The sequence below is a fragment of the Oryza sativa genome, chromosome 4, assembly GCF_034140825.1.
Source record: "Oryza sativa Japonica Group chromosome 4, ASM3414082v1".
NCBI classification, from domain to species: Eukaryota; Viridiplantae; Streptophyta; class Magnoliopsida; order Poales; family Poaceae; genus Oryza; species Oryza sativa.
The window spans coordinates 10,627,956-10,696,531 of record NC_089038.1 but is presented as its reverse complement, the minus strand read 5'-3'; the positions used below and the strand labels follow the sequence as shown (position 1 = coordinate 10,696,531).

At 47.9% G+C, this 68,576-nt stretch overlaps 5 protein-coding genes and 2 long non-coding RNA genes across 8 annotated transcripts; 3 read left to right on the top strand and 4 right to left on the bottom strand.

Annotated features, from left to right (window-relative positions):
* Positions 1-17,666: 17,666 nt before the first annotated feature.
* LOC107276858 (BTB/POZ and MATH domain-containing protein 4) lies at positions 17,667-18,976 on the bottom strand. Its single transcript, XM_066309751.1, has 2 exons — positions 18,403-18,976; positions 17,667-17,683 (listed from the first exon to the last, which is right to left on the bottom strand). The coding sequence occupies exons 1-2, from the start codon at positions 18,974-18,976 to the stop codon at positions 17,667-17,669; spliced, it is 591 nt and encodes a 196-aa protein (XP_066165848.1).
* A 2,278-nt stretch (positions 18,977-21,254) lies between these two features.
* Positions 21,255-23,104, top strand: LOC107280534 (uncharacterized). Of its 2 annotated transcripts, none has more exons than XR_001545045.3 (2): positions 21,255-21,423; positions 22,746-23,104. It is a non-coding gene; the product is annotated as an uncharacterized lncRNA (long non-coding RNA). The 2 variants fall into 2 exon arrangements; XR_003242133.2 differs by having other exon boundaries at positions 22,709-23,104.
* Positions 23,105-24,336: 1,232 nt separating this feature from the next.
* On the bottom strand, positions 24,337-25,010 carry LOC136356350 (uncharacterized). The gene is made up of 2 exons (XR_010741086.1): positions 24,859-25,010; positions 24,337-24,649 (listed from the first exon to the last, which is right to left on the bottom strand). It is a non-coding gene; the product is annotated as an uncharacterized lncRNA (long non-coding RNA).
* Positions 25,011-34,231: 9,221 nt separating this feature from the next.
* Positions 34,232-34,714, top strand: LOC107276743 (uncharacterized). Its single transcript, XM_015779798.3, has one exon. The coding sequence runs from the start codon at positions 34,241-34,243 to the stop codon at positions 34,712-34,714; it is 474 nt and encodes a 157-aa protein (XP_015635284.3). The 5' UTR covers positions 34,232-34,240.
* Positions 34,715-39,937: 5,223 nt separating this feature from the next.
* Positions 39,938-41,400, top strand: LOC4335323 (uncharacterized). The gene has a single exon (XM_015779135.3). It carries the CDS (start codon positions 40,008-40,010, stop codon positions 41,232-41,234), a length of 1,227 nt encoding a protein of 408 aa, XP_015634621.1. The 5' UTR covers positions 39,938-40,007; the 3' UTR covers positions 41,235-41,400.
* Positions 41,401-56,594: 15,194 nt separating this feature from the next.
* LOC136356169 (uncharacterized) lies at positions 56,595-58,036 on the bottom strand. The gene is made up of 2 exons (XM_066309750.1): positions 58,025-58,036; positions 56,595-57,836 (listed from the first exon to the last, which is right to left on the bottom strand). The coding sequence occupies exons 1-2, from the start codon at positions 58,034-58,036 to the stop codon at positions 56,595-56,597; spliced, it is 1,254 nt and encodes a 417-aa protein (XP_066165847.1).
* Positions 58,037-63,837: 5,801 nt separating this feature from the next.
* On the bottom strand, positions 63,838-65,279 carry LOC136356168 (uncharacterized). Its single transcript, XM_066309749.1, has 2 exons — positions 65,268-65,279; positions 63,838-65,079 (listed from the first exon to the last, which is right to left on the bottom strand). Exons 1-2 carry the CDS (start codon positions 65,277-65,279, stop codon positions 63,838-63,840), a joined length of 1,254 nt encoding a protein of 417 aa, XP_066165846.1.
* Between the last annotated feature and the right edge of the window lie 3,297 nt (positions 65,280-68,576).

Here is a 68,576-nt window from a genome sequence, read left to right as displayed (position 1 = left end):
TTTCCGTCCCCCGATACACACGAGGTTGTAGTCTTTTCCCATTTCTTCTATGGCGGCTTCGCTCTTCCAACCTCAAAATTTTTCCGCGGGATATTAAGCTTCTATGGAATCAGCTTGCATCACCTAAATCCAAATTCCATAGTCCACATCGCCAATTTCATCCATGTTTGTGAAGCCTTCTTGGGAATTAAACCCCACTTCGCTCTGTTTCGCCGAATCTTCTTTCTCAAACCCCAACCGAACAAGAGTAAGCCATGTGTAGTCGGAGGGGCCGGATTCCAGCTGAGGGGGACTCTGAGCCAGAAGTACTTCTCGATGCCTTTCAAGACTTCAAACAAAGGGTGGCATGCGAATTGGTTTTATGTTCAGAATCCTGAGCCAGCTCTTCCCGAGTACTCTTGTCTTCCTCCGGTGTACCAAGATACTTGGAACTCTCTTCCGATCGGAGATGAAGCTGCCCAAGCCTTGGAGTTGATGGATCGCATGCTAAAACTCAAAGAACAAGGCTTACAAGGAGAGCAGATTACTCGGCATTTCATCAAATGCCGATTGGCACCAATTAAAGAAAGATCCCGTACGGCATTCGAGTTTAACGGCAAGCATGATCCTAATCGTGAAGAACCAGACTCTCTGGATTTTAAAATCATGAAGGAGAGAATGTATAAAATCTTCTCAAATGCTATTGTCGTCAGCTACTCACATCAGCTGCCAGTTGTGCCATATAATGCATTCAATCCGCCTCCGCAGGTATGTATCTGAAACCTTCAACCCATGACCAAAACATAATCTTGTCTTCATGTTGAGTTAACTAACCGTGGAGGCATCTCATTCAGGAATATGTATTGATGAAATCTGACCCCCCAATTACTCAGCGCCGGTCTCCTCGCCAGCACACCGTTCAGGGAGGTGGAGGGCCGACAATCAGATCAGACTCGCAACCTCAAACCTCCAATCCGACTGGGCAAACAGGTTCTCGCAAGAGAAAGCTGGTGCTTAACGACGACGAAGGCGACGACGGCAACAAATCTGGGAACAAAGGCCTGCCCAATAAACTCTCAAAGCATACCACTCCCAGGAAAAAACTGGCTGGCCGTCCAACGCCAAAGATCAGAACATCTTCCAGGCATAAACCTCTTGGTACCATTTCGCTTCGGTATGCTTCTCTCATGAAAATAATACTGAATATTGAAAGGGCACTTTGCAGGAAACCATCCGACATAGATCCAACTGGAAAAGATCCTGATCCGGCTGTGACAGAGCCAAGTTCATCCAAGGATTCTGAGCCGACTGCTGAGAACCATCCGACGGGCGCCCATACTTCAGGTGATACAGCCGATCCGAGTGACCAGCCTCCGACTGGAGACCAGTCGGCAGCAACTGAAACTACAACAACCCAAGAACCCCCGACCGGAAACCAGTCGGATGTAGGTCCAGATCAAGAAATTCCCGAAGTTGAAGCGCAGACGACGACTTCTCAAGGACCAGAGGCTGGTAACGACGCGATGATTGGGTCTCTAAATAAAGAACAAGGGTCACTTCACACTCAGCTAGGAACATCCTCAGGTAACCCACCTTCTCAAGTGATGCCGATTTAAATAACTTCAGCTTATTCGTCTAATGTCTTGGAAATACATCAGGAACACCAGACGATGACGAAGAAGCTATTCCTCGCATAAATGCGGCTGATGACTCTCGTCCTCCTATCTTGCTCAAATGGTGGGACGAGAACTCACAAGTCGCCGGCATCGTCATAAATCGTCAAAAAGAAGATGAGGAAGTGTGCCAGCTGAAGAAGGCACTTGGAGAAGCCACTCGCATCGTGAATGTAAATCTTCCGGGTGACTGCCTTTGATAACTTTGTTCTCTCTTAAGCAGAACTAAACCATGAACCATCATGCAGAGAATCCATCTTCGCAATGAGGCCAAGACTACAACTTTGGAAAAGCTGGTTCCTCATTTGGGAACTCTTGAAGCAGTTAGGGACCAGCTACATGAAGCCAAGGAGCTCGCCAAAAAGACAGAGAAGGAATTAAGGGACCGAATTGCCCAGCTCCAGGATTCAAACTTCGAGCTGAGTGGTTCATCAAAAGGTAATCTTCTAGATCTGTCCCATTAATTTATGCTGTCATAACTGTATCCTCAAACGTTTGGATTTCAAACAGCGCAAGCCACCAGGATGGCTCAGATGGAGAAACAAATTGAAGCTTTGAAAAGAGACAAAGTAGAACTGGCTGCGCAAAGGGACTCGGCCTTGAAGGAGGTTGAAGGTACCGCCAGCTGACAATCTGAACTTCTCTCTTTTTAATGCAGTAGATTTTGATCATAAATGTGTTTTGTAGACCGCAAAATCAAATCTCAAGCTCAATTTGACGTCCTGGTTGGTAAGATCAAGAGGCTTGAAGGAGCAAGAGATGAAGTCGCTAATGTCGCTACACCACTTGTCCAAGCTATGTTCCTCAATAACAGTGGTCCGAGTGCACTCGACGCAACCGAAATCTTCGACAAGCTGAGAGTTGCTCCGGATGTATATTTCAAGAATATCAAGAAAGCTGGAAGTATGGGAGCTAGCATGGCACTGGCGATGACCAAATCCTTGTACCCAAGGATTGAAATCGACGCCATTGATGGCTTTGCAGACGGGACAAGCGAAGAAGCTGCTCTTGATCTTATCAGCAATGCTCAAAACGCGGCTGACAAGATTGCAAGTGACGTTGTAGAGCAATTCCGCAATACCGACCTTCAGCCGAGTAGTAATAACTCTGATGATGAAAAAACTGATTCTGACTGAGTATGAATGTAACAAATGGAGGTTCAACTTATACAATACTGGTGTATTTATGCTGTGTTTGATAATTCTAGCCAAGTCGTTGATTTCTTAAAAGCTTTTATCAAGCTTTGTTGAGCCTAAAACCCAAAGAAGCTATTAAAAACTTTCAGTCCTCGCAGACTAAGTAGGAAAACCAAACAAGGCAATGATAGACCAAGTAAGCAAATTGAATTGATAAAAAATCAAACTCCATTATTATGATGATAGCCCCCGACTGACAACTTCAAGAAGAAAACTTGATGTTGACAGTCAAAGTAGGGAAGTACAATGATAAGCTTAAGCGTAGAAACGACGAAGATGTTCAATGTTCCAAGAGTTGTCGACGAGTGTACCGTCTTCGCGCTTGAGTCGATAGGAACCTGGTCGGGTGACTTCAGAGATGATAAATGGCCCTTCCCATAGAGGAGATAACTTGTGCCGATCTCGTGTAGTTTGAATTTTCCTCAAAACCAGGTCGCCGACTAGAAAGGCACGGGATCGAACATTACGATTATGATAACGTCGCAGCCCTTGTAAGTATCGAGCCGACTGAATCAAAGCCGCTTCGCGGACTTCTTCCAATCGGTGCAAGTCATCCACTCGGTCCTCTTCGTAGCGTTCTTCATGGAAATTTCGAAAGCGCAAAGACTCGAATTCAACTTCACTCGGCAACATTGCTTCTGCCCCATAGACAAGGAAAAAAGGTGACTGGCCTGTGGCCCGACTGGGTGTAGTCCGCAAAGACCAAAGTACTGACGGCAGCTGTTTCACCCATTTGCCGGCATAGGGTTTTAGCCGGTCAAAAACACGCGCTTTAATCCCTTGAAGTATCATGCCGTTGGCTCGCTCCACCTGTCCATTGCTCATGGGATGCGCCACTGAGGCATAGCAAATCTTGATTCCAAAGTCTTCACAAAAGTCTTTAAAAACTCCGCCAGTGAATTGTCTGCCATTATCAGTGATGATCCGATTGGGCACTCCAAATCTATGCACAATGTTGATGAAGAAGTCTCGAGCGTTATCTGTTGTGATTGTGACAACCGGTTTAGCTTCAATCCACTTGGAGAATTTGTCAATGGCCACAAAGAGGTGCGTGTAACCGCCGACTGCCTTTTTAAACGGGCCAACCATGTCGAGCCCCCAAACCGCAAACGGCCAAGACAGTGGGATGGTCTGCAACTCTTGAGCTGGTAGATGAATTTGTCTGGCGAAAAATTGGCAACCTTCGCACGTGCGCACAATTTTGTCGGCGTCGGACACTGCAGTAGGCCAGAAAAAACCCTGCCGGTAAGCTTTGCCGACAATGGTGCGCGCGGCAGCATGGTTTCCGCATATCCCAGAATGTATGTCTTTCAGCAATTGTCTTCCTTCCTCTAAAGATACGCAGCGTTGCAGAATCCCTGAAGGGCTTTTCTTGTACAACTCAGCTTCATGCATAACGTAAAGTTTGCTCCGCCTTGAAATCCGCTCGGCTTCATCTTTGTCTTGTGGGAGTTCTTGAGAAGTCAAAAATCGTATGAGAGGTTCTCGCCAATCGGTTTCAACCATAGCTACGTCATGAGTGCCCGCAACTTGAGTAGTATCTTTATGAGGTACTGTCGGCGTAAAAAGGTGTTCGACGAAAACATCAGAGGGCGCCACCTCGCGCTTGGATCCAAAGTTGGCAAGTCTGTCGGCGGCTTCATTGTTGTGTCGAAGAACGTGACTGAGCTCGAGTCCATCGAACTTGTCTTCCAATTTGCGTACCTCTTGTCGATATGCCATCATATTGTCGTCAAGGCAGGACCACTCTTTCATAACCTGGTTGACAACCAGCTGTGAATCGCCTCGAACTATTAGACGCTTTATCCCTAGGGAAATTGCAATCCGCAGTCCATGAAGGAGCGCCTCATACTCGGCGACGTTGTGGGATGCCGAAAAATGTATCCAAAGCACATAGCTTAATCTTTCTCCAGTTGGGGAAATCAAAACCACTCCTGCTCCAGTGCCCGAAAGTCGTTTTGATCCGTCAAAATGCATGGTCCAGTGCTCCATCTTCTCCGCGGGGATATCCTCCTGGCACTCGGTCCATTCGGCGACAAAATCAGCTAACGCTTGGGACTTGATTGAAATTCGGGGCTTGAATGATATGTCCAAAGACATCAACTCCAAAGCCCACTTAGCAGTCCGTCCGTTTGCTTCGCGGTTGTGCAGTATATCACCGAGTGGAAATGATGTGACCACCGTTACCGAGTGACCTTGAAAGTAATGAGATAGCTTCCTGGTAGTAATTAGAATACCATATAACAGCTTCTGAACCTGAGGGTACCTCGTTTTGGAGTCGGCTAGGACTTCGCTGACAAAGTAAATCGGTCGCTGGACTTTCTGGACATGGCCTTCTTCCTCGCGCTCAACGACCAAGACTGTGCTCACAACCTGGGAGGTGGCTGATACGTACAGCAACAACGGCTCCTGCGGATGTGGTGAAGCTAAGACTGGTGGCTCGGTGAGGAGTTTCTTGAAATCTTCGAAGGCCTTCTGTGCTTCGGGTCCCCACTGGAAATCATCTGTTTTCTTCAATAGCTTAAAGAAGGGCATCCCCCGCTCGCCAAGTCTCGAAACAAATCGGCTGAGCGCCGCCATGCATCCAGTCAGCTTCTGAACATCTTTCTGGGTACTTGGCGGTTTCATGTTGAGGATAGCAGTAACTTTCTCCGGGTTGGCTTGGATGCCCCTATGAGACACCATAAAACCAAGCAGCTTCCCTGACGGCACTCCGAAGGTGCACTTTTCAGGGTTTAATTTCATCCTGAAAGCACGGATGCTCGCGAAGGTTTCTTCTAGATCCGAGATCAAATGTCACGTCCTGATAAATTCATCCCGAATTAAAATTCATTTTCTAAAAGGAATAATAGAATTAATTAAAATTCGAAAAGAAATTGGCAAACCCTAAAATACGTACAAGAAAAATTCAAATGTGGCCCGGAGAATTTTTGTTAAATTCTCCTTGGTCTAAAAGGAGCCCTCAAATTTTAGTGGAATTTTCAGAGCACAAATAATAATTATTAAGAAATGAACAAAGTTAAAAAGGTTTATAAAAAGAAAAAAAAATCCTAAAAAAAAAAGTCCTCTTTCCCCCCCCCCTTCCTTCTTGGGCCGGCTCGGCCCAGTCCCTCCCTCTCTCTCTCTTCCCCCGCGGCCCATCGGCCTCCCCGCGCGCGCGCGCCGCTGACAGGCGGGCCCGCCCGCCACTCTCGCTGACGGGTGGGACCCACCTGTCATCTCCCTCCTCGCGCCGCGCCCGCCGCTCGCCCGTGCCCTAGCGCCGCCGCCGCCGCGAATCTCGCCGCCTCCCGCCGTCCCCGCGCGCATTAAAGTGGGGGGAATTATTCCCCGCGATTCCCTCTCCCGTTTCCCCCACTTTCCCCTCTCTCTCTCCCTCGGATCCGTTTGGAATCGTTCCCGCAAAGTTCGCCGGCGCTTTCAATGGAGCCGAGATCTCCGCGACCGATTCCTCTCTCTCCGGCCGCCCTCTCTCCCTCCCGACGCTATAAAATCGTCCCCCGTGCTTCGCTCTTCCGTTTCCGCCGCTCGCCGCTCGCTCTCGCCGTCGGATTCGTGCTCGCGCCGTGCTCCTCTCTCTCCGCCGTCGCCGCCGAGCTCCGTTTCGCCGCCGTCGTCGCTCCGGTCCTCCTCCCGACTCGGCGTCACCTCCTTCCGCGTCGCCGCGTCGCCGTCGACCCCGTCCGCCGCTCCGCTTCGCCCGCCGACCGCCGGAGCACCGTCGCCCTCGGCATCCCGAACCGCGCCGCCGCCTTCCTCCGCTCCGGCCGTCGTTTCCGCCGTCCTCGTTGTCCCGGGGTGAGCCGAGGACCGCCCTTTCGCTTCCCTCTCCTCTCCGCTCTCTCGGGCGCCGCTCCGCCGCGCCGGTGGTCGCCGGCGGTGACCATCGGGGCGCGGGCGCGCCGCTCCCGTCGGCCGTGCCGGCGAGGCCGCCTTCGGGCGCGCCCCGCGGCTGCCAGGTGGGCCCGGCCGTCAGCCGCCCGCGCCCGCGGGTGCGGCTGACGCGTGGGACCCACGGCGCCGACCGCCGCCAGCCGCGTGCTCCCGGTCCACCGTGGACCGAGAGGCTGACGCGTGGGCCCCACTTCCCGTGGACCCGGTCCGCGCGCCCCTCTCCCGGCTGACGCAATAATGAGATTTTTAATTAAAATTTAAATGAAGAAATTCGTAAATATCCATTTAAAGAGCATATAAACTTCAAATGGCCATATCTTGGCCATTCGAACTCGGAATTGGACCGTTCAAGTCTCTAATTTTTCCTTAAGAAGTCAAGAACCCATTTTTGTGCTTTGTTCCTGCTTGTTGTATGGAGTTTATTAGAGTAAAAGCCTTTTCTTTTCCGTTGGTCGTGTAGACGCTGCAGCTTCGGAAGATCCGCTCTTCGTGGAAGTCGAAGCCGTCGTTTGGGAAAGCGAGCAAGGCAAGTCACATCATCCTTGATCATATTGAATCCCAGTTTGTAAAATTATGTTGATTTAAATTATTGCATTATCGCTTTATTTAAATTCCCGCGTTATCACTGTTTTATTTAGCCATGCCTATTTACCTTTGTTATGACCATATTATTATTGTTATTGTTATTATTATTACCTTGTTCACCCTAGATTAAACAAAACCTCAACTAGTGGACACTCTACTCGTGGTATCCCTAGTTTAAATTTAGGTAGATGCTTCGCAATTTAATTAGGCAACATTAGGTGGTTTTATAACTTTAGACTTTGGGAATTCTCATATCATTTGGACACTATGGAATGGTTGGCTTATGTTGGAATTGGACAAACACCTCTCTTCCTCTTTCAAAACCCCTAAAACCTGTTTTCGGTGGGGTTTGGGTGCATGCCAGTTGTGGGAAGTAGCACCCCGGCCACTATAAGGATTAAGCTCGGGCCTCTGTTGCAAAGCACTACCGTACTTCCACATGTCTAATGGGTAAGGCTTAGTTTGTGGCTCAGTCTAGTCATAAACAAAAGTACACGGATTGGAGATGGATGAAGTCGGGCGTCGATGGACATTCTCCAGGGCAAATGAAGGCTACACGAGCTGCGGCCCGGTAGTCGAGATGTCATACGGCAGAGGGTTGGTGCCCTGCTGCTAGGGGCTCAGTTCTGCCTGCCTGTCCCGGGTATCCCGGCCGTAGGTGGGATTGGGTCGGTACTCTTGTCTAAGGCTAGGATGGGTTGGAAACTATGTCACGTCTTCCGTCCGTATACCGTGGTGGTATGTGGCACGTGGTAACACGTGAGGAAGATGTGTCTTGTGGGTAAAGATGTACACCTCTGATCAGAGTAAATCTATTCGAATAGCCGAGCCCTCGGATATGGGCAAGCCTAGCAATGTACCCAAGTCAGTGTTCTAATTCTTAAAATTTGCTCAACAACTAAAATGTGGAATGGTTGGCCTGGGTTGGCTTGGGACGAGCTGGGACCCAGGGTCGGGTTGCCAGTTCGGTCTGAATCATCGTAGGCCTTGGGTTAAGGCAGGTTCGTGAGGGTTCACGGCCTTGATTAATAATACTGTGTAGCTCTAGGATCGTCTTTATAAAATGGCTTTGGGCAACTAAGTGACTTTTAAATGCTGTTTACTGCAAAACTTAACCTCTATGTTATTATCCCCTTGTACTCCCTTGCATTAATTGAGCATCTCCGGTGTGGCTTGCTGAGTACTGTGGTTGTACTCATTCTTGCTCTATCTTTCTCCCCCCTTCAGTAAGAGAAGCTTTGGAGAAGATGTCTTAGGTGGAGTCCTGGCTTATACCCCAGTTGAGCGCCTGTGAAGATGGAGCCGTAGGCCCGCTAGTCCGCTGCTGTTTATTTTTGATTGTCAGGCCTGAAGCGCCTTTGTAATAATGTAAATATTATCGATATAATAAAGATGTGTCTTTTATATCATGTTTGTGTGGTGTACCCCGGCTTTTCCTGGGACGGGGATTAATACACTAGCGTTCGGGAAAAGGCAATTTTCCCGGTCGCGACATCAAATCATCCTTTTGCTTGGTCTTGACGACTACATCATCCACATAGGATTCAACGTTGCGGCCGATCTGCGTTGAGAAGCATCTCTGGATCATACGTTGATAAGTTGCTCCTGCGTTTTTTAGTCCGAACGGCATGGTGACGTAGCAGTATGCTCCAAAGGGCGTGATGAATGAAGTCTTCAAGCAGTCGGATTCCTTCAGTCGGATCTGATGATACCCCGAGTAGCAATCCAAAAAACTGAGAAGCTCGCAGCCAGCGGTCGAGTCGACTACCTGGTCAATGCGAGGCAACCCAAAAGGATCTTTAGGGCAAGACTTGTTGAGGTCAGTATAATCAACACACATGCGCCATTGCCCCGTTTTCTTCCGAACTAGAACCGGGTTTGCCAGCCAGTCGGGATGAAGGACTTCTTTGATGAAGCCTGCCGCTAACAGCTTGGTTAATTCTTCCTTGATCGCGTCCTTCCTGTCTTGTGCGAATCGGCGGAGTCGTTGTTTGATAGGCTTGGCATCTTCTTTGACATGCAAGGAGTGCTCAATCACCTCTCTAGGAATACCGGGCATATCAGATGGTTTCCATGCAAAGATATCTTTATTGTTCTGAAGAAAGGTGATGAGCGCGCTTTCCTATTTACAATCTAACTCGGCGCCTATTACAGCAGTTTTAGTAGAATCAGAAGGATCTAGGGGAATCTTTTTAGTCTTGGCTTCGCTTTCTCCACTCTTTGAAATCTTGGTAGCGGGCACTTCTCCTTCGCTCGCCGTGGCTGCAGCCAGTCGGATATCCTCTCGGGCAGACGCCATCTCGCGGGTTTGGGCCATGTCGCAACTCTCCTTGTCGCATGTGACGGCTTGCTTGATGTCGCTTCGTAGGGATAGTACTCCTCGGGGACCAGGCATCTTCATCATCATATAAGTGTAGTGCGGGACGGCCATAAACTTGGCTAACGCCGGGCGTCCGAGTATGGCATGGTATGCTGTCTCGAAATCGGCGACTTCAAAGCTGATATTCTCTGTGCGGAAGTTTTCCCGAGTGCCGAAGGTGACCGGGAGGGTGATCTGGCCGAGTGGAGTTGCGGATAATCCTGGAATTACTCCGTGAATTTGGACTGAATATAGGATATACCATATCTACACGGCGATGGAATTTGGACTGAATATAGGATACCGAATATAGATAGAATATCTTATTTGTATCTCGGGTTTGTTTCTCAACTTGTACATCAAGGAAACACCTTGAGACTTAGTCGGTTACGACTGTATTTTATCTGTATCTGCATATTCCGTTAGGGATATAGATTATCTTTTGTAACACGGACTCCTTCCCATATATAAGGGGGGTCCGGGTGCCTCTAGGGGCAGAGGTTGATTTTCTCCAAATCATACAACCAATAAGACACTCGGCGGATTCATCCCCGGACAGGAGTAGAGTATTACTTCTTGAATAAGAAGGCCTGAACCTGTATAAATCTTTTGTCTCCAAACCCATACACTTTTCCAGCTTGATAGCCACCCCCTTTTATTATTGCCGAAATCTAGTTTCGACAGTTGGCGCGCCAGGTAGGGGTGCGTCGAGTTCCTCGTCGACGAGTGCGATGGAACCAATCTTCAAATCACCGGATGCATCTTGTGTCCATGCATGCCTGGGATCGATCAGCAGAGAAGCGGGCATACGTGCATTGCTATATGCATCTAATCTTCCTGCTACATGCTAATTAGATTGATTTTGGATTATAGATTATTAATCTTAATTTTGCTGGTTATTTTTGCCTGCATGTCTGCACCGGTTGACGAGGACTGATGATCATGATCACTGTCGCATCGCCTTACTGATCGCAGAAACCGCTGCGAGCCGCTGCACGTCAAGAAGCCGTCCACGCTGAGAACGCGCGAGACCACCGGCCGACAGCCGCCGCACACGACCTCGCGCGGTTTCGCGATCAGGCCGTCCGTCTTGGTTGCATGCAATGCAAGTATACTAGGGGAACGGCGCCGGATGCCCGGGGGCTTCATCCTTGCGTGGCTGACGCGGCCCGACTACACCCGTGGCGCGTGCGTCCGCGGGCATCCTGCCGCGTGCTCGGGAGGTCTCACCAACCGGCCTGCCTCCGTCGCCGCCGACTGGTGTCTCCGCCTACACGGTTGGCCTATTATGCCGCCGTTGTTGGGCGTCTACGACTTCACCCTCGGCCTGCCTCCGTCGCCGCCGACTGGTGTTTCCGCCTGCACGGCTGGCCTTTATGCCGCCGTTGTTGGGCGTCTACGACTTCACCCTCGGCCTGCCTTCGTCGCCGCCGACTGGTGTTTCCGCCTGCACGGCTGGCCTTTATGCCGCCGTTGTTGGGCGTCTACGACTTCACCCTCGGCTTGCCTCCGCCGCCGCCGACTGGTGTTTCCGCCTGCACGGCTGGCCTTTATGCCGCCGTTGTTGGGCGTCTACGACTTCACCGCCGGCCTGCCTCCGTCGCCGCCGACTGGTGTCCTCGCCTATACGGTTGGTTGGTCACACCACCGTTCATGGGCGTCCACGTCTTCGCCGACCGGCTGGCCTTCGCCGCCGCCGACTGGTGTTTCTGCCTACACGGCTAGCCTATTATGCCACTGCTGTTGGGCGTCTATGACTTCACCGCTGGCCTGCCTCTGCTGCCACTGACTGGTGTTTTTGCCTATAGGGTTGGCGGACTCCGCCGCTGTTAATGGGCTTCATCATCTACACCACTGGCTTGGTTCCACTGGCGCCGACTGGTGTTTTTGTCACCATTGATGGACTGCTTTATTCCCACATCGGCTACTTCTGCTGTCATCGAGGGAATATTACAAAGCTAAGTCATCATTTATTTTATTCTTTATATGATATTTTTCCTTTTCCTCTGCCTCACTACACCAATTGGTCTTCCATTGAGTAGTGAGTCGGGGGCTACAGATGTTATATCATATTTTTTTATAATATTTATCTTGATTGCTTGCGACATAATCTGAGTACAAAAGTACCTATCGAGTTATGGAGTTCTATCTTCCTATGCTTTCCGTTTGGTTTGCCAATGGATGGTTGCCTTTGGGCCGATTCCTAGCACCCGGGGGCTCGTTGGATGGACCGAGTAACGCAAGGTGCTAAGTATTATTCGGAATAAATCAAAAGCATAGAGATAAAATAAATTTATTTTCTGCTCTTTACAATTACAAAAGTACCCGAGTAGTAAATTCTGATTCGTGAAACTTTGTTCCATTAATGACGAACTCATGTCACTCATATGCATGTTTGGGAAGTGCCTAGGCCGACTCCCGATGCTTGGGGGCAATGACAAGTCGGACAGAGTGTTTAAACGTACAGAGTCATCTGCTCGGGGAAATCAAAATTGACAAGAGGAGAAATACATATTTATAAATATTTTAAAATACTTGATTTTTTCTCGAGTATTATATTTATATCAGATACTACTCATCCTATATGTTTGTTCTGCAGGATCCAGATCCAGATATGCATAAAAGGGATTCATGGCTTTAAGCTTATCTCTTACGCTCCAGGAATGGATCAGTCAGAACATCACCGACCGGCTTGCCTTCGCCGCCGCCGACTGGTGTTTCCGCCTGCACGGCTGGCCTTTATGCCGCCGTTGTTGGGCGTCTACGTCTTCACCGACCGGCTTGCCTTCGCCGCTGCCGACTGGTGTTTCCGCCTGCACGGCTGGCCTTTATGCCGCCGTTGTTGGGCGTCTACGTCTTCACCGACCGGCTTGCCTTCGCCGCCGCCGACTGGTGTTTCCGCCTGCACGGCTGGCCTATTATGCCGCCGTTGTTGGGCGTCTACGTCTTCACCGACCGGCTTGCCTTCGCCGCTGCCGACTGGTGTTTCCGCCTGCACGGATGGCCTTTATGCCGCCGTTGTTGGGCGTCTACGTCTTCACCGACCGGCCGCCGCATCCGCCGCTGACTGGTGTCACCGCCTGCACGGCTGGCCTGTTATAACGCCAACTGATGCTATATTCTTCACGGCTGGCTACATCGCTGTCACTACTAATAGGCATCAGTATCTTCAACACAAGCTGCCTACGTTTGCCATGGCTGCCGACTGGTGTTTCCGCCTGCACGCTGGCCTATTATGCCACCGTTGATGGGCGTCTACGTCTTCACCGACCGGCTTGCCTTCGCCGCCGCCGACTGGTGTCTCCGTCTGCACGGCTGGCCTATTATGCCGTCGTTGTTGGGCGTCTACGACTCCACCACCGGCCTGCCTCCATCGTCGCCGACTGGTGTTTCCGCCTGCACGCTGGCCTATTATGCCACCGTTGATGGGCGTCTGCGTCTTCACCGACCAGCCTGCCTTCGTCGCCGCCGACTGGTGTCTCCGTCTGCACGGCTGGCCTATTATGCTGTCGTTGTTGGGCGTCTACGACTCCACCACCGGCCTGCCTCCATCGCCGCCGACTGGTGTTTCCGTCTGCACGGCTGGCCTATTATGCCGTCGTTGTTGGGCGTCTACGACTCCACCACCGGCCTGCCTCCATCGTCGCCGACTGGTGTTTCCGCCTGCACGCTGGCCTATTATGCCACCGTTGATGGGCGTCTGCGTCTTCACCGACCAGCCTGCCTTCGCCGCCGCCGACTGGTGTCTCCGTCTGCACGGCTGGCCTATTATGCTGTCGTTGTTGGGCGTCTACGACTCCACCACCGGCCTGCCTCCATCGCCGCCGACTGGTGTTTCCGTCTGCACGGCTGGCCTATTATGCCGCCGTTGTTGGGCGTCTACGTCTTCATCGACCGGCCGCCTCGTCCGCCGCCGACTGGTGTCACCGCCTACACGGCTGGCCTATTATGCCGCTGTTGTTGGGCATCTACATCTTCATCGCCGGTCGTCTCGTCTGCTGCTGACTAGTGCCCTTACCTCTACGTCTGGTTATACAGCTACCACTACTGATGGACATCATCGTCTTCCGTCGCCGACTGGTTATGCCGCCGCCGACTGGTGCTTTTATCTTCACAACTGCGCGTCTTCACCACCGGATTTCTACTTGGACATCTTCAACACATATCTTCAATCAAGCAATGACTATTCGACGACAAGAAGCTACAGTTCTCGACTCTATGTTCAGTTGTTTCCCAACTAATCAAAGAGTCGGGGGCTACACAAATACAAGGCTCAAAATTTGACAAATTTTATGTCAAGCTGAAGAAATCAATTCATCAACCAACGAGTCAACTCCAGGAGTCATTATCTTCATCTTTGATTCGGAGCAGACATTCTACTTCAACAACTTCAAATATTTTGGTTTGGACGAGTTAGACAACAACATCAACTCTCCTCCAAGTGAAGCATCTACAACAGCCATAACATTAATTTGATGGATTATTGTCACTGACATCATCACCAGCACCTCTGCTTCATCGGCCCTGACATCTCCGCTGTTGCTAATGGATGATTATGTTTTCGCCGACTTATTATTTCACCTTGACGGTTGACCTACTATGCAAATGCTGATGAGCGTCTTCGTCATTATCATTGGTTGCGACACTGCTATTGACTGGATCACCGACATCGTCATCTTCATCATGTCAGTTGCATTTGTCGTCGCCGACTATTTTCTTCATCTCCATGATTGGTGGATTTTGTCATCGCCTTTGATTTGCCTCGTCTGTCACCGACTGATTATTTCGCTGCCATGGCTACACAACTTTATCGCTGGGCGCTTTCATCTTCATTGATGGCTGACCTGACTACTGCCGACTGGTTTCTTCGCCTCCACGGCTGTGCAACTTCATCACTTTTGATTGGTATCATTATCTTCACTACCACCAATATTTTTGCCACCTCTGGTGGGCAATATTATCTCTATGTTGGTCGTCTTGTCTCTATGCCAACTGCGTCAGCTACCATCAATGGACAATTTTGACTATGACAGAAGGACAAGCTATATGCTCAGGGGCTCATCAACTCAAGCGTGAGGATTATATCTCCAATTTGGACTTGTTCCGGATACATTCCACATGGATTCATAGTCATGAGTCTATTTTCTATGCTCAAAGACTGGACCAATTATTATTCCCCGTAAGGGCTATCAACCGAATACTTGCGCCAGTCGGGATTCAATTATTATATATATTTTGGAGTATCTCATAAGGGATAATCACTCAGATCAGAAGCTATTCATATGAGCTACACCTGGTCTATATCACCCGGAAGATTTATTACTCGAGAGCATGTTACATGCGTCATCCTTTAAAGGGTGTCGAAGGCATATTTTTTGGTCTAGGCCTAATATGTCTGCAGCCCATATTTTCAGGTGTGGCCTGTCACGTTCTTTTAGGGACTTAGGCACTTTTCGCTTAGGCCAAAGTGCGCGTGATCAAGTGCCCAATACCTTAAAATCCTTTTATACCGCAGTTACTCGACTTTTTAGGAGTTGGTACAATGCATCTTAAAAGGTGTCAAACAGTAAAGCTTTATATAGCTGCTCCGCTGGCTTTTTTATATAGTCAAGTGCTGTTTGGGTTTATCAAGCAATTGATTGGATACAATATCATTGCTTTTTGCCACGTAAGTGTGCATTTTTATTGACCAATATTATGGCTTAGGCTGATTATATATTATGGTCATTTTTCAGGCGGTTGGTAAATCCTTTATGAGTTTACTTACTCGGATGTTATACCATATATGCCATATATTTCCAGGTGTGGTGAAACCATGTGTCTTTTAGGGACTTAAGCACATCTGTTAAAGCAGTGTGCGCATGGCGTATGCCCAATACTTTGGAAATTTCTTTATTCACAGCATTCAAGCTTCTTTATAATTGTTTTGCTATGTGAACTTTCAAAGATGTTGTCAACTTTAGGTTGTACGCATCATATTTTGCCAAGCAGTCAGTATATCACTTGGATCATATTATTCGGGGATTCACACCGCATATGCTATATATTGGTATCAAGTCACTTGGTTGACTATAATTATCAAAAACCACTCGGTTAATTGGATAATTTATTCCTTGACTATATGTTTAGCTTGTTCAGCTAATCACATAGTTGGGGGCTACACCTATTAGGTGCATCTATTCGATGCACCTGACTTTATTTTTCAGCCCTCCACAGTCTTCAGATTTGGTAAAAGTACTCGGGAGACCATGGCGAAGATGATTGAAGCACTCGGCTTTAGAGTAATCTAGTTCGAGAGAAGATTATATTTTCGACTGTGAAGGTCTCAGGGGCTACTGTGGAGATTATGGGTACCCCATACCCACACGGCATGGTTATCCGACTAGTAATAGGGGATAACATATATGTATGGAATATGTAACAGATCATGACTTGGGTATTACGTTTCCCTGTATATTATGGAACGGCCTAAAGTCCTGGTTTGATAAGATTGTAAAGTAGATTTAGGAAACCGATACCGTATTGGTTAAGGTTTCTATCTTGTAACCCTGCCCCCCAACCTATATAAGGAGGGCAGGGAGCCCCTCTAGGGGCATGAGACAACCTGATCGTCAGATCAATACACACTCGGCGGATTCAAATCCCCAAACAGGAGTAGGGTATTACCTCTCATTGAGAGGGCCTGAACCTGTCTAAATCCTTTGTCTCCACATCCATCCACTTTTAGGTCTCGTGCGCTACCCCGTTTTATTATTGCCGAATTCATGTTTCGACAGATGTGTTGCTTTGAGTTGAGCTATGCGAGGGGTCTTGTCACAACTACACAAATGGTGACATGTTCAGCATGGGCACATAGTGATATGGTGACATATTGTGGAGTTGTGTCTTGTGGGTAAATTTGTACACCTCTAGCCAGAGTAAAACTATTCGAATAGCTGTACTTATGGGCAATTTGTTTCCCTCTGAAAGAATGTTCTTAATGAGTTTTAATAAATCGCCAAATGCCTTTCTAAGTGGCGTTTAGATGCATATGTAGGTAGGTGGTGACGTCGAATCGTCGATGATGCATATCGGTGGTGGTGAGAATTCCAACATGAAGACCATCGCTGGAGCCACGAGGGCAGACCGAGGTTAACAATATGGTTTTGTTTCTACCAGTATAGACACTAAAGTCACCTAAAATCGGTGATTCCGATCAGATTTGAGATGACCTTTTAATTTCGACCATGAATTTTGCCGACAATGCACACAATACCTGCTAGTTTAATTCAAATTAGATGGCGCTATGTCCAACCCAAATTCTATTAAACTGTTTCCCATGATAATTATTCCCCTCCAATCCTACACTACTAGAAAAAGCATTTTCCCAAGCGGTCAAAATTGATTTTTGCAGGCAGAGGATTGGACCGCCTGCGAAAATCATCTATTTTCGCAGTCGGGGCAACAGCCCGCCTGCAAAAATCCATTCAAAAAAACAAAAAAAATCACGGGAGGCGGGCCGCCGCCGCCGCCCTCCTCCGGCGTCGCCGCGCCGGGCGGGAGGGGAGGGGAGGGGAGCCGCGCCGGTCGTCGTCGTCGCCACCGTCGTCATCGCGCCGTAGCCGCCGCCGCCCCGCGCCGTAGCCACCGCCGCCGGCCTCCCCCCTCCCTCCTTCGGCCAGATCTGGGAGGGAGGGGGGAGGGGAGCCGCCGCCGGGCCGCATCGTCGCTGCCGCCGCCGGACTCCGCCGCGGCCACCGGATGCCGCTGCCGCCCCGCCGCCTTCCGCGCTGCCCCGCGCGCGTAGCCGCTGTGGGAGAGGGTGAGGGCCTGAGGGGAGGAGATGTGAGGGGAGGGGAGGAGAGGGTGAGGGGAGGGGTGAGGATTTGGAACTTAGAAAAAAATCTACTCCTATCCCAGTCTATTTATATTCAAGTCTATTTTCGCAGGTGGAATGTAGATTTCACCCTGATTTATATTTTTGTAGGCGATCATTTGACTCTAAGGGTTATGCCCACCTGTGAAAATGAGACCCCCCACATCATGAAAAATGCTTTTTCTAGTAGTGCTACTCAATTCCGGTTATCCAATTGGAATTGGTAATTCGTGATGTTCGGGCCGAGAATGTGATTTTTGCATGTTAATAAAGCCGTTTGCCGTAAACATTGAATTTGTGTTGGAATAAATAAATTTGCTCCAGACTAGTTTTAACATAGTTCAATTTGAAAAAACAGAATAAATAAGTTTGCTGGAGACAAATTTTTTAGAGTAAAGTCCACTTTTTATTACCACTGTATCATTTTGAATTACCCTTTAACAAATATTTTCACTTTAAACCAGGTAAATATACTTTTGTGACACTTTGAACCACTCTAAACTATTTTATTCATCCTCGTCAACTTGTTATATGTCAAAGCAACAATCTAGTGTATTAACGAGTGCAAGCTAGTATATTCGGAATCATTCATATGTATGAGAAAAGAGTTAGTGTGATTCAAATTAAAACAAAGATAAGATTATGTAGTACAAAGTAAAATATTATTGTTTAAAGGGTGATCTAAAATAAAATATTAATAATAAAAGATGATCCAAAGTTAAATTTATTATGGAATTTCCATTCTCCACGATGGACTTGGCGAGGACCTCGAAGTTGCCGTTCGCGGCGCTCTCTCGACAGGGGCTTGGCGCGAGCCTGATAGCCCCGGCGGCGCCGTCTCGGTAGCCGGGCTCGGCTGACCCGAGGGCGGCGGTGTCTCGACGACCGGCAGCATCGACGGCTTCTTTTCCAAGACGATGACGTCGCAGCGGATCTGGAAGCGATCAGCCTTGACGAAGCCCCTCTTGCCGAGATCTTCACGTGACACGAACCGCTCGAAGCCGTGCGCGTTCCACCTCTTGTTGGCGGCGGCGACGACTCCGCCGGACATAAACTCCAGCCCGCGGCTGTCGCCGCTGTGTATTTCCAGCATGAACTGGTACTCGAACTTCACGTACCCGCCATCGTCTGGGGCATCGGCGAGCTGGAGGAAGAGCGACATGGAGTCCGTGGTGCCGGGGAGCCTGCCGTTGGGGTAGACGAGGATGTGCCATGAGTGGCCGCCGGCGTCGAGATTGGGGGACTTGATGTTCATGCCGTTGGCCGCCAGCTTCGTCGCCTCCTTGTAGCTGTCGATGTGCATCGTGAGGACCTTCTTGTTGGTCGCGTACAAAGTATCATCGAAGGCGGTGGTAGGGCGCGGAGGTGGCGGACAGTCGCCGGCTGGCTGCTCTTGGCGGCTTGCCGCTAGCGGAGGCGGCGTCGACGTGGACATGGCAGATCGGGCCGGACGTTGTTCGATCTGGGGAGGCAAAAACAAGAGGCAAATAAAACAGAGAGAGAGGGACGATGTATACAAACGATTTTATATATACCACCTTTAAGATATGGATCTCGATCGCTGGTAATTCTGCGTCCGTTCCGTCCGTTTGTTGCAGATTTCGTACTGGATACGGTCGATTACTACGATTATTTCCATGAATGGCTACGCGAGTCTCATCGACGCCTACAAAGTAAAGTTCCCACACTACGGCTAGCCCTCCGGAATCTTGATATTTAGGAGTATTAAACATAAATTACTGACAAAACTCATTTCATAACCTTAAGGCTATTTTGTGAGACGAATCTAACGAGGTATATTAATCCATGATTTGCTACAGTGATGCTACAGTAATCAATCACTAATCATAGATTAATATACATCATTAGATTCGTCTCGCAAAATAGCCTAGGGGTTATGGAATCGGTTTTGTCGATAATCTACGTTTAATACTCCTAAATAGCAAGATTCTGGAGGACTATTTAATAGCTCGGAGGATCCAAACAAAGCCTACATATGCAAAAAAAAAATCCAGCACAATTACCGTGTATTTCAAGCAAAGAGATTTTAATCACCGGAGTGGAATATCCACCCGGATTATTGCATACATCAACAAAATAATTATAAAAAATTAAAACTTTTGATATCTCTATTTCTACTAGCAAAAGTACACAAGCGCTGCAACGGGAAGTGTACAGACAAGAAAAATATGCAATTAATTAAAATACAAATTTGCTAAAATATTTGGTATTTTTAAGTAATAATTTTATTTCTCCTTAATACAAAGATGCGCTCCTTACGTATTCCCGAAAATTCACAAGTAAAGTAAGTGTGAGAAATAAAATGACATGGTTAAATTTAATTTTATTAAATTCTCCATGATTAGTTACGCTCTTTGGAATTTTATTGGAATTTTCAGAGCTTAATTGCTGATTTTAATAATGCAAACATTATTTAACAATTATTTAATTGGAAAAATAATCAAAATCTTTCCTTGTAGGTTTGGGCTGAATATGGAAAAGTTCATCGCGTTCCCTCTTGTCTATTCTATGTGGCTGGCCTGTTTCCTTCTGCGTTCAAGTCCATTTTGCATCCTCTTGCTACACACGGTCCATCCGGCGGCTCAACGGGCCGGTGGCCCGACGCGGGGGAAGCTGGAGCCGTCCGATCGAATGGATGGTCTAGATTAATCCTAACCTAAATAAATAGTGGGCACCCAAAACCTAACCCTAATTTCATTCCTCCCCCTACCCCCCCGGTGCTCGACCTTCCCCCGAGCAGCAGCGGCGGCGCCCTTCCTCCCATGAGCAATGGCGGTGCCCTCCCCCACCACCGGCGGCGGATCTAGCGGGAGGGGAGGCGACGGCGCGCTCCCCTCCGCCGGATCCAGCGGGAGGGGAGCCGCCGGCGACCTGGCGTCCCTGCGACGGTGACGGCGCCAACGGTTCGGCGACAACCCCTTCGATCTAATTTTTGGATATATTTGCGTATATGCTTTCTCCGGTTTTATTTGTGTGATTGAATTCCGATTGACATTTTTTTTGGGGGGGGGGCGGGGGTGGGGTTGATTGAATTCCGATTAGAATTTGGGGGTGCGACGGACGAAAAATTGGTGTACATTCGAGGTGATGAACAGAAAAATACGAATCTTTTAATTTGTTAAGCTCTCTATCTCTATTTCTATCAATATCTCTATCTCTATCTATACTACTTAAAAAAATAAGAGGTGTTTATGTCATCTTTGCGAAAAACCGGGCAAAAAAACCGAAAAAAATACGAATCTATCAGATAAAAAAAGGGGTGAAAAAAAGGGCAAAAAGAAAAATGAATCCAACTCCGTCGACGCGGTAAAAAGAGGGCGAAAAAAATAAAAAAAAAACAAATCTGTCCGATTAAAAAAAATTATGTGGCGTGTTGTCCGTGCGAAAAAAACGGGCGAAAAGAAAGACGCGATAAAAACTAGACAGTCCCAAAAAGGGAATTGCTAAAACTGGCTGCGTGCTGATGTATTTGTCTTTGTTAGCTGAATTTGTGGCCATGGATTTTTTTTTGTTCAAGATTCGTGCACAAGCCAAGCCCAAGTAAGAGAGAAGGCCCCCGTGCTCCTGTTGTTCACGGGCCCAGCCCAAATCAGAGAGATGCGACCCCGTTTCGTCGTGCCGTCGTCGTGTCCTCTCTTCAGCCACACACGCGCCCACCTCGCCGATTTCTCCTCCACGCACGGGATGAACTCATGAAAGAGTGAGTAACCCGAGAAGCTGTCAGTGAGAGAGAGAAGCCGTCGATGGGGGAGGAGGCGGCGAAGCGGCAGCAGCATCCGCGATGATGTCGGCGTCCGTTCCGCCGGGCGGAGCCCCTGGTCACGGCGGAGCCCGCGGCCAAGGATTTGCGCCGTGTTTTTGGTATTCTTTTTTCGTTCCAATTTTTTTTTCTTGGGGGAATGGAGCAGGCAGCTTGTGGGAGCTAGATAGATCAAAGGACCATGTATTTCTCACCGATCTGTTGCAGGGAATGGAGCTTAAGGAGTTTCCGATAGATAAATTTCTGCATTCTCTTATAACCTTTGCAGTTGATGCTCTAGTTTGAGGTAGGGAAGGATCTTCTGCCTATTTTTATTTGCGAAGGATGTTATCTATAACATCATTTTTTTCAAAAAAAAAAAAAAAAACTTGGTGTTGTGATGTTAGCTGAAAGATCGTTATGCTGGATCTTTTTGCTGATATCATGTGAGCTCTCTGCAGAGCCATGACTGTATGAACTGTCTCTCTGATTTATTTTTTGTTTGTGATTTTTCCAGAAAAAAAAACTTGAGATACAGATTCATACTAAACAGAAATTGAGTGCTCTTGGCATGGAATAGTAAAGAACGTGTGTCAGGGCTATTTGTTTTTGTGCATACCAGTTTCTACGGTGGTGAACCTAGAACAAAAATTAACCGGGTCCCATACATAATAATTATCTAATTTTTAACTGATATACTAATTAACATAACATAAATTAGTTAGAATTAGATAATCTACCCAGGCTCACAGGATTTTTAACATGACATAATTTTTATCACTTTTGTAATTTTGTTTTTGTTTTGTTTTTTGTGTTTTTGTTTTATTTTGCTTTTGAAATAATTTCTTTTGTGTTTTTGTTTTTTGTTTTTGTCATATAAAATGAGTATAGTTTATTTGTTTTTGTCAATTTTTTTTTACTTTTGATGAAATGAGCATATTTTCTAAAGTAACAAAATGTTTGGTGCTGATTTGCGCTGCCATGGTTCTTGCTATTTCTGAGAGGATTTGTTTTTGTTTTTGTTCGATTTTTAGAACTTTGGTACATAATAATCAAGCTGATGCGCTATTTACATGATAGTAACTATAAAATCAATTTTGTTTCTCTGCCAGTTCTTGTAATTTTTACTAAGAAATGTCAAATTTCACTTGATAAAGTTTTATTTATTGCTATTTTTGTGAGCTATTAGTAGTACATTGTTTTGTCGGCCATTTATATTTTCTATGGGAGTCGTGTTTTGCTTCGACTGGTGTGGGAGGAACGCTTTGTCTGCAGATTTTTTTATTTTTATGTTGTGTCAGATCAGGTTAGCCGAGGAATTCAGTTGACTTTGAGAATGTTAAAAGTATTTAGTTTCGTTAGAAATAAGTTTGTTAGCCCTATTTTGTTTAAGCCTAGTTGTGTCAGGTCGCGATTGGGGGGTTGACGAGTTGTCCCGATACAGCATGGCAGTGGTGAACCGACAAGAAGCCACTGATGATGGAGGGGGAGTGGAAGAGGAGATAAGAAAGGAAATAATGCTCGGAAGCCTACTAGAGGGTGCGCGATTGGGCAAATAAGCCTAGACATAGGGGCGTGTGTTTGGGCGAAATGCTTGCAGCTTGCGGGGCAGCAGGAGGTGATTTTAGAGTTTGCTTCAAAAAATAAAAGTAAGTGATCATAATCTATTTGCTTGGTCATGTAGATAGAATCTTATAAAACTAGTTGATACCCTGCGCGTTGCTGCGGGCATAGAAGTACAATTATCAATGTGCAACATTAGTGCAAACAATCTAAATAAATTTGCTTATAATTTGCTGAGAATCTCTTAATGATAGTTCTGATCCCACTGATGTATGATAGTATATGAAATCTTCATCTGCTGGCCGAAATTTCAAAATAGAGAAACAATAGTATACAGTAAAGATCTGATTGCTTGTGAACGTTTAGAATGAAAGAAACAAAAGCCTAAAAAATTATATATTTATTAGGCATCATTACTATAATTCATAAAATTGTATACTTCCAGATCATGGATTGCTGCATACCTTAGCAAAAATAAACCTTCACCTAATGTGGATGGTTCAAAATCTAAAAGATGACCCAATTTTATATATGAGCATTGAGGGAAGCATCAAGCATACATAGGAGTTGGGCACTTGACATCCGGATCACTTATAGTATTTGTTAAGAGATTACCAACAAAATAATTCCATTTAATCAATTGAAATGTGAATGGGATCATGGCACCTGAAAGCTTAACTTTCTATATGCCCTCAATCTGTCTGAAATATCATAGCTCAAATTGTATACCAAATTACCAACTGCATATATGACTTATGAAACAAAAGCAGTTACAAATTAGATGGAATAGCATAAAACAAATATGTGCAGATTGATCTGGCTCTAGCTTTAGAAATACAATTACATATTACATATATTTGAGCTATCCAATTTTAAGAGTTTTTCAGCTCATCTGCAACAGAAAATATGTAAAGTATAAAACCCGTCACAGATTTTTTTTTAAATGAACTGGCACCGGTGTGTCAATTTCATTGAATATATAGTGGAAAAAAAAGGGGCAACAATTACACGAAACCCGCCACAAAATTTCGCTGTAAAAAAACCCATCTAATGGGGGTTAATCAAAGTATCCAGATAGTTTCTCAAATAGAAATATTTAATATGGGATATTTTCAAAAAGCTTATATGAAATGGAGAAAAACAGCCAGACCTAAAATCTTAGCCAAAGAACAATATATTTTGGATCCACAGATGGCCTTCACCTGAAAATCCTGTTAATTAGAACTCTGGAGTAAATGATGCATGCAGACAATTAGAGACTGAAGGTTGCAAAGTCAAGGTCTTAGTGTAGCATCTATTAACTTGTAATCAACAGGAAACAAACAGGGATCATCAAGGAACTCACGAATGCTTAGAATTTTAGGAGCGGATGATTCGATGGCTGCTTACCACCTCAATTTACTGGCAGTGCAGCTTTAAAGCCCATGAAAGTGGACTGGGATAGGAGATAATTAACAGAAACATGAGACATATCAGAGATGATGTAAAAATCTCTATGCAAAGGAACACAACAACTGCTTTGTTTGGTGCCTACACATTGCAATGTATATCAACCAATCAGATATGGGAACAAAGTATCATCAAAGAAGGTCAGCTACATGGGTATCATCAAAGAACTTAAGAACTTCCTGGACCTGGTTGGCACTATATATCGCTGACGCGGGCGATAAGATGAGGGCGAGAGAGACATCGAGCAGTGCCGGCTCCCAATCTCCCATCGATGCGCTGAACTGATGAGGCTAGCTAGGACAGCTAGCTGCTGATAGAAACGTATGTTGCCAGCAGCTAGATCAACGATGATATCGCAGAGATTAGTGGTGGAATAAAAACATGCGTTAGGTGAAAGGAGCATAAAAAGGAATTAAACATGGCATTAAAATTTAAACATAGCCCCTCGGCTTCCCTTTGATGGCGACGGTTTCATTGACGGACAATACGATTATTATTCAATCGGTTTCATAAAAAAAAAATCATAGAAGAAGAAGAGATCATGCCTGGTCGATGGGGGGAGACGGTGGATGCTATTCATGGTGAGCTGAAGAGTGAAGAGGATGCACGACGCCGACGCTCCACCTCGCCGCGCGCTGTCCCTACCACCACCTGCATGCGACCGCGCCGCACTACGCTGCCGGCGCCGCTCCGACTCAGGAAGTCAGGAGGATGAGACCCACCGAACCCTAAATCCTTCATTGGGCTGCGATAGACGGCCTCCTGGGCTGCGATAGATTGACATGGGCCTCCTGTGGTGGAAGCAATATATGGACCTCACGTGCTGTGTTCAATCAAACCTGAGTTTTTTCATCCGACGGTTCAGATGAGATCTAATATACCGATCCAACGGTTGTGAATTAATGATGACGTGGAACATTGAGGTGTGAGCTTTAGGAGTTAATTGCACTTAGTGGGGGATAACTTTATAGAAAGAAGGGATATTATATGGTTATCTCAAAGTAGATAGGAGTTACATTTTGTATCATTTTGTGAGCTATTAATTTATTTGTATGTGATTTTGATATTGAGAAATGGGTATTTGTTATGAGAACTTCTTTTCCACAGTTTACATCTGTGGATATTATGGGTACCCCATACCCATACGGCATGGTTATCCGACTAGTCATAGGGGATAACTTATATCTATGGAATATGTAATAGATCATGACTCGGGTATTACGTTTCCTTATATATTACGGAACAGCCTAAAGTCCTGGTTTGATAATATTGTAAAGTAGATTTAGGAAACCGATACCGTATTGGTTAAGGTTTCTATCTTGTAATCCTGCCCCCCACCCTATATAAGGTGGGCAGGAGGCCCTCTAGGGGGCATGAGACAACCTGATCGTCAGATCAATACACATCCGGCGGATTCAAATCCCCAAACAGGAGTAGGGTATTACCTCTCATTGAGAGGGCCTGAACCTGTCTAAATCCTTTGTCTCTGCATCCATCCACTTTTAGGTCTCGTGCGCTACCCCCTTTTATTATTGCCGAAATCATGTTTCGACAGTTGGCGCGCCAGGTAGGGGCTGCGTCGAGTTTCCTATCAACGAGCGCGATGGAATCAATTTCATGAGTCGCCGACTTCGCTTTCGCTTTGGGAGTTTTCACTTCCTTTCCGTCGACCACTTCTTCAAGCTCCTCTTCTCTGACTTGATCCAAATCAGTCAGGGGGAAACTCAATCTGATTTTTATCATTATTTATCATATTGATTTTTAATCTCAGATTAATTTCTTGCTATTTTTTGTTGTTGTTCGCATATAACTACGCGGCACTATTGAGGCGATTGATGCTGGTCATGGACTCGAGGCGTCTCAGCTTTCCGGTCGATCGGCCGCGAGTCCACTCCGCCGGCTTGTCCTCGCCACCGCCATTGCTGATAGCAACATCTACACCGCCTACACGGCTGGCCTATTATGCCGCCGCTGTTGGGCGTCTACGACTTCACCGCCGGCCTGCCTCCGTCGCCGCCGAGTGGTGCCTCCGCCTACACGGCTGGCCTATTATGCCGCCGCTGTTGGGCGTCTACGACTTCACCGCCGGCCTGCCTCCGTCGCCGCCGAGTGGTGCCTCCGCCTACACGGCTGGCCTATTATGCCGCCGCTGTTGGGCGTCTACGACTTCACCGCCGGCCTGCCTCCGTCGCCGCCGATTGGTGCCTCCGCCTACACGGCTGGCCTATTATGCCGCCGCTGTTGGGCGTCTACGACTTCACCGCCGGCCTGCCTCCGTCGCCGCCGAGTGGTGCCTCCGCCTACACGGCTGGCCTATTATGCCGCCGCTGTTGGGCGTCTACGACTTCACCGCCGGCCTGCCTCCGTCGCCGCCGAGTGGTGCCTCCGCCTACACGGCTGGCCTATTATGCCGCCGCTGTTGGGCGTCTACGACTTCACCGCCGGCCTGCCTCCGTCGCCGCCGAGTGGTGCCTCCGCCTACACGGCTGGCCTATTATGCCGCCGCTGTTGGGCGTCTACGACTTCACCGCCGGCCTACCTCCGTCGCCGCCGAGTGGTGCCTCCGCCTACACGGCTGGCCTACTATGCCGCCATTAGTGGGCATCTTCGCTTTCACCGTCGACCGCCTTCGTCGCCGCCGACTGGTGTCTTCATTGTTATTGATAGACGACTTTGTTCCCACATTGGCCACTTCTGCCATCACCAAGGGGAATATTACAAAGCTAAGTCATCATTTATTTTATTCTTTATATGATATTTTTCCTTTTCCTCTGCCTCACTACACCAATTGGTCTTCCATTGAGTAGTGAGTCGGGGGCTACAGATGTTATATCATATTTTTTATAATATTTATCTTGATTGCTTGCGACATAATCTGAGTACAAAAGTACCTATCGAGTTATGGAGTTCTATCTTCCTATGCTTTCCGTTTGGTTTGCCAATGGATGGTTGCCTTTGGGCCGATTCCTAGCACCCGGGGGCTCGTTGGATGGACCGAGTAACGCAAGGTGCTAAGTATTATTCGGAATAAATCAAAAGCATAGAGATAAGATAATTTATTTTCTGCTCTTAATAATTGCAAAAGTACCCGAGTAGTAAACTCCGATCCGTGAAACTTTGTTCCATTAATGACGAACTCATGTCACTCATATGCATGTTTGGGAAGTGCTTAGGCCGACTCCCAGTGCTTGGTGGCTATGACTAGTCGGGCAGAGTGTTTAAACGTAATGAGTCATCTGCTCGGGGAAATCAAAATTGACAAGAGGAGAAATACATATTTATAAATATTTTAAAATACTTGATTTTTTCTCGAGTATTATATTTATATCAGATACTACTCATCCTATATGTTTGTTCTGCAGGATCCAGATCCAGATATGCATAAAAGGGATTCATGGCTTTAAGCTTATCTCTTACGCTCCAGGAATGGATCAGTCAGAACATCACCACCGGCTCGCCTCGACCGCCGCCGACTGGTGTTTCCGCCTGCACAGCTGGCCTATTATGCCGCCGTTGTTGGGCGTCTACGTCTTCACCGACCGGCTCGCCTCGACCGCCGCCGACTGGTGTTTCCGCCTGCACGGCTGGCCTATTATGCCGCCGTTGTTGGGCGTCTACGTCTTCACCGACCGGCTTGCCTTCGCCGCCGCCGACTGGTGTCCTCGCCTGCACGGCTGGCCTTTATGCCGCCGTTGTTGGGCGTCTACGTCTTCACCGACCGGCTTGCCTTCGCCGCCGCCGACTGGTGCTTCCGCCTGCACGGCTGGCCTTTATGCCGCCGTTGTTGGGCGTCTACGTCTTCACCGACCGGCCGCCTCGACCGCCGCTGCCGACTGGTGTTTCCGCCTGCACGGCTGGCCTTTATGCCGCCGTTGTTGGGCGTCTACGTCTTCACCGACCGGCTTGCCTTCGCCGCTGCCGACTGGTGTTTCCGCCTGCACGGCTGGCCTTTATGCCGCCGTTGTTGGGCGTCTACGTCTTCACCGACTGGCCGCCTCGTCCGCCGCCGACTGGTGCTTCCGCCTGCACGGCTGGCCTTTATGCCGCCGTTGTTGGGCGTCTACGTCTTCACCGACCGGCTTGCCTTCGCCGCCGCCGACTGGTGTTTCCGCCTGCACGGCTGGCCTTTATGCCGCCGTTGTTGGGCGTCTACGTCTTCACCGACCGGCCGCCTCGTTCGCCGCCGACTGGTGCTTCCGCCTGCACGGCTGGCCTTTATGCCGCCGTTGTTGGGGCTCTACGTCTTCACCGACCGGCTTGCCTTCGCCGCCGCCGACTGGTGTTTCCGCCTACACGGCTGGCCTTTATGCCGCCGTTGTTGGGCGTCTACGTCTTCACCGACCGGCTTGCCTTCGCCGCTGCCGACTGGTGTTTCCGCCTGCACGGCTGGCCTTTATGCCGCCGTTGTTGGGCGTCTACGTCTTCACCGACCGGCCGCCTCGACCGCCGCCGACTGGTGTTTCCGCCTGCACGGCTGGCCTAGTATGCTGCCGTTGTTGGGCGTCTACGTCTTCACCGACCGGCTTGCCTTCGCCGCCGCCGACTGGTGTTTCCGCCTTCACGGCTGGCCTAGTATGCTGCCGTTGTTGGGCGTCTACGTCTTCACCGACCGGCTTGCCTTCGCCGCCGCCGACTGGTGTTTCCGCCTGCACGGCTGGCCTAGTATGCTGCCGTTGTTGGGCGTCTACGTCTTCACCGACCGGCTTGCCTTCGCCGCCGCCGACTGGTGTTTCCGCCTGCACGGCTGGCCTTTATGCCGCCGTTGTTGGGCGTCTACGTCTTCACCGACCGGCTTGCCTTCGCCGCTGCCGACTGGTGTTTCCGCCTGCACGGCTGGCTTAGTATGCTGCCGTTGTTGGGCGTCTACGTCTTCACCGACCGGCTTGCCTTCGCCGCCGCCGACTGGTGTTTCCGCCTGCACGGCTGGCCTATTATGCCGCCGTTGTTGGGCGTCTACGTCTTCACCGACCGGCCGCCTCGACCGCCGCCGACTGGTGTTTCCGCCTGCACGGCTGGCCTATTATGCTGCCGTTGTTGGGCGTCTACGTCTTCACCGACCGGCCGCCGCATCCGCCGCTGACTGGTGTCACCGCCTGCACGGCTGGCCTGTTATAACGCCAACTGATGCTATCTTCTTCACGGCTGGCTACATCGCTGTCACTACTAATAGGCATCAGTATCTTCAACACAAGCTGCCTACGTTTGCCATGGCTGCCGACTGGTTTCTTCACTTCCATGGCTGCATGATTCTGCCAGTGTTGATTGGCCTTACCATCTTCATCGCCGGTCGTCTCGTCTGCTGCTGACTAGTGCCCTCGCCTCTATATCTGGTTTATACAGCTATCACTACTGATGAACATCATCGTCTTCCGTCGCCGACTGGTTATGCTGTCGCCGACTAGTGCTTTTATTTTCACAACTGCGCGTCTTCACTACCAGTTTGCTTCTGTTGCCGACGACTCGTGTTCACTTCATCACGGCAATGCAACTTTGTCATCATGGTAGAGCGACTTCATCTTTATTATCTTCGGCACTGGCAAACTCTATTGCTGCTACTTCGCAAGTTTTGCTACTTCACCAACCACGACGTCTTTGTGAGCCTCGACATTTCGGCATACGATGCCATGTTATTTTACTACAACAAGAGGCTCTCCAACATTCATGATTTCTACTTGGACATCTTCAACACATATCTTCAATCAAGCAATAACTATTCGACGACAAGAGGCTACAGTTCTCGACTCTATGTTCAGTTGTTTCCCAACTAATCAAAGAGTCGGGGGCTACACAAATACAAGGCTCAAAATTTGACAAATTTTATGTCAAGCTGAAGAAATCAATTCATCAACCCACGAGTCAACTCCAGGAGTCATTATCTTCATCTTTGCTTCGGAGCAGACATTCTACTTCAACAACTTCAAATATTTCGGTTTAGACGAGTTGAGCAACAACATCAACTCTCCTCCAAGTGAAGCATCTACAACAGTTATAACATTAATTTGATGGATTATTGTCACTGACATCATCACCAGCACCTCTGCTTCATCGACCCTGACATCTCTGCTGTTGCTAATGGATGATTATGTTTTCGCCGACTTATTATTTCACCTTCACGGTTGACCTACTATGCAAATGCTGATGAGCGTCTTTGTCATTATCATTGGTTGCTACACTGCTATTGGCTGGATCACCGACATCGTCATCTTCATCATGTCGGTTGCGTTTGTCGCCGCCGATTATTTTCTTCATCTTCATGATTGGTGGATTTCGCCATCACTGTTGATGCGCGTCTACGTCTTCATCGTCGGTTTGCTTTTGTCATCACCGACTGTTTCTTCGCCTCCATGGTTATGCAACTTCATTACCTTTGATTGGTGTCACTGTTTTTTACTACCACTGACATCTTCCGTTACTTCTGATGAGCAATTTCGTCTTCATGTTGGTCATTTCATCTCCATGCCGACTGCGTCAGCTATTGCCAATAAACAATTTTGACTATGACAGAAGGACAAGCTATATGCTCAGGGGCTCATCAACTCAAGCGTGAGGATTATATCTCCAATTGGGACTTGTTCCGGATACATTCCACATGGATTCATAGTCATGAGTCTATTTTCTATGCTCAAAGACTGGACCAATTATTATTCCCCGTAAGGGCTATCAACCGAATACTTGCGCCAGTCGGGATTCAATTATTATATTTATTTTGGAGTATCCCATAAGGGATAATCATTCAGATCAGAAGCTATTCATATGAGCTACACTTGGTCTATATTACCCGGAAGATTTATTACTCGTGAGCATGTTATATGCGTCATCCTTTAAAGGGTGTCGAAGGCATATGTTTTGGCCTAGGCCTAATATGTCTGCAGCCCATATTTTCAGGTGTGGCCTGTCACGTTCTTTTAGGGACTTAGGCACTTTTTGCTTAGGCCAAAGTACGCGTGATCAAGTGCCCAATACCTTAAAATCCTTTTATACCGCAGTTACTTAACTTTTTAGGAGTTGGTACAATGCATCTTAAAAGGTGTCAAACAGTAAAGCTTTATATAGCTGTCCCGCTGACTTTTTTATATATAAGTCAAGGTGCTGTTTGGGTTTTTAAGCAATTGATTAGATACAATATCATTGTTTTTCGCCACGTAAGTGTGCATTTTTATTGACCAATATTATGGCTTAGGCTGATTATATATTGTGGTCATTTTCTAGGCGGTTGGTAAATCCTTTATGAGTTTATTTACTCGGATTTTACACCACATATACCATATATTTCCAGGTGTGGTGAAACCATGTGTCTTCTAGGGACTTAAGCACATCTGTTAAAGCAGTGTGCGCATGGCGTATGCCCAATACTTTGGAAATTTCTTTATTCACAATATACAAGCTTCTTTATAGCTATTTTGCTATATCACTCATCATATTTTACAAAGCAGTTGGTATATCACTCGGATCATGTTATTTGGAGGATTCACACCGCATATGCTATATATTGATATCAAGTCACTTGGTTGATTACGATTATCAAAACCACTCGGTTGGTTGGATTATTTATTCCTTGACTATATGCTTGGTTTGTTTAATTAACCACATTGTCGGGGGCTACACCTATTAGGTGCATCTAGTCGGTGCACCTGACTTTATTTTCCAGCCCTCCACAGTCTTCAGATTTGGTAAAAGTACTCGGGAGACCATGACAAAGATGATTGAAGCACTCGGCTTTGGAGTAATCTGGTTCGAGAGAAGATTATCTTTTCGACTGCGAAGGTCTCAGGGGCTACTGTGGATATTATGGGTACCCCATACCCATACGGCATGGTTATCCGACTAGTCATAGGGGATAACTTATATCTATGGAATATGTAATAGATCATGACTCGGGTATTACGTTTCCTTATATATTACGGAACAGCCTAAAGTCCTGGTTTGATAATATTGTAAAGTAGATTTAGGAAACCGATACCGTATTGGTTAAGGTTTCTATCTTGTAATCCTGCCCCCCACCCTATATAAGGTGGGCAGGAGGCCCTCTAGGGGGCATGAGACAACCTGATCGTCAGATCAATACACATCCGGCGGATTCAAATCCCCAAACAGGAGTAGGGTATTACCTCTCATTGAGAGGGCCTGAACCTGTCTAAATCCTTTGTCTCTGCATCCATCCACTTTTAGGTCTCGTGCGCTACCCCCTTTTATTATTGCCGAAATCATGTTTCGACAACATCTGTTCGATGACATTCTGCTATCCACTTCTCCTTCCTTAATTAATGTTTTCCTTTTATGGTGCTAGTATATGCCACAAATGCTTATTTTTCTGGGAATAATTACTATTGAATTTCTTAAAGTGCAGGAATGATTCAATCTAGTACTCATGTTGGGGTAAAATGAGTACTCATTCTGATTTTGGTAAAATTCTATCCCTAATTTTCTAAGCTAATACTCATTGTGAATTTTGTGACCACAAAATTCAATATGAAGATGTACAAGATTTTCTTTCTGTCACAAATTGGAACATAAATATTTGCATCTTGGTAACTAACTAAAATGTACAGATTTTTGCAGGGTCTAATATTGCGTTATGGATGACCAGGAAGCTAACAGGAAACGTCAATCTTGTGATGTTCTGGCTGATCTTCCTGTGGAGATAATGGTCAATCTAGTTAGGCACTAGTAATTAGGTGGTTCTAGTGCTTTCTTTTCAAGGGTTTTGGTTCACAGAACTAAAATTTGAACACAACAGACTACAGCTTTTTCATAGCCCGACGTATGTTCAGAGTTACTCCCTCCGTCCAAAAAAAAAAAAGGCAAACTCTGAGTTTCCGTGTCCTACTTTCACTGTCCATTTTATATAAATTTTTTTTATAATTCGTATTATATTGTTGTGAGATGATAAAACATGATTAATATTTTATGCGTGACTTGTCTTTTTATTTTTTTTCATAATTTTTTTAAATAAGACGAACGGTCAAACGTTAGGTACGGAAATTAGGTTTGTCTTTTTTTTTTTTTTGGACGGAGGGAGTAGCTATTAAACAGAGCTTTTGTTGCAAAGCCTGATATGTTTTGTTACGTGGACAGTGGTTGGGCTAGTGTTTTTTCAAGCCCGTTTGTTTGTTGGACCTTTTATAATAGCCAAAGGAAAAAGTACACTGAAGGTCCCTCAACTTGCCATCAAGTTACAAAATCATCCCCTAACCGCAAAACCAGATATCCAGCATCTCCTGACTAATCAAAACCGATCACAATAGGTCATTTGGTGGTTTTAGCCTCGGTTTTAGTCTACGTGACGGGTAATTCAGCGTGGGACCTACATGGACCCCACATGTGAGGATGCCACGTCAATCTCTCTCCCTTCCTCCTCTCTCTCTCTCACTCTTCTCTTCTCATCCGACGCCGCGAGGAGGGCAGCGCCGTGACGGCAGCCGGCAGCACGGCGGCGGAGAAGCTCACGCTCTTGGCGATGCCGCTACCGCCAAGGAGGAGGAGGTGAGGCGAAAGCCAGGCGGCGGCGGCGGCGGGCACGTTGTCCATGCCGAACTGGGTGCTCTCGTCATCGGAGTCGTCGGAGTGGTGGAGCTTGCGATGGGATGTGCAGGCGGTGGTGGTGGAGGCGAAGCGATGTACTCCAGCAGGCGAAGTGATGGCTTCGGCGGGCTCGTGGTGGCGGAGCGGCGGCATCGGTGGGCGAGCACGGCTGCGGAGAGGCGGCGTCAGCGAGTGAGAGCGGTGGCGGAGCGGCGGCAGCTCCGAGCGGCAGCCATCTCGTGGAGCAGAGGGACGGGGGGCTCGGCGGGCGAGCGGCGGCTCCGAGCGGCAGCCATCTCCGAGAGGCGGGCTCCTCCCCTGCCGGCCGCCGGCCCTCCTCCCACGCCGGCCGCCGGCGCGCACCGACGCGGCGCCCGGCCCCGCCTCCACCTCCGTGCTCACCTCATGTCGCGCGTCGTGGAGAGGGACACCTCGTCGGCGTGGTTCTTGGGCTCGTTGTTCCGCGTCGACGAGGCACGCCGCTACATCGTGGACAAGGTCCTGCCGCACCCGTGGTACCGCGCCATCTGCGTCGCCGGCGCCGACCGCCCCGTGGGATCCATATCCGTTAACCCGGCGGACGACCTCCGGGAGCCCGACGAGTCCGAGACCGGCGGCCTCCGCTCCCGCTGTTGCAGGGCCTCCGTCGGGTACCGGGTGGCGCACGTGCACTGGGGTCGCGGCGTGGTGACGCGGGCGGTGAGGGCGACAGCGGAGGTGGTGTCCGCGGAGTGGCCGTGGCTGGAGAGGCTGGCAGCCGTCGCTGACGTGGAGAACCCGGCTGGCCGCCGGGCGGCTGCAAAACGTTATTTTGTTTCCCACTACAGACTGAATGGATGGAAGTCACGAACACTGGAAGATTGGTCTAATGGAAGATGAATCTTTTATCAGTTTCGTTGGGGGCAATCAAGTCAGTCTATATTTGGCTATTTGTATTAGAGATAATCTCGTAGAATCAGCATCATAAACAGGGCGAAAAAAAGTCTCATCGGAGACATCTGAAAAGAGGGCGAAAAAAAATAGAAAAACGAATTTGTCCGATTCCAAAAAAATAAGAAATTATGTGACGCGGTAAAAAAACTGAATCCTATTATATGTGACACGGTTAAAACAATGTGACGCGGTGAAAAAAACAAATCGAATCCGATTCCATCAGCGCGATAAAAAAAATCAGGCGAAAAAAAACGAATATGTCCGATTCCACAAAAATAGGAAACAAACTCCTGTCCATTTCCATTTGGGCTGAATAGGACTTGGTACATTAGTTTCCGTTTGGGCCGAATAGGACTTGTTTGAATTATACCAAGTCCTATTCGGTTAGCATCACCAGGAGCACAAGTGCATATATACATGCATAGTATAATCACAGGCAGCCTTATAGCATTTAGCACTGGTAAAAGGCAAAACAGCATATAACTCTCCATTATACCAATATGTGCCACCGAGAGTTCCACGCCTATGTCGATCCCAGGTAATCCAACAACTCTCTTGTATGCATTTTACTTTCGTTTGTTGAATGTGAGATTGTGTAGTTAATAATACTACATATTACCTATAGTAAGCACTTTGCACCAGCAGCATCATAAGGATCATATATACTGGACATATGATATAAGAATTTATAAGAGTAAAATACACAGCCGGTCCTTAAAGTTGGAGCGAGGTATCACTTAGGTCCATGATCTTGAAAAATCGGCATTGGGGGTCCCCCATCTTGTTTAAGTGACTCATTGAGGTCCAAAGGACATATAACCGGGTTGACTGGCTTACGTAGCGGTCTAGCGTGGCAACATATTTGTATTTTGCCCTCCCCCTCTTTTGCTTCCCCGTGTTCGATCCAACAGGAGCACCGGTGGGCCTGGGAGGCCGGTGGTAGGGAGCATGGTTGCCGTCGGCAGGCGGCGGGAGCAGCGGCGGTGGGCAAGCGTGGTGGCGGGTTGCGAGCGGAGCGGCAGTGGGCAAAGCAGCGGGTGCAAAGATGTTGATGCGAAAAACACACACTGCCCTGGGAGATCTGCTTAGCTCCAGTGCAGGTCCAAAGGTTGATGAGATGCGGTTGGCCAGTCAGTTTAATCCTGCAACTGACAAGACATACAAACAGCAGATCAATGAGCCGATCGGCTGACCAGCCGATGGAGCAATTCCAACCAATGCCGATACCAGCCGATAGTGATAGGGTTTTGAGCAATCGGCTATATGTCCAATGTATATAATGATATGAAGGCAATCGGCTGGTGATAATATAATATAGCAATATAATCCAGTAGAAACCAATCAGCTAACAATATGATATAGTAGAACAAGTATTGATCCGAAGGTTAAAACATACATCGGCTGGAGGTCCGATGTCATAAAATCCACAAGATTAGATAGATCAATGAAACCTTTGTTGTCATCGGCTAAATCCAATTTATATTCATATGCAATCCTTATAAGCCGATGCAACGTTCAGATAACTTATCGGCTAGCACCCCGATAAAACACTAGCATGAACATATCGGCTTAACAAAACTTATATTATCAACAACAATCTAGTAGGTCAAACCTAATAATACTCGATGAGCCGATAGATCTGCCTAATGTGATGGATATAACAAATCTATTTACATCAGCATTGTGATTGTAGAGATATATCGGCTAAGACAGAAGATCGAACCTAACTGAGACAGTCTCAACTAAACCGATGCGTCTCTAAACACAATATAATTAGAGATAGAATTGAGATATCAGGTAGGCAAATATATCAACCAAACCAGAGCGATCCAAGAGATCAAAGCAATACAGCCTTGAACAACACCAATGAAGCCGATAGATTCACCAGGGCTAGCGGAACGTAGGACTTACCCCTTCGCCGTAGATCGAAAGTCGATGCAGCCCCGCGTTAGGTGACAAGTTCCGTCGAATGATAAGTAAAAACCTTGGTAAAGAGGGTGGCGATGCGCCGAGAGTAGTTGTATTGATCGAGAGATTGATTACAATGACCCTGGGTGCACATATTTATACCCATGGGTAGATACTAGTCCTTGTCGGACAAGAAAGAAACTTCCCTAAAGATAAAAGAAAACTAACAAACTATTCCTAATTAATAGATAACTTGCCATGTCGCATCCTCCTTGAACTCGGACTCTTCTGGATATATTTCCTTTAGTTGATCCGACTCCACCAAGAACACGACTAATAGCGATTTGATGACTCCCATCGATCGATTCCAAGACTCTGAAGCCGATACTGACTATAAGCCAATGATAACTTCGGGCTTACCAAATTTTGGCATTAACAAAAGGCCGGCAGGTGAACCGGGAGAGAAGAGGAGGGCGACGCTGCGACAGCGGTCGGCGGCTGCAGCGGGGAAGCATGGTGGCGGCCAAAGATGGGCCCGAGGAGGCTACAGATGGGTGGGGAGGAGACAAGTAGGGGTGTGGGGCGAGGAGGGAGATGAGATCCGGTGACGCGACGGCGGCGACGACGCAAGAGAAGGGGGGGGGCGGCGATGGCAGTAGCACAAGGGAGAGCGAAGAGGACGGGGGTGCACAACAGCTCGAACGTGGTGGCAGCGCGGCCGGCCGAGGGCCGCCCGTGGACAAAGTAGCCGCTGCTGGAGCCGTGCAAGCAGCATCGCCACCGGTAGCTGGAACAAGCAGAGTGGCAGCGTCGGCGGGCGAGGGCGGCTGCGAAGCGGCGACGACGGGCTAGCAGTGACTCCGGACGCGGGCGGAGCAGAGGAGCAGGTGAGCGGGTGGGAGGGGCCACACGCGTACTGGGAGGGAGGCCGATGGCGAGCGCACGCGGAGAAAGAGGAGGAGGGTGGCCGGTGGCGAACGCAGGTGGAGAGAGAGGAGGCGGAGAGGCCGGCGGCACTACGTTTTGCTCGGCCTCGTCGTCTCCCGTGCGCCACCTCTGCCGCCACTCGCGCGTGTCATGCTAGTGTGCTGCTTGCTACTGGCGCTCGTGGCGCCGTTAGTAGCGGCGGCGGCGCGGCATGACTACAGCTACGCGCTGGCGTTGACCACCATGAATACGGGAGCGCCGGTGGACCTAGGAGGCCGGCGGCAAGTGAGCACGGTAGCCATCGACGGGGTACCGCATGTGCACGTGTTGGTGCATGCCGCCGTCAGTGCGTTCCTGCGTGCGCCACGCGATGAAGGGGTTCGATCGAACACGGGGAAGCAAATGGGGGGGGGGCAAAATGCAATTATATTGCCACGCTGGACCGCCACGTAAGCCAGTCAACCTAGACAAAGGTCTTTTGGATCTCAATAAGTCACTAAAACAAGATCAAGGATCGTAATGTCGGTTTTTGAAGATCATGGACCTAAGTGACACCTCGCTCCAACTTTAAGGACCGGCCGTGTATTTTACTCGATTTATAATATATCACTCTATAAGAAATATGCAAGTTTAAATCAACTATACATATTGTAATAAAAATAACAAATTAACTCTAACTTGTATAAAATTCATAGTAAAATTCATTATTTTGTTATAATTTATAAAATTCGAATTTTAGAATTGATATGTTACGCACTAATCTATTTTATTATTTTTTCAAATTTACATATAACTAATTTACTTGAGATGCAATAAGCGAGTGAGTAATAATTAAAAGAGTACGTTTTCGTCCTAACCATCAAAAAAGAGAAAACTCCAATTACCAAGTACACATGGGCCTCCTAGATGCGTCTAGGTGGCGGAGCAGGACAACGCTTTATGACCTTGGAAAAAGTACACCGCCCCTCAACTTGTCATCGAATTACAAAATCGTCCATAAACCGTAAAACCGGATACAACACGTCCCCCAACTTATAAAACCAGTGCAAACTAGGTCCCTCGGTGGTTTTGACTCCGGTTTTATCTGACGTGGCAGCTGACTCAGCGTGGGACCCAAGTGGGTCCCACATGTCAGCCCCTTCTTCCCCTCCTCTCTCTTCCTCTCTCATCCCTTTCCACGGAGATGGTGACGGAGAGCAGCTAGGCGCGGGCGACGGGGTAGCAGCTGGGCGCGGCCGACGGCCGGCGGGAGAGGAGCTGGGCACGGCCGTCGGCCTGCGGGGAGGAGCAGGAGACGGCCGGCGAGGGTGGAGATGGGCGCGGCCGGCAGCCGCAGGGGGAGAGCTAGGCGGCGGTGGTGGGAGGTCCATGGTGATGGGCTCAAGGAGGTAGAGGCGGCGACAACGCTGGAGCAGATCGGACTGGCGACGACCGCGGACGCGTAGGAGACCTCGGGGCTAGCGGGATTCGGGCACTGGTGGAAGGAGATTGGCACGGCGAGGTCGCGCTCGGATGGGCGTCGAGCGGCGGAGCTTGCACCAGAGTTCGGCGGCTCTAGCTTGCGGTGGAAGAAGGGGAACAACGTTCCGATGCAGGGAAGGGGCTCAAGGAGGCGGAGGTGGCGGCACTGGGTCCGTTGGCAGAGGCGGACGAGGCCGGCGGGGACGGGCTTCGGGGCTCCCAAGCCAGGCGAAGGCGGCAGAGCGGCGCTTGCTGTGGGGAACAGAGGCACGGCGATTCGACTTCCGCCGCCGCCGATTCCGCCTCCGCTGTCGATTCCGCGTTCATCGATTCGGCTTCCGCCGTCGCCGATTCCGCCTCAGCCGTCGATTCCGCCTCCACCGATTCGGTTTCCGCCGCCGCCGATTCCGCCTCCACTGATTCGGCTTCCGCCGCCGCCGATTCCGTCTCAGCCGTCGATTCCGCCTCCACCGATTCGGCTTCCACCGCTGCCGATTCCCAATTCCACACCTCCGTTGTCAATTCCGCCTCCACCATGCCAGGAGCAAAGGGAGAGAAGAAGAGGGAAGAGGAAGAGAGTGGAGGGGAAGAAGGGGCTGACATGTGGGACCCACGTGGGTCCCACGCTGAGTCAGCTGCCACGTTGGACAAAACCAGAGTCAAAACCGCCAAGGCACCTAGTTTATACTGGTTTGGTAAGTTGGGGGACAAGTTGTACCCGGTTTTGCGGTTTAAGCACGATTTGTAATTCGATGACAAGTTGAGGGACCTTCGGTGTACTTTTTCCTATGACCTTCTAGTCTCATCAACCCGGCCCATTTGCCGTCAGAGGCCGCGCAGCACGAAAAGAACCGACCACCAAAGCAAGCGGTCGTAGCACATCCCTGTAGCCATACCCACCTGCTGCCGATCCCCACCTGCTACCGATCCGCCGCCGCCGCCAATGGCCGGGCTGCCAGCTCTCACCGACGACGTCCTCGCCGAGATCCTCGTCCGCGTGCCCTCGTCGTGCGACCTCGCGCGGGCCTCCGCGGCGTGCAGCTCCTTCTGCCGCATCGCCACCTCCCCGCGGTTCCTCCGCCGCTTCCGCTCGCTCCACGCGCCGCTGCCGCTCGGCGTCCTGTGCCCCGACGGCGCCGCCGCCTTCCACCCCGCCATGCCCCCGCACCCGTCGGCCCCCGCCGCCCGCGCCCTCGCCCTCGCCGCGGACTTCGCCTTCTCCTTCCTCCCTCCGCCCGCCCGCGCCTGGCTCCTCCGCGACCACCGCGACGGCCGGTTCCTCCTCGACCGCGCGCTCGCCGGCGGCTCCACCGCCTTCACCGATGTCGCTGTCTGCGACCCCCTCTTCCGGCGGTACGTTCTGCTCCCGCCCATACCCGACGACCTTGCCGCCTCCGTCCAAAATCCATACCTCCAGTGCGGCGGCGATGGTGGTCTGCAATCCCGCAGTAGCGAGATCTTCCTGGCATCTTGCGGCAGTGACGCAGGAGGCGAGGAGCCATTGTTCGCTGTGATCTGGATGGCGTGCTGCCGAGGGAAGCTGGTCGCGTTCTTCTTTTCATCTGAATCCCAACAGTGGCGTGCTCTTTCACCTCCCGAACACTATGCTTTGAGTACGAGGAGAGTCATGGGCGTTCGACTCGGACAGCGCAACCATGCTCATGGGTGCTTCTACTGGATGATAACCCTCACCCATAGGTGGCTTGTATTAGACACTCGCCGAATGGAGTTCTTGGTTGTGGATATCTCTCCTGTCCTTTCAGGCCGCGCAATGATGTTCAGTAATCAGATTATCACTCTGGAATCAATGGATGGATGGACTATCGTTGTTGTCGCAGATGTTTTCCGGTCAGATAAACGATGTGTCCTGTATTTTTATAAGTTCATGTATTTCAGTGACCGGTGGCAACTGCAGAGCAAAATTAACTTGCCTGAGGAATGGGGCTATCGATTTAGAGGCATCATAGGTGCATCTGAATGTTACTTATTTATAAAGCTTGATCACCCCAAGCAGAACTTGGGAGATCCAGTTCAGCAGAATGCTATGTATTTCATGTTTGATATCAAGACCATGCAGCTTGGGAGGTTCTCTGAGATATGTTCTGGTACTGTCAGCGAAGCCTATCTTTACACTGGTTTTCCACCATCACAGTCGCTACCCAGTGTTTGATGCAGTAAGCTTGTTCTTTTTGCTTGCAGCTATCAATTTACATCGTTCTATTATTTCATGTTACTTTTTGATTATCTTGTTTAGGGGAATATTTTATTGTAATATCCGCTACTTCTTGTATTTTATTTGAATAAATATGCAGATAACACATGTAGACGGTTTTATATCTTTTATGATTGTTTCCTTTCACTAGCAAATATGCCCGTGCGTTGCACCGGCTGAATATCGGCTAAATATGAATGGTTAAGATTGCTGCATAAAAATCTTAAATTTGTACACACCTCACAAATATCTCCAAATTTTATACAGGGAAATATCAAAACATATTTCATATTGTATACACATTCAGATTCATGTCGTATCTCAAACTTTATAATTCATGCGTGAGATATTTCAAATTTTCTACACTTTGAACATATTCCAACTTTCACAAATTTTCACAAATGGGGGAGGGGGGGCAGTTATAGATTTGACTTAACCATCCTCTGCAAAAGAAAAAAGGTAAAAGCCATCCGCAATGGCAAAGAAACATGCACTTTCATTTATCTAAAAATAATTTACTGAGTGACCAAATAATTGATCATAATTTCCCAACAATTTTGAATGTCTTAAAATAGTGACAAATAAGTTTCTGTAATTCTAAAATTAATTAAATCAGTTGCTTAAAAAATAAACTGATTTCGGCCTAAAAGGCTCGAACCGGCCTGCACTGTGCGGCATACAAGTGCTTGTGCTAGTGCACAGCGGCCCAGCCGATAGTGCCAGCCCGTGAAGACGTGGCGGCCCAGCCAAGCTAGAAGTCCTAGCGAGCAGCACAGGCGACCCAATGCGGGAGAGAGAATGGCCGTCCTAGATTGCAGCTGTTCCGGCATGTCCCTAATCCCATTATCTTCTCTTCTCCCTGATCTCCTTCTCTCCGGCACGTCCGAGCAAAGCGAGTAGCAGCTGAAATGGTCAATTAGGCCTTGGGGTGTGGGGGGGGGGGGGGAGGCGAATTTAAAACTTTGTGCGAAAGCTAAAACTGAAATAAGGTCGAAAAGTCTGATCCACAGTCAGACTATCCGAAAATATCAGATAGTCTGATGTTGGATCAGACCACCAATGAAGCACAACAAGTAGATCTATCACACAAACAAGAGTAAAGCACAAACAGCGACTAGATCTATAGCGGCACAATTAAGCAAAGCTAAAAGGAGGATGAAGGGAGATCACCAATGATGAAGTTCACGAAGTTGTTCCCGGAGTTCAAATCCTTGAGGGGATTCTACTCTCCGTTGAGGAGCTCACTAAGAGCCGGGTCTTTGCTAACCCTTTCCTCAAGAGGTTGCACTAAGCACTCCTCCTTCCACTAAGGGGTATCTCTTTCCTTGCGGAGGCGAGATCCGGCCTTCACAAACTTCTCTCGGCCAACCACACGTAGATCGGTGGCTCGGGAGTGACACCTAGCCGTCTAGGAGTCCTCAACCTCCAAGAGCAAACACCACACAACTCTTGGTCAAACCCTAGTGCTCAAGATCGAGTGAAACACATACTAGGCCCTCAAACACCAAATCCACAACCACCAAGATCCACCACGCAAAGAACAAGGAGGGATTTGAGAGAGGGAGAAAGAGCTCAAAGATCCAAAGCACCTTAGCACCAAGCTCAAACCAAAGTGAATGAGAATGAAATGAGTTGGGTAACCCTAGAAAAGGGTTAGGTGGGAGGTATTTATAGACCCCCGAAAAATGTGGCCATTGGAGGGGAATATTTTAGCCCACGTCGGATAGTCTGATACAAGATCGGATAGTCCGATATTTTAAACCTCCAAGGCAACGAGAAACAGAGAACGAAGTTCCATGAAATTTCGGACTTTCCATGACATCGGACTATCTGATGTTAAATCGGAGTATCTGATATTTTAGAAGCAAAAACTTCGTCCTCAAACAGAGACTCAAGTTCTATGAAATTTTGGAGTCTCTGTATCATCGGACTATCTGATCCAACATCGGATACTCCGATACTTAGAAAAACTCACTCGATAGGATTTTTTCAAATCAAGACAGAGAGTGAAGTTCTGTGAAAAATCGGATAGTCCGATACATCGGATAGTTTGATGTTGCTCAAGTAAAACTGCAATAACTTTTTACTCCGAACTCCGATTTCGAAGATCTTGGACTCTATGGAAAGCTAGTTTTGTGGGCTATCAAACCCAACATAAAACATGGTCCAAAACCTTCAAGAGATGTTGAAAAACTTGCAAAGAAACCCGGTGTAAGTGTTGTGACAAGTGAAACAACTCGGGATTGAAATTTTGACTTAGGTTTTTCAACTCACACAAAGATGAAGCATTTTGAGCACTAGTATTCTACCAATAATATGCATGTGGTATCCCTCTTAATAGTACGACATTCCTACGACACAATGTAAGGTAAAAGATACAATATACCATTTGATCATTGCCGCATTGCATCGTGATGTCGCATTCATGGGGTATGCATCTCATTACAACATGTCGAGGACATAACAACCTTCACATTTACTTGAATAAAAGTGTTAGTCCTCTCTAATCGCATTGTAATCAATCATTAAAATAATTAGGGGCCTAGATGTACTTTCAATCTCCCCCTTTTTGTGATTGATGACAATACGATTAGATCACAAGAGAGAATGAATATAATAGATGATTTTGGTGCAAAGATTTAGTAAAAGCTCCCCCTAAAAGTGTGCATTAAAGCAAGTAGAGAGCTCCCCCTAAATCTTTGCATCCACATTGAAGCTCACAAGACAACAAATATATCACATTACATCCCAAGCATTCATAATTAAACAATAATGTCTTACAAAGCATTAAACTAACTTAAGAAACACATATCTCTCATACAAATAAAAACCACTCATGATCGACCATAATAAATAAAAGGATAAATCTTCTCCCCCTTTGGCATCTAAGCACCAAAAAGGGAGGATTTTTGCTGGAATTTTGATGAAAACATTTTGCAAACTTTTGGAAATGAATTTTTTAAGGGAATTGCACCGGGAATTTTGAAGAGATTCAATTTTTCACAAACTTTTGATGGGAGTTGGAGGGAAAGGAATGGTCGAACATTTAGGCCCCATTTGAGTTCATGGCTAGCACACAATCAACCACACAAAACAATAGCCACAAGTCAAATGGATGATCCAAAGATCAAATGAGAGTGAATTATCATGAGACAAGATGATTCACCCTCGAGAGAGGGAATGTACGAATCTATAGCAAATTGTGCAAGGACTAAGATTCATTAGAGAATGAGATCCCCGTACACATAGATTCAAGCTATCCACTTAGATTATGACTAGTGTTCATTCATGAATTGAATGTTCACTTTGTCATGATGTGGCATGCAATCCTATTCTAGTAATTGAAAACAAATGCATTGTCGAAACATGAATTCGGCAATAATAAAAGGGGGTAGCGCACGAGACCTAAAAGTGGATGGATGCAGAGACAAAAGATTTAGACAGGTTCAGGCCCTCTCAATGAGAGGTAATACCCTACTCCTGTTTGGGGATTTGAATCCGCCGAGTGTGTATTGATCTGACGATCAGGTTGTGTCATCTGCCCCCTAGAGGGCCTCCTGCCCACCTTATATAGGATGGGGGGCAGGATTACAAGATAGAAACCTTAACCAATACGGTATCGGTTTCCTAAATCTACTTTACAATATTATCAAACCAGGACTTTAGGCCGTTCCGTAATATACAAGGAAACGTAATACCCGAGTCATGATCTATTACATATTCCATAGATATAAGTTATCCCCTATGACTAGTCGGATAACCATGCCGTATGGGTATGGGGTACCCACAATATCCACAGTAGCCCCTGAGACCTTCGCAGTCGAAAAGATAATCTTCTCTCGAACCAGATTACTCCAAAGCCGAGTGCTTCAATCATCTTTGTCATGGTCTCCCGAGTACTTTTACCAAATCTGAAGACTGTGGAGGGCTGGAAAATAAAGTCAGGTGCACCGACTAGATGCACCTAATAGGTGTAGCTCCCGACAATGTGGTTAATTGAACAAACCAAGCATATAGTCAAGGAATAAATAATCCAACCAACCGAGTGGTTTTGATAATCGTAATCAACCAAGTGACTTGATATCAATATATAGCATATGCGGTGTGAATCCTCCAAATAACATGATCCGAGTGATATACCAACCGCTTTGTAAAATATGATGAGTGATATAGCAAAATAGCTATAAAGAAGCTTGTATATTGTGAATAAAGAAATTTCCAAAGTATTGGGCATACGCCATGCGCACACTGCTTTAACAGATGTACTTAAGTCCCTAGAAGACACATGGTTTCACCACACCTGGAAATATATGGCATATGTGGTGTAAAATCCGAGTAAATAAACTCATAAAGGATTTACCAACCGCCTAGAAAATGACCACAATATATAATCAGCCTAAGCCATAATATTGGTCAATAAAAATGCACACTTACGTGGCAAAAAGCAATGATATTGTATCCAATCAATTGCTTAAAAACCCAAACAGCACCATGACTATATAAAAAAGTCAGCGGGCCAGCTATATAAAGCTTTACTGTTTGACACCTTTTAAGATGCATTGTACCAACTCCTAAAAAGTTAAGTAACTGCGGTATAAAAGGATTTTAAGGTATTGGGTACTTGATCACGCGCACTTTGGCCTAAGCAAAAAGTGCCTAAGTCCCTAAAAGAACGTGACAGGCCACACCTGAAAATATGGGCTGCAGACATATTAGGCCTAGGCCAAAAAATATGCCTTCGACACCCTTTAAAGGATGACGCATGTAACATGCTCCTGAGTAATAAATCTTCCGGGTAATATAGACCAAGTGTAGCTCATATGAATAGCTTCTGATCTGAATGATTATCCCTTATGGGATACTCCAAAAATAAATATAATAATTGAATCCCGACTGGCGCAAGTATTCGGTTGATAGCCCTTACGGGGAATAATAATTGGTCCAGTCTTTGAGCATAGAAAATAGACTCATGACTATGAATCCATGTGGAATGTATCCGGAACAAGTCCAAATTGGAGATATAATCTTCACGCTTGAGTTGATGAGCCCCTGAGCATATAGCTTGTCCTTCTGTCATAGTCAAAATTGTCCATTGATGGTAGCTGACGCAGTCGGCATGGAGATGAAATGACCAACATGAAGACGAAATTGCTCATCAGAAGTAACGAAAGATGTCAGTGGTAGTAAAGATGCCACCAATCAAATGTAATGAAGTTGCATAACCACGGAGGTGAAGAAACCAGTCGGCAACAGTCAGGTCAGCTAGCAGTGAAGATGTAGGCGCCCAACAACAACGAAAGAACAGTCGGTGGTGACAAAAGCAAACCGACGATGAAGACGTAGACGCGCATCAACGGTGATGGCGAAATCCACCAATCATGAAGATGAAGAAAATAATCGGCGGCGACAAACGCATCCGACGGTAATGATGATTAGCGGCAACAGAGATAGCCGACTATGATGACGAAGTTTCCCATCAACGGCAGCAGAGTTGGCTATGTTGATGAGGCTTGACAAGATGTTGATGAAGATGACGATGTCGGTGATCCAGTCAATAGCGATGTAGCAGCCGATGATAACGATGAGATCCTCTATCGGCAGTTGCGTAGTAGGCCAACCGTGAAGACAAATAATTGGAGGAGAGTTGATGTTGTTGCCCAACTCGTCTAAACCGAAATATTTGAAGTTGTTGAAGTAGAATGTCTGTTCCGAAGCAAAGATGAAGATAATGACTCCTGGAGTTGACTCATTGGCTTATATAAAATTTGTCAAATTTTGAGCCTTGTATTTGTGTAGCCCCCGACTCTTTGATTAGTTGGGAAACAACTGAACATAGAGTCGAGAACTGTAGCATCTTGTCGTCGAATAGTTATTGCTTGATTGAAGATATGTGTTGAAGATGTCCAAGTAGAAATCCTGAATATTGGAGAGCCACTTGTTGTAGTAAAATAACACGGCATCGCATGCCGAGATGTCGAGATTCACAACAACGTCATGGTTGGTGATGTAGCAAAACTTATTAAGTAGCAGCAATAGAGTTTGCTGGTTCCGAAGATAATAAAGATGAAGTCGCTCCACCATGATGACAAAGTTGTGTTGCCGTGATGAAGTGAACCGGTAGTGAAGACGCGTAGTTGTGAAGATAAAAGCACCAGTCGACGGCGGCATAACACGAGTCGGCGGCAGAAAACGATGATGTCCATCAGTAGTGGTAGCTGTATAAACCAGACGTAGAGGCGAGGGCACTAGTCAACAGCAGACGAGATGACCGGCGGTGAAGAAGATAAGGCTAATCAACACTGGTAGAATCATGTAGCCATGGAAGTGAAGAAACCAGTCGGCAGCCATGGCAAACGTAGGCAGCTTGTGTTGAAGATACTGATGCCTATTAGTAGTGACAGCGATGTAGCCAGTCGTGAAGAAGATAGCATCAGTTGGCGTTATAACAGGCCAGCCGTGCAGGCGGTGACACCAGTCAGCGGCGGATGTGGCGGCCGGTCGGTGAAGACGTAGACGCCCAACAACGGCGGCATAATAGGCCAGCCGTGCAGGCGGAAACACCAGTCGGCGGCTGACGAGGCGGCCGGTCGGTGAAGACGTAGACGCCCAACAACGGCAGCATAATAGGCCAGCCGTGCAGGCGGAAACACCAGTCGGCGGCGGTCGAGGCGGCCGGTGGGTGAAGATGTAGACGCCCAACAACGGCGGCATAATAAGTCAGCCGTGCAGGCGGAAGCACCAGTCGGCGGCAGACGAGGCGGCCGGTCGGTGAAGACGTAGACGCCCAACAACGGCGGCATAAAGGCCAGCCGTGCAGGCGGAAACACCAGTAGGCGGCGGCGAAGGCAAGCCGGTCGGTGAAGACGTAGACGCCCAACAACGGCGGCATAAAGGCCAGCCGTGCAGGCGGAAACACCAGTAGGCGGCGGCGAAGGCAAGCCGGTCGGTGAAGACGTAGACGCCCAACAACGGCGGCATAAAGGCCAGCCGTGCAGGCGGAAACACCAGTAGGCGGCGGCGAAGGCAAGCCGGTCGGTGAAGATGTAGACGCTCAACAACGGCGGCATAATAAGTCAGCCGTGCAGGCGGAAGCACCAGTCGGCGGCGGACGAGGCGGCCGGTCGGTGAAGACGTAGACGCCCAACAACGGCGGCATAAAGGCCAGCCGTGCAGGCGGAAACACCAGTCGGCGGCGGCGAAGGCAAGCCGGTCGGTGAAGACGTAGACGCCCAACAACGGCGGCATAAAGGCCAGCCGTGCAGGCGGAAACACCAGTCGGCAGCGGTCGAGGCGGCCGGTTGGTGAAGACGTAGACGCCCAACAACGGCAGCATAATAAGTCAGCCGTGCAGGCGGAAGCACCAGTCGGCGGCGGACGAGGCGGCCGGTCGGTGGAGACGTAGACGCCCAACAACGGCGGCATAAAGGCCAGCCGTGCAGGCGGAAACACCAGTCGGCGGCGGCGAAGGCAAGCCGGTCGGTGAAGACGTAGACGCCCAACAACGGCGGCATAAAGGCCAGCCGTGCAGGCGGAAACACCAGTAGGCGGCGGCGAAGGCAAGCCGGTCGGTGAAGATGTAGACGCTCAACAACGGCGGCATAATAAGTCAGCCGTGCAGGCGGAAGCACCAGTCGGCGGCGGACGAGGCGGCCGGTCGGTGAAGACGTAGACGCCCAACAACGGCGGCATAAAGGCCAGCCGTGCAGGCGGAAACACCAGTCGGCGGCGGCGAAGGCAAGCCGGTCGGTGAAGACGTAGACGCCCAACAACGGCGGCATAAAGGCCAGCCGTGCAGGCGGAAGCACCAGTCGGCGGCGGACGAGGCGGCCGGTCGGTGAAGACGTAGACGCCCAACAACGGCGGCATAATAGGCCAGCCGTGCAGGCGGAAACACCAGTCGGCGGCGGCGAAGGCAAGCCGGTCGGTGAAGACGTAGACGCCCAACAACGGCGGCATGATAGGCCAGCCGTGCAGGCGGAAGCACCAGTCGGCGGCGGACGAGGCGGCCGGTCGGTGAAGACGTAGACGCCCAACAACGGCGGCATAATAAGTCAGCCGTGCAGGCGGAAGCACCAGTCGGCGGCGGACGAGGCGGCCGGTCGGTGAAGACGTAGACGCCCAACAACGGCGGCATAAAGGCCAGCCGTGCAGGCGGAAGCACCAGTCGGCGGCGGACGAGGCGGCCGGTCGGTGAAGACGTAGACGCCCAACAACGGCGGCATAAAGGCCAGCCGTGCAGGCGGAAGCACCAGTCGGCGGCGGACGAGGCGGCCGGTCGGTGAAGACGTAGACGCCCAACAACGGCGGCATAATAGGCCAGCCGTGCAGGCGGAAACACCAGTCGGCGGCGGCGAAGGCAAGCCGGTCGGTGAAGACGTAGACGCCCAACAATGGCGGCATAAAGGCCAGCCGTGCAGGCGGAAACACCAGTCGGCAGCAGCGAAGGCAAGCCAGTCGGTGATGTTCTGACTGATCCATTCCTGGAGCGTAAGAGATAAGCCTAAAGCCATGAATCCCTTTTATGCATATCTGGATCTGGATCCTGCAGAACAAACATATAGGATGAGTAGTATCTGATATAAATATAATACTCGAGAAAAAATCAAGTATTTTAAAATATTTATAAACATGTATTTCTCCTCTTGTCAATTTTGATTTCCCCGAGCAGATGACTCATTACGTTTAAACGCTCTGCCCAACTAGTCATAGCCACCAAGCACTGGGAGTCGGCCTAAGCACTTCCCAAACATGCATATGAGTGACATGAGTTCGTCATTAATGGAACAAAGTTTCACGGATCGGAGTTTACTACTCGGGTACTTTTGCAATTATTAAGAGCAGAAAATAAATTTATCTCATCTCTATACTTTTGATTTATTTCGAATAATACTTAGCACCTTGCGTTACTCGGTCCATCCAACGAGCCCCCGGGTGCTAGGAATCGGCCCAAAGGCAACCATCCATTGGCAAACCAAACGGAAAGCATAGGAAGATAGAACTCCATAACTCGATAGGTACTTTTGTACTCAGATTATGTCGCAAGCAATCAAGATAAATATTATAAAAAATATGATATAACATCTGTAGCCCCCGACTCACTACTCAATGGAAGACCAATTGGTGTAGTGAGGCAGAGGAAAAGGAAAAATATCATATAAAGAATAAAATAAATGATGACTTAGCTTTGTAATATTCCCCTTGGTGATGGCAGAAGTGGCCAATGTGGGAACAAAGTCGTCCATCAATAACAATGAAGACACCAGTCGGCGGCGACGAAGGCGGTCGACGGTGAAAGCGAAGATGCCCACTAATGGCGGCATAATAGGTCAGCCGTGTAAGCGGAAACACCAGTCGACGGCAGCGAAGGTGAGCCAACGGTGAGGATGTAGACATCCAACAACGGCGGCATAATAGGCCAGCCGTGTAGGCGGAGGCACCACTCGGCGGCGACGGAGGCAAGCCGGCGGTGAAGTCGTAGACGCCCAACAGTGGCGGCATAATAGGCCAGCCGTGTAGGCGGAGGCACCAATCGGCGGCGACGGAGGCAGGCCGGCGGTGAAGTCGTAGACGCCCAACAGCGGCGGCATAATAGGCCAGCCGTGTAGGCGGAGGCACCACTCGGCGGCGACGGAGGCAGGCCGGCGGTGAAGTCGTAGATGCCCAACAGCGGCGGCATAATAGGCCAGCCGTGTAGGCGGGGGCACCAATCGGCGGCGACGGAGGCAGGCCGGCGGTGAAGTCGTAGACGCCCAACAGCGGCGGCATAATAGGCCAGCCGTGTAGGCGAGGACACCAGTCGGCGGCGACGGAGGCAGGCCGGCGGTGAAGTCGTAGACGCCCAACAGCGGCGGCATAATAGGCCAGCCGTGTAGGCGGAGGCACCACTCGGCGGCGACGGAGGCAGGCCGGTAGTGAAGTCGTAGACGCCCAACAGTGGCGGCATAATAGGCCAGCCGTGTAGGCGGAGGCACCAATCGGCGGCGACGGAGGCAGGCCGGCGGTGAAGTCGTAGACGCCCAACAGCGGCGGCATAATAGGCCAGCCGTGTAGGCGCGGACACCAGTCGGCGGCGACGGAGGCAGGCCGGCGGTGAAGTCGTAGACGCCCAACAGCGGCGGCATAATAGGCCAGCCGTGTAGGCGGAGGCACCACTCGGCGGCGACGGAGGCAGGCCGGCGGTGAAGTCGTAGACGCCCAACAGCAGCGGCATAATAGGCCAGCCGTGTAGGCGGAGGCACCAATCGGCGGCGACGGAGGCAGGCCGGCGGTGAAGTCGTAGACGCCCAACAGCGGCGGCATAATAGGCCAGCCGTGTAGGCGGAGGCACCACTCGGCGGCGACGGAGGCAGGCCGGCGGTGAAGTCGTAGACGCCCAACAGCGGCGGCATAACAGGCCAGCCGTGTAGGCGGAGGCACCACTCGGCGGCGACGGAGGCAGGCCGGCGGTGAAGTCGTAGACGCCCAACAGCGGCGGCATAACAGGCCAGCCGTGTAGGCGGAGGCAGGCCGGCGGTGTAGATGACGATGCCCATCAACGGTGGTGTGACCAACCGACCGTATAGGCGGGGACACCAGTCGGCGGCGACGGAGGCAGGCCGGCGGTGAAGTCGTTGTTGCTATCAGCAATGGCGGTGGCGAGGACAAGCCGGCGGAGTGGACTCGCGGCCGATCGACCGGAAAGCTGAGATGCCTCGAGTCCATGACCAGCATCAATCGCCTCAATAGTGCCGCGTAGTTATATGCGAACAACAACAAAAAATAGTAAGAAATTAATCTGAGATTAAAAATCAATATGATAAATAATGATAAAAATCAGATTGAGTTTCCCCCTGACTGATTTGGATCAAGTCAGAGAAGAGGAGCTTGAAGAAATGGTCGACGGAAAGGAAGTGAAAACTCCCAAAGCGAAAGCGAAGTCGGCGACTCATGAAATTGATTCCATCGCGCTCGTTGATAGGAAACTCGACGCAACCCCTACCTGGCGCGCCAACTGTCGAAACATGAATTCGGCAATAATAAAAGGGGGTAGCGCACGAGACCTAAAAGTGGATGGATGCAGAGACAAAAGATTTAGACAGGTTCAGGCCCTCTCAATGAGAGGTAATACCCTACTCCTGTTTGGGGATTTGAATCCGCCGAGTGTGTATTGATCTGACGATCAGGTTGTGTCATCTGCCCCCTAGAGGGCCTCCTGCCCACCTTATATAGGATGGGGGGCAGGATTACAAGATAGAAACCTTAACCAATACGGTATCGGTTTCCTAAATCTACTTTACAATATTATCAAACCAGGACTTTAGGCCGTTCCGTAATATACAAGGAAACGTAATACCCGAGTCATGATCTATTACATATTCCATAGATATAAGTTATCCCCTATGACTAGTCGGATAACCATGCCGTATGGGTATGGGGTACCCACAATATCCACATGCATGCAAAAGATCAAGCCACATTCCGAGAATCCAAGATATTTAGTTCACTTCTCAACTCACAAAACCTAGCTTCATCTAGAGGCTTGGTGAAGATATCCGCCAATTGTTTGTCGGTTCTCACATGTTGGATGTCTATGTCGCCTCTTGTGGAATGGTCTCTCAAGAAATGGTGGCAAATATCTATATGTTTGGTTCGGGAATGTTGGACAGGATTATTGGCTATCTTAATGGCGCTCTCATTGTCACATAGGAGTGGGATTTTGGACACATTGAGGCCATAGTCTCTCAAGGTTTGCTTCATCCAAAGAAGTTGAGCACAACAACTCCCCGCCGAAATGTATTCCGCTTCGGCGGTGGATAGGGCGACGAAGTTTTGCTTCTTGGAAGACCAAGAAACAAGGGACCTACCCAAGAATTGGCAAGTACCCGATGTGCTTTTCCTATCCACTTTGCACCTGGCATAATCCGCATCGGCATAACCATTGAGATCAAACCTCGCTCCCTTAGGATACCAAAGACCAAGATTAGGTGTGTGCACTAAATATCTAAGAATTCTCTTCACGGCCACAAGGTGACACTCCTTCGGAGCGGCTTGAAATCTTGCACACATGCACACACTAAGCATAATATTGGGCCTAGATGCACAAAGGTAAAGGAGTGAGCCAATGATGGAACGGTATACCTTTTGGTCGACGCCTTTACCTTGCTCGTTGAGGTCGAGGTGGCCATTTGATGGCATGGGAGTGTGGATTGGCTTCGCATTCTCCATTCCAAACTTCTTGAGCATGTCCTTTAAATACTTTGTTTGGCAAATGAAAGTTCCTTCCTTGAGTTGCTTGATTTGAAGGCCGAGGAAGAACTTCAATTCACCCATCATGGATATCTCAAAACGCTTGGTCATCATCCTACTAAACTCTTCACTAAAAGACTTGTTAGTAGAACCAAATATAATGTCATCGACATATATTTGGCACACAAAAATATCATTATCATGTCTTTTAGTAAAAAGAGTTGAATCGGCTTTTCCCGATCTCAAAGCCGTTTTTCACAAGAAAATTGCGAAGACACTCATACCAAGCTCTAGGGGCTTGCTTAAGCCCGTAGAGTGCCTTGTGGAGCTTGTACACGTGGTTGGGATATTTTGGATCCTCGAAGCCCGGTGTTTGCTCCACGTATACCAACTCGTTGATAGGCCCGTTGAGGAAGGTGCTTTTGACATCCATTTGATATAGCTTAAAATTGAGATTAGTAGCAAAAGCAAGCAATATGCGAATTGACTCAAGTCTAGCTACCGGCGCAAAAGTTTCACCGAAATCTAATCCTTCGATTTGGGTGAACCCTTGCGCCACTAACCTCGCCTTGTTCCTTATCATGACCCCGGCCTCGTCTTGCTTGTTGCGAAAGATCCACTTTGTGCCAATCACATTTTGCCGAGGTCGCTCCACCAAAGTCCACACTTCATTCCAGGTGAAATTGTTCAACTCCTCTTGCATCGCCATCACCCAATCCGGATCATTAAGAGCTTCTTCCACCCTTAGAGGTTCAAGAGAAGACATAAACGAGTAATGCTCACAAAAATTTGCAATATGAGAACGAGTGGATATTTCCTTGTTGATGTCTCCTAAGATGTCGGTGAGGTGATCTCGTTGGATACTTTGGTGGATTCTTGGATGAGCTAGATTTATCGAAGAGGGTGGCACTTGCTCGCCTTCTTCACCTCAATCCAAGCTTGAAGTAGAGGGATCGTCGGCTTGGGTCGATGTAGGTGGCTCCACTTGTGTTGAGGAAGAGGCCCCTTGTTATGGCTCCCTAGGACATACGTCTCCAAGAGCCAACCTTTTGATTGCTTCGCTAGGGTCCTCCTCTTCACCTAACACATGTGAGTCAACTTGCTCTACTTGAGAGCCGTTAGTTTTGTCAAATGTCACATCACGCGCAATCTCAACAATACCAGAGGTTTTGTTGAAAACGCGGTATGCGCACTCATTTGACCCATATCCAAGCAAGAACCCCTCATCCACTTTAGGAGCAAACTTTGAGGATCTAGCCTTCTTATTAAGAATATAGCACTTACTACCGAAAACACGAAAGTAAGAGACATTTGGTTTGTTACCGGTAAGAAGCTCATAGGGAGTCTTCTTAAGAAGGCGGTGAAGATAGAGGCGGTTGATGGCGTGACATGCGGTGTTGACGGCTTCGGCCCAAAAGCGGTTCGATGTCTTGTATTCGTCCAACATTGTCCTCGCCATCTCGATGAGAGTCTGATTCTTCCTCTCGGCTACTCCATTTTGTTGAGGTGAGTATGGAGCCGAGAACTCGTGCTTGATGCCTTCTTCATCAAGGAAACTCTCGATGCACGTGTTCTTGAACTCCTTGCCGTTGTCGCTTCGAATGTTCTTGATCTTGAGGTCAAACTCGTTTTGGGCTCTTCTTGCAAACTTCTTGAAGATTGCTTGTGTCTCACTCTTGTCATGCAAGAAGAACACCCACGTGAAGCGTGAAAAGTCATCAACAATAACAAGACCATATTTGTTACCTCCAATGCTTAGATAAGCAATTGGCCCGAAGAGGTCCATGTGAAGAAGCTCCAACGGTCTTGTAGTAGTCATTACGTTCTTGACCGGGTGATGTGCTCCAATTTGTTTCCCGGCTTGACATGCACTACACACCCTATCTTTCTCAAATTGAACATTTGTTAGTCCAAGGATGTGATCGTGCTTTAGAAGTTTGTGAAGATTCCTCATACCAACATGGGCTAGCCTCCGATGCCAAAGCCACCCCGTGTTGGACTTAGCCACTAAGCATGTCTCATGTTTGGCTTTAGTTGAGGAAAAATCCACAAGATAAAGCTTTCCCTTGAGAACACCCTTAAAGACTACCAAGGAATCATCCCTTCTAAATACGGTCACATCAACATCGGTAAAAAGACAATTGAATCCCATGGAACATAATTGAGAAACAGACAATAGATTGTAATTTAGAGATTTTACCAAGAGGACGTTGGAAATGGAAAGGTCATTTGAAATTGCAATCTTACCCAATCCAATTACCTTTCCCTTTCCATCGTCCCCGAAGATGATGTTCTCTTGAGAAGTGCCATTTGGATCAAGAGATGAAAACATTGATTCTTCTCCGGTCATATGATTAGTGCAACCACTATCAATCACCCAACTTCTTCCACCGGAGACATATTCCTACAAGAGATCAATTTCTAGTTTTAGGTACCCATACTTGCTTGGGTCCTCTCATGTTAGTAACAAGTGCCTTAGGCACCCAAAGCACTCTCTTGATAGAAATATTTTTACCCCTTGGGCCAACATACTTAGCAACAACACGACCACTAGCGTTCTTCCTAAGATCATAAGATGCATCAAAAAAACAATGAGAAGCATTATCATTAGGAAGGATACATTTGGCCTTAATAAAGTTGCTAAGACATTGGGGCTTCTTGATCATCACACTCTTGTCCACCCTTCCTTTAGGTGGAGGAACATACCCAAGACTTTCATGGTTGAAGTTGTCCCTTTGATAGCCTAGGTACTCCTTTAGGGCCTTACTACCCATATGGCACTTAAGTAAGCCATTATGAAGGAGTCCCATAAGCTTCTCGTTTTGCTTTTGCAAAGCACTCAAAGAAGTAGAGTTAGTAGCACAAGCTTCAATATCAATATCTTTGCACCTCACACATGGTTCATTGCTTGGGACAATTTTGGAGCACGATGCCTCGCTAGGGAGAGAGACACTATTCTTTAAGGTTTCGAACTTCTCTTCAAGAGAGAGGTAAACTTTGTCCAATTCATCTACTCTCTCTTGAAGTTGAGCGTTCGCCACCTCAAGATTAGCATGAGACTCTTTGGTTTGCTTGTAAAGCCGTACCAAAGCCTCATTTTTCTCTCTCCTTAGCAAGTTCACTCTTGAGTTCATGAGACCGCTCTTTCTCACGAATGAGCAATTCCTCTTGCCTCTCAAGAGTTGAATATTGATTCTCAATTGTCCCAAGCAACTCACTCAAGTGTGGTATGGATTCCTTGGCTATGGATTTGAACAACTCATCCTCAACATCTTCCTCCTCATCACTAACAAGATCAACATTAAATGACTTGAGGGCAGAGGGTACCTTAGGCTCCTTTGCCATGAGGCAAATGGGAGCATCCTCATCACTTGAGTAGTTGAAGAGTCTCGGTGGTGATGAAGGTTTGACGGCGAACGTGGCAACTCCTTCTTCATCACTTGAGCTTGACTCGGAGTCGGAGCCGAAGATCATCCCAAGGTGAGTTTGGCCATAGCGATCATGCTTGCTATGCTTGTGCTTCTCCTTCTTCTCAAGCTTCTTATTGTCTTTCTTGAAGTGGGGGCAATCCTTGATGTGGGGGCAATCCGCAATGAAGTGCCCGGGCTCTTTGCACACATAGCACAACCTTGCGGAGTGTCTTCCACTTGACTTGTTGGAGGAATGCTTGGACGAACTTCCCTTGAAGAAGCCGCTTTGCTTCATGAACTTGTCGAACTTCTTGACGAAGAGAGCCATCTCTTCATCATCGATCTCCGCCTTGCTCTTGCTTTTGCGACTCTGTTCTTCTTCTTCCTTCGCCTTCAATGCCAAGTTTTCCTTCTTGATGCTTGTGGTTAAGGTTTGGTTGATGTATTGGATGACCTCCTTGGACTCTTGCTCGAGCATGTCATGGGCAAGGATACGTCCGAGCAAGTCATGAGGTGTGAGGGTCTTGTAGTCCGGACGCTCACGAATGATGGTCACCAAGGTAGAGTTCCTTGGAGTGATTGCCTGAACCATCTTCTTGACCACAACCTCATCGGTCATGTCCTTGGAGCCAAGTCCCTTGATCTCATTAACGATCTTGCTCAATCGATCATACATGTCGCTTGGGCTCTCACCATCCAACATCACAAACCGCTCAAATTGCCCCTTGAGAATCTCCACCATGGACTCGCGAACACTATCCGTGCCTTCATGCAAATTCCGAAGCGTGTCCCAAATCACTTTGGCACTCTCAATGCCGTCCACACGGTTGAACTCACTTCCACTCAAGGCGCTAAGAATTGCATTAGCGGCTTGAGCGTTCTTGTGCTCGTTCTCGTCGTTCTCCTTGGTGGGTTCCTCGGGATTCTGCAAAACATAGCCTTTTTCGACTATTCTCCAAATCAAAGGGTTAATAGATTTCAAATGCATCTTCATCTTATGTTTCCAAGCGGCATAGTCCGTACCATTGAAGTACGGAGCTTTGCCGCTATAGGTGCTCACATAAGATGTAGATGTGGAGGGATAGTCATAAGGAAACGTAGCTCCCTTATCACCATCCTTGCCATTCCCCGTTTGACCCGACATGATCTCTCCAAGCGGTTAAGCCTAATTAGGAGATTAGGCTCTGATACCAATTGAAAGGGTCAATTAGGCCTAGAGGGGGGGGGGTGAATAGGCTAATTTAAAACTTTATGCGGAAGCTAAAACTGAAATAAGGTCAGAAAGTCTGATCCACAGTCAGACTATCCGAAAATATCAGATAGTCTGATGTTGGATCAGACTGTCTGATGTTGGATCAGACCACCAATGAAGCACAACAAGTAGACCTATCACACAAACAAGAGTAAAGCACAAACAACGACTAGATCTATAGCGGCACAATTAAGCAAAGCTAAAAGGAGGATGAAGGGAGATCACCAATGATGAAGTTCACGAAGTTGTTCCTGGAGTTCAAGTACTTGAGGGGATTCTACTCTCCGTTGAGGAGCTCACTAAGAGCCGGGTCTTTGCTAACCCTTTCCTCAAGAGGTTGCACTAAGCACTCCTCCTTCCACTAAGTGACGCAGGAGGCGAGATCCGGCCTTCACCTAGACTGCTAGGTGTCACTCCCGAGCCATCGATTTACGTGTGGTTAGCCGAGAGAAGTTTGTGAAGGCCGGATCTCGCCTTCGCAAGAAAAGAGATCGGATAGTCCGATATTTTAAACCTCCAAGGCAATGAGAAACAGAGAACAAAGTTCCATGAAATTTCGGACTTTCCGTGACATCAGACTATCTGATGTTAAATCGGAATATCTGATATTTTAGAAGCAAAAATTTCGTCCTCAAACAGAGACTCAAGTTCTATGAAATTTCGGAGTCTCTGTATCATCGGACTATCTGATCCGACATCGGATACTCCGATACTTAGAAAAACTCACTCGATAGGATTTTTTCAAATCAAGACAGAGAGTGAAGTTCTGTGAAAAATCGGATAGTTCGATACATCGGATAGTCTGATTTCAAATCGGATAGTCTGATGTTGCTCAAGTAAAACTGCAATAACTTTTTACTCCAAACTCCGATTTCGAAGATCTTAGACTCTATGGAAAGCTAGTTTCGTGGGCTATCAAACCCAACATAAAACATGGTCCAAAACCTTTAAGAGATGTTGAAAAACTTGCAAAGAAACCCGGTGTAAGTGTTGTGACAAGTGAAACAACTCGGGATTGAAATTTTGACTTAGGTTTTTCAACTCACACAAAGATGAAGCATTTTGAGCACTAGTATTCTACTAATAATATGCATGTGGTATCCCTCTTAATAGTACGACATTCCTACGATACAATGTAAGGTAAAAGATACAATATACCATTTGATCATTGCCGCATTGCATCGTGAAGTCGCATTCATGGGGTATGCATCTCATTACAACATGTCGAGGACATAACAACCTTCACATTTGCTTGAATAAAAGTGTTAGTCCTCTCTAATCGCATTGTAATCAATCATCAAAATTATTAGGGGCTTAGATGCACTTTCAGCAGCGATGGTGGCGATGGCGGTCCGGCGAGGTGGCGCGCGTGCGACAGGGAATCCGTCGTGCGGCTCCAGCTCTTCGTCGGCGGGGGGCTGCCTCTTCCCATCCTGTGCACGACAATGGCATGGGCAGGGACGTAGGGCGCCAATTGGGGATTTGAATCCGCCGAGTGTGTATTGATCTGACGATCAGGTTGTGTCATCTGCCCCCTAGAGGGCCTCCTGCCCACCTTATATAGGATGGGGGGCAGGATTACAAGATAGAAACCTTAACCAATACGGTATCGGTTTCCTAAATCTACTTTACAATATTATCAAACCAGGACTTTAGGCCGTTCCGTAATATACAAGGAAACGTAATACCCGAGTCATGATCTATTACATATTCCATAGATATAAGTTATCCCCTATGACTAGTCGGATAACCATGCCGTATGGGTATGGGGTACCCACAATATCCACATGCATGCAAAAGATCAAGCCACATTCCGAGAATCCAAGATATTTAGTTCACTTCTCAACTCACAAAACCTAGCTTCATCTAGAGGCTTGGTGAAGATATCCGCCAATTGTTTGTCGGTTCTCACATGTTGGATGTCTATGTCGCCTCTTGTGGAATGGTCTCTCAAGAAATGGTGGCAAATATCTATATGTTTGGTTCGGGAATGTTGGACAGGATTATTGGCTATCTTAATGGCGCTCTCATTGTCACATAGGAGTGGGATTTTGGACACATTGAGGCCATAGTCTCTCAAGGTTTGCTTCATCCAAAGAAGTTGAGCACAACAACTCCCCGCCGAAATGTATTCCGCTTCGGCGGTGGATAGGGCGACGAAGTTTTGCTTCTTGGAAGACCAAGAAACAAGGGACCTACCCAAGAATTGGCAAGTACCCGATGTGCTTTTCCTATCCACTTTGCACCTGGCATAATCCGCATCGGCATAACCATTGAGATCAAACCTCGCTCCCTTAGGATACCAAAGACCAAGATTAGGTGTGTGCACTAAATATCTAAGAATTCTCTTCACGGCCACAAGGTGACACTCCTTCGGAGCGGCTTGAAATCTTGCACACATGCACACACTAAGCATAATATTGGGCCTAGATGCACAAAGGTAAAGGAGTGAGCCAATGATGGAACGGTATACCTTTTGGTCGACGCCTTTACCTTGCTCGTTGAGGTCGAGGTGGCCATTTGATGGCATGGGAGTGTGGATTGGCTTCGCATTCTCCATTCCAAACTTCTTGAGCATGTCCTTTAAATACTTTGTTTGGCAAATGAAAGTTCCTTCCTTGAGTTGCTTGATTTGAAGGCCGAGGAAGAACTTCAATTCACCCATCATGGATATCTCAAAACGCTTGGTCATCATCCTACTAAACTCTTCACTAAAAGACTTGTTAGTAGAACCAAATATAATGTCATCGACATATATTTGGCACACAAAAATATCATTATCATGTCTTTTAGTAAAAAGAGTTGAATCGGCTTTTCCCGATCTCAAAGCCGTTTTTCACAAGAAAATTGCGAAGACACTCATACCAAGCTCTAGGGGCTTGCTTAAGCCCGTAGAGTGCCTTGTGGAGCTTGTACACGTGGTTGGGATATTTTGGATCCTCGAAGCCCGGTGTTTGCTCCACGTATACCAACTCGTTGATAGGCCCGTTGAGGAAGGTGCTTTTGACATCCATTTGATATAGCTTAAAATTGAGATTAGTAGCAAAAGCAAGCAATATGCGAATTGACTCAAGTCTAGCTACCGGCGCAAAAGTTTCACCGAAATCTAATCCTTCGATTTGGGTGAACCCTTGCGCCACTAACCTCGCCTTGTTCCTTATCATGACCCCGGCCTCGTCTTGCTTGTTGCGAAAGATCCACTTTGTGCCAATCACATTTTGCCGAGGTCGCTCCACCAAAGTCCACACTTCATTCCAGGTGAAATTGTTCAACTCCTCTTGCATCGCCATCACCCAATCCGGATCATTAAGAGCTTCTTCCACCCTTAGAGGTTCAAGAGAAGACATAAACGAGTAATGCTCACAAAAATTTGCAATATGAGAACGAGTGGATATTTCCTTGTTGATGTCTCCTAAGATGTCGGTGAGGTGATCTCGTTGGATACTTTGGTGGATTCTTGGATGAGCTAGATTTATCGAAGAGGGTGGCACTTGCTCGCCTTCTTCACCTCGATCCAAGCTTGAAGTAGAGGGATCGTCGGCTTGGGTCGATGTAGGTGGCTCCACTTGTGTTGAGGAAGAGGCCCCTTGTTATGGCTCCCTAGGACATACGTCTCCAAGAGCCAACCTTTTGATTGCTTCGCTAGGGTCCTCCTCTTCACCTAACACATGTGAGTCAACTTGCTCTACTTGAGAGCCGTTAGTTTTGTCAAATGTCACATCACGCGCAATCTCAACAATACCAGAGGTTTTGTTGAAAACGCGGTATGCGCACTCATTTGACCCATATCCAAGCAAGAACCCCTCATCCACTTTAGGAGCAAACTTTGAGGATCTAGCCTTCTTATTAAGAATATAGCACTTACTACCGAAAACACGAAAGTAAGAGACATTTGGTTTGTTACCGGTAAGAAGCTCATAGGGAGTCTTCTTAAGAAGGCGGTGAAGATAGAGGCGGTTGATGGCGTGACATGCGGTGTTGACGGCTTCGGCCCAAAAGCGGTTCGATGTCTTGTATTCGTCCAACATTGTCCTCGCCATCTCGATGAGAGTCTGATTCTTCCTCTCGGCTACTCCATTTTGTTGAGGTGAGTATGGAGCCGAGAACTCGTGCTTGATGCCTTCTTCATCAAGGAAACTCTCGATGCACGTGTTCTTGAACTCCTTGCCGTTGTCGCTTCGAATGTTCTTGATCTTGAGGTCAAACTCGTTTTGGGCTCTTCTTGCAAACTTCTTGAAGATTGCTTGTGTCTCACTCTTGTCATGCAAGAAGAACACCCACGTGAAGCGTGAAAAGTCATCAACAATAACAAGACCATATTTGTTACCTCCAATGCTTAGATAAGCAATTGGCCCGAAGAGGTCCATGTGAAGAAGCTCCAACGGTCTTGTAGTAGTCATTACGTTCTTGACCGGGTGATGTGCTCCAATTTGTTTCCCGGCTTGACATGCACTACACACCCTATCTTTCTCAAATTGAACATTTGTTAGTCCAAGGATGTGATCGTGCTTTAGAAGTTTGTGAAGATTCCTCATACCAACATGGGCTAGCCTCCGATGCCAAAGCCACCCCGTGTTGGACTTAGCCACTAAGCATGTCTCATGTTTGGCTTTAGTTGAGGAAAAATCCACAAGATAAAGCTTTCCCTTGAGAACACCCTTAAAGACTACCAAGGAATCATCCCTTCTAAATACGGTCACATCAACATCGGTAAAAAGACAATTGAATCCCATGGAACATAATTGAGAAACAGACAATAGATTGTAATTTAGAGATTTTACCAAGAGGACGTTGGAAATGGAAAGGTCATTTGAAATTGCAATCTTACCCAATCCAATTACCTTTCCCTTTCCATCGTCCCCGAAGATGATGTTCTCTTGAGAAGTGCCATTTGGATCAAGAGATGAAAACATTGATTCTTCTCCGGTCATATGATTAGTGCAACCACTATCAATCACCCAACTTCTTCCACCGGAGACATATTCCTACAAGAGATCAATTTCTAGTTTTAGGTACCCATACTTGCTTGGGTCCTCTCATGTTAGTAACAAGTGCCTTAGGCACCCAAAGCACTCTCTTGATAGAAATATTTTTACCCCTTGGGCCAACATACTTAGCAACAACACGACCACTAGCGTTCTTCCTAAGATCATAAGATGCATCAAAAAAACAATGAGAAGCATTATCATTAGGAAGGATACATTTGGCCTTAATAAAGTTGCTAAGACATTGGGGCTTCTTGATCATCACACTCTTGTCCACCCTTCCTTTAGGTGGAGGAACATACCCAAGACTTTCATGGTTGAAGTTGTCCCTTTGATAGCCTAGGTACTCCTTTAGGGCCTTACTACCCATATGGCACTTAAGTAAGCCATTATGAAGGAGTCCCATAAGCTTCTCGTTTTGCTTTTGCAAAGCACTCAAAGAAGTAGAGTTAGTAGCACAAGCTTCAATATCAATATCTTTGCACCTCACACATGGTTCATTGCTTGGGACAATTTTGGAGCACGATGCCTCGCTAGGGAGAGAGACACTATTCTTTAAGGTTTCGAACTTCTCTTCAAGAGAGAGGTAAACTTTGTCCAATTCATCTACTCTCTCTTGAAGTTGAGCGTTCGCCACCTCAAGATTAGCATGAGACTCTTTGGTTTGCTTGTAAAGCCGTACCAAAGCCTCATTTTTCTCTCTCCTTAGCAAGTTCACTCTTGAGTTCATGAGACCGCTCTTTCTCACGAATGAGCAATTCCTCTTGCCTCTCAAGAGTTGAATATTGATTCTCAATTGTCCCAAGCAACTCACTCAAGTGTGGTATGGATTCCTTGGCTATGGATTTGAACAACTCATCCTCAACATCTTCCTCCTCATCACTAACAAGATCAACATTAAATGACTTGAGGGCAGAGGGTACCTTAGGCTCCTTTGCCATGAGGCAAATGGGAGCATCCTCATCACTTGAGTAGTTGAAGAGTCTCGGTGGTGATGAAGGTTTGACGGCGAACGTGGCAACTCCTTCTTCATCACTTGAGCTTGACTCGGAGTCGGAGCCGAAGATCATCCCAAGGTGAGTTTGGCCATAGCGATCATGCTTGCTATGCTTGTGCTTCTCCTTCTTCTCAAGCTTCTTATTGTCTTTCTTGAAGTGGGGGCAATCCTTGATGTGGGGGCAATCCGCAATGAAGTGCCCGGGCTCTTTGCACACATAGCACAACCTTGCGGAGTGTCTTCCACTTGACTTGTTGGAGGAATGCTTGGACGAACTTCCCTTGAAGAAGCCGCTTTGCTTCATGAACTTGTCGAACTTCTTGACGAAGAGAGCCATCTCTTCATCATCGATCTCCGCCTTGCTCTTGCTTTTGCGACTCTGTTCTTCTTCTTCCTTCGCCTTCAATGCCAAGTTTTCCTTCTTGATGCTTGTGGTTAAGGTTTGGTTGATGTATTGGATGACCTCCTTGGACTCTTGCTCGAGCATGTCATGGGCAAGGATACGTCCGAGCAAGTCATGAGGTGTGAGGGTCTTGTAGTCCGGACGCTCACGAATGATGGTCACCAAGGTAGAGTTCCTTGGAGTGATTGCCTGAACCATCTTCTTGACCACAACCTCATCGGTCATGTCCTTGGAGCCAAGTCCCTTGATCTCATTAACGATCTTGCTCAATCGATCATACATGTCGCTTGGGCTCTCACCATCCAACATCACAAACCGCTCAAATTGCCCCTTGAGAATCTCCACCATGGACTCGCGAACACTATCCGTGCCTTCATGCAAATTCCGAAGCGTGTCCCAAATCACTTTGGCACTCTCAATGCCGTCCACACGGTTGAACTCACTTCCACTCAAGGCGCTAAGAATTGCATTAGCGGCTTGAGCGTTCTTGTGCTCGTTCTCGTCGTTCTCCTTGGTGGGTTCCTCGGGATTCTGCAAAACATAGCCTTTTTCGACTATTCTCCAAATCAAAGGGTTAATAGATTTCAAATGCATCTTCATCTTATGTTTCCAAGCGGCATAGTCCGTACCATTGAAGTACGGAGCTTTGCCGCTATAGGTGCTCACATAAGATGTAGATGTGGAGGGATAGTCATAAGGAAACGTAGCTCCCTTATCACCATCCTTGCCATTCCCCGTTTGACCCGACATGATCTCTCCAAGCGGTTAAGCCTAATTAGGAGATTAGGCTCTGATACCAATTGAAAGGGTCAATTAGGCCTAGAGGGGGGGGGGGTGAATAGGCTAATTTAAAACTTTATGCGGAAGCTAAAACTGAAATAAGGTCAGAAAGTCTGATCCACAGTCAGACTATCCGAAAATATCAGATAGTCTGATGTTGGATCAGACTGTCTGATGTTGGATCAGACCACCAATGAAGCACAACAAGTAGACCTATCACACAAACAAGAGTAAAGCACAAACAACGACTAGATCTATAGCGGCACAATTAAGCAAAGCTAAAAGGAGGATGAAGGGAGATCACCAATGATGAAGTTCACGAAGTTGTTCCTGGAGTTCAAGTACTTGAGGGGATTCTACTCTCCGTTGAGGAGCTCACTAAGAGCCGGGTCTTTGCTAACCCTTTCCTCAAGAGGTTGCACTAAGCACTCCTCCTTCCACTAAGTGACGCAGGAGGCGAGATCCGGCCTTCACCTAGACTGCTAGGTGTCACTCCCGAGCCATCGATTTACGTGTGGTTAGCCGAGAGAAGTTTGTGAAGGCCGGATCTCGCCTTCGCAAGAAAAGAGATCGGATAGTCCGATATTTTAAACCTCCAAGGCAATGAGAAACAGAGAACAAAGTTCCATGAAATTTCGGACTTTCCGTGACATCAGACTATCTGATGTTAAATCGGAATATCTGATATTTTAGAAGCAAAAATTTCGTCCTCAAACAGAGACTCAAGTTCTATGAAATTTCGGAGTCTCTGTATCATCGGACTATCTGATCCGACATCGGATACTCCGATACTTAGAAAAACTCACTCGATAGGATTTTTTCAAATCAAGACAGAGAGTGAAGTTCTGTGAAAAATCGGATAGTTCGATACATCGGATAGTCTGATTTCAAATCGGATAGTCTGATGTTGCTCAAGTAAAACTGCAATAACTTTTTACTCCAAACTCCGATTTCGAAGATCTTAGACTCTATGGAAAGCTAGTTTCGTGGGCTATCAAACCCAACATAAAACATGGTCCAAAACCTTTAAGAGATGTTGAAAAACTTGCAAAGAAACCCGGTGTAAGTGTTGTGACAAGTGAAACAACTCGGGATTGAAATTTTGACTTAGGTTTTTCAACTCACACAAAGATGAAGCATTTTGAGCACTAGTATTCTACTAATAATATGCATGTGGTATCCCTCTTAATAGTACGACATTCCTACGATACAATGTAAGGTAAAAGATACAATATACCATTTGATCATTGCCGCATTGCATCGTGAAGTCGCATTCATGGGGTATGCATCTCATTACAACATGTCGAGGACATAACAACCTTCACATTTGCTTGAATAAAAGTGTTAGTCCTCTCTAATCGCATTGTAATCAATCATCAAAATTATTAGGGGCTTAGATGCACTTTCAGCAGCGATGGTGGCGATGGCGGTCCGGCGAGGTGGCGCGCGTGCGACAGGGAATCCGTCGTGCGGCTCCAGCTCTTCGTCGGCGGGGGGCTGCCTCTTCCCATCCTGTGCACGACAATGGCATGGGCAGGGACGTAGGGCGCCAATTGGTATACAGACAAAAAATTTTCGTGTAACAATTGGAAAATTATGTATTTTTTAAGTAGTTAAGATATTTAAAAATAAAATAATGAGCAAGTTAGACAGTAGTTGGACAAGTTTGTCTCGTTTTTCACGTGCACGCTTCCCAAACTACTAAACGGAATGTTTTTTTAAAAGATTTTCTATAAAAAATTGCTTTAAAAAATCATATTAATTCTTTTTTAATTTAAAATAGTTAATACTCAATTAAATATGCGCTAATGCCTCATCTCGTTTTGTGTATTTTTTTAATCTTCTCTTTTCCTCCCCTCTTTTATTCACCGCTTCTTTTCTCGATATCTCTCCCCCACTATAGTTATTTTATTTTTTCTCTTCCCCTGTCGATCTCTCCAAAGGCTCGGTCCAGAAAGTTCCCTCTTTTTCTCGTCTTCTCCGCCCTCTTCCGATCCCCTTCTGTCTCCTGCCTCCTTCCTCTCGATCCCCTTCTTTGTCTCCTTCCCCTTCACAAATTCCATCACAAGCAGCAAGATCTTGACCTAGCACTCATGGATCAAGTGAGCAGCTGTATCGTGAGCCTCAGATCCAGTGCTAGCAGTAGGAATAGATCAGTATTACGGCGGTATTGGCGGTGGAGCTCACGAATGGCCAACGGAATGGCGAGCCTGTAGGAGGGGCGGAGGCGGCCGGCCAGACCTCGCCTCCGCCAGATCCGGCGGCGTGGAGGCGGCTACGGCCCAGTGGGGGCGGGAGGGGAGGCGGCCGACTGGACCTCGCCACTGCCAAATCCGGTGGCGTGGAGGCGGCTGCAGCCCGGATGGCGTGGAGGAGGTGGGCCAGGCCTCGCCTCCGCGATATCCGGCGGTATGGAGGCGGCTGCGGCCCGATGCGGGCGGGAGAGGCGGCGGCGTCGTCCCTCTCTCTCTCTCTTTCTTCGGCGGATGGCATGGTGGTGGCGAAGGTTCATGTGTGTTCATGTGTGGTTCCCCTCCCATGGTGACGTCGTCGTCTCTCCCCCTCCGCCGCGGCAGCGCTGCTCCCCCTCCCCCTCCCACGGTGGCTGGCTGCGGCAAGCGGCAAGAGGGGAGGCGGCGGGCAGGGGCGGCGCCCTCCCCTCCATAGGATCTAGTGGAGGAGAGGCAGCGGTGGCGCGGCGTCCCAGCAGGCGGCGCCTCTCTCCCTCAGCCGCGGCGGCGCTGCTTGTCACGCCCGAAAATTCACTAGTAATTTCCGAACTTATTTGTGTATAAAATCCTCGTCCAGGAATCAGCCGAGGTACACAAACTGACAATTTAATATACAGATTCATCAAATTAACTAAAACGATAAATACTTACTTATGAGGCACTTAGTCCTCATCAAGAAGAAAATTGCAGCGGAAAATAAAATCTAGCGAAGCTCCGGCTCCACTCCCACAGGCAGCTCAACTGGGGTATAAGCCAAATGTCGTCTCCTTCTGGATCCTTTTTCTTCAACTGAGGTTGATTGATTATTGCAAGAATGAGCATATGACATACTCAACAAGCCACACAGCAAATATGCAAGTGCACAAGGATACCAAAGGATGGCATAATATAGGCTCATTTGCAAAAGCAGCATTTAGCAAAACATTTAAGAGAAGTAAAACAGTGGAGTAATTAATCAGAAATTTTAATCAACACTGAACAACACACCCATGCTGCACAGGCCCAACCATCCTGAAC

Excerpts from the sequence above, each read along its gene's own strand:
- LOC107276858 (XM_066309751.1), bottom strand. The coding sequence starts at position 18,976 with ATGTCCACGTCGACGCCGCCTCCGCTAGCGGCAAGCCGCCAAGAGCAG.
- LOC107276743 (XM_015779798.3), top strand. The coding sequence starts at position 34,241 with ATGTCGCGCGTCGTGGAGAGGGACACCTCGTCGGCGTGGTTCTTGGGC.
- LOC4335323 (XM_015779135.3), top strand. The coding sequence starts at position 40,008 with ATGGCCGGGCTGCCAGCTCTCACCGACGACGTCCTCGCCGAGATCCTC.